The sequence below is a fragment of the Talpa europaea genome (genome assembly GCF_964194135.1).
Source record: "Talpa europaea genome assembly, chromosome: 12".
Taxonomy (NCBI): Eukaryota; Metazoa; Chordata; class Mammalia; order Eulipotyphla; family Talpidae; genus Talpa; species Talpa europaea.
In genome coordinates, this window is record NC_140079.1 from 70,688,300 (window position 1) to 70,757,279 (window position 68,980).

The following is a 68,980-nucleotide window of genomic DNA, read 5'->3' on the forward strand; positions in this document are numbered from 1 at the left end:
TTCCCCTCAACCTCTCATCTCCACCAGCCTCTCCGTGCACCACCTCCCCGCACCCAGGTCCACCAAGCCCCTGCGCACCAGTGGCCTCCACCATGCCCTCCAGGATGACAACTATCTCGAAGTCGTCCCTCTCGAGCGCACAGCGGGATGCATCCCAGAAGGGACTGGCGGCGTCGATCTCGTGGCTGATGACCAGCGGCGACACCAGGAACAGGCGGTCATCGCCCGTATCGAAGCCCACGCTGAGGTCGGTCTGGTGCAGCGGGATGAACTCCCCCTCCAGGGTCTGGCGCGAGCGGATGAGCTTGGCGCGGATGGAGGCCTCGACTATGTGAGAGGAGCGCAGGTCGCCCACACGGAACATGAGGCACAGGCGGCCGTCGCGTAGGGAGACCACGGCGTGCGAGGAGAAGACCAGCGTGGCTGCGCGCTTGTTGGGCTGTGAGATCTTGACGAACATGCAGCCCACCATGAAGGCGTTGACCATGGAGCCCAGAATGGCCTGCAGGAGCAACAGCGCGATGCCCTCTGGGCACTGGTCAGTGATGACGCGGTGGCCGTAGCCGATGGTGGTTTCGGTCTCGATGGAGAAGAGGAAGGCGGCCACGAAGCCGTTGAGGTTGTTGACGCACGGGGTCCAGGCGGCGTCCTCCAGGTGCTCCAGGTCGCCTCGGCCGTAGGCGATGAGCCACCAGATGGCGCCGAAGAAGAGCCAGGTGAGCGCGTAGGCCAGCACGAAGACCAGCAGGCTGAGGCGCCAGCGCAGGTCCACCAGCGTGGTGAACAGGTCGGTCAGGTAGCGGTAGGTCTCGCGCACGTTGCCCTGCTGCACGTTGCATCGGCCATCCTTCTCCACGTAGCGCTGGCGCCCTCGGCGGCGCGGCGGCCCGTCGGGGCCCGCAGGCAGCACGCGCTCCTGCGCCATCGCCACTGGGGGGGCTCATCCGCCCGTGCCACCTGCGGAGACAGAGCGCCAGCGCCCATGTGGGCGGGCCGAGCGGCCCTCCGAGGCCCTTCGCCTCAGTTCCATGCCCGGATTCCGCAACCGCATCCTGGGAACCTTGTGCACAACCACGGCCCCAGCTCGCAAACTGGGGAATCAGGTGTGAGTGAACCGGAGGGTACCCCGCAGGTGTGGCTGCTGTTTTCAGGGCTGGGATGTACCAGAGGTTTTGGGCCTCTCAGTTCTAACTGGGCTGGACAGTGCCTCGAGGGCCCAGGCAGGAAGGAGGGTGTTTCCCCAAGTCACTGGACTGTGGGCTCCTGGGAGACAGGAGATTAATGTACTCCCCGCCTGGCTCATGTCACTGCAGGCCCCTCCTCCTCCACAATTCAACCTGACGTCTAACCAAGCTTTCCAAGTTCACCCCAAGATAGACACATGGGTCTTCCCCATCCTCCCACCCTGCGTTCACTAGCTCCACCCCTCCCACACCTCCCTCTTCTCTACAAGCTTACAAGAAGGAGTGGAGGTTGGGGGGAAATCTCAGCGGGCAAGGGCTGAATATTCCCTGCGGTGCAAAGTGCCCACTGGAAGTCTTCCCTGAGGACTAGCCACTGTTCTCGCTGCTTCAGGGTCAGCCCCATTGTCCTGGGTTCTTTCTGCAGTGAAGACAGCCCCCAGAGGGACAGCAGAGCTGAAGGGCATGGTCAGGCAACGGTAGCACAGGCTCATCAAGAATTGGACTCATAGCCCTCTAGTGTCTGTTCTTCATGAGATAAGGTCAGCAAAGCTCCCGGTGCTCACATTTGCTCCCCCAACTCCCCCCCAACTCCTCCATATCTTTCCCCAGCCCCCTGCTGCCTATTGACTGTCCTAAACAACAAATGTGCCCCAAAGCTCACATTCTAGGGAAGCCCATCGGATTCTGCTTCACAGTATTGCTCTGAGCTCTTGGAGCTGCAGTCTGCCCTGAGAGGGTGATCCAGGGGGCCCCAGGAGGTGTGGCTCATGCAGAACAAGGAATTTGGGACTCTTCAACTCTTCCCTCTTCCTGGGGATCATCCTCTCCCCATTCCAAGGGAACCTGAGCTGGCCAGGTGGGGTGGTGGAGGGGAAGAGTGTGACATAAGGCTCACAGATGGCCTGGATGTTTGACCAGGTCCTGGGGAGAAATGCATGGATCTGTAACTCCAAAGCTAACACCCAGAATTTAAGTTTTGGAGAGAGGTTCCCTGTGCAGAAATTTGGAGTGTGTGTGTGTGTGTGTGTGTGTGTGTTGAGATGGAGGATAGGAAGAGAAACCAAAAAGAGATGGCTTGGAGCTTAGGGGCACCCCACACTTATTTTGGAGGAGGGAGTCAGGGGACACAGGGCACGGAAGGCACAATGCAGCAGCAGATCAGGGTCCTCCCTCCCCCAGTAGTGGGCTTCCCTTTCCTTTGCCGCAGCCAGAGAAGTGACCTCTAAGCACTAACTGGCTCCGTGACCCCAGGGCATGCAAGAAAGTAGCTGGCTTCACTCATCCTAAGTCCGCCCCAGGTCACCTCAAGATATCCTCTCAGGGACGTAGGTGACTGGACCCTCAATCGGCCTGCTTGGACAGAGCTCTCTGCCCAGGGCAGGCAAGGGGCCCAGAGTGATCACCCCCAGAATTCTCTTACTCTCCATAGCCCCAAGAATCCAGTTGAATCTACTTTGATAGTGTCCCATCTCCTGGCCACCTAAGTGGGGAGGGGGGGCTGCATTTTTCTCAATGAGTAAAGCAAGGTGTGAAATTGTTGCCTCAGTCCTCACATCAAAGACTTAATTTGTGCACCTTCCCTCCAAAGATGTTTGTCCTCTAACCTCCCTCTCTTAATTTCTTGTTCATGCTGTGCCCCCTTTCAAGAAGACCCCAGTGGCACATTTTTCTGGACCCCACTCTTTCCCCTCCTAAGGAGTGCTAAGCAGCCAGGGGCTTATTTATTGGAAGGGAATCTGGCAAAAACTCCCTCAGAAACCAGCTCCTCCCAAACCCCCACTTGCCTTGGAAATAGGGGCCCAAACCCAAGTCCCCTGCAACTCAACTCACAGCGTGTAGAGAGAAGAGTAGCCGTCGGCAGAGACCCCCAGGGAGTGGCGTCCATACCCCCGACACCGCCCCGCAGGTGCCCTTGGAGGGTGGGAGCCGCAGACTCTGCTGTTTCTCCTAAATGTAGCGGCAGCTCTGACTAGGACTTGCTATCTGTGTCATCCCCACTTCCCAGGCTCCCCTGCTCCTCTCCCGTTTCCACAGCAACCAGTCTGGCGACAGCTCCAGAGCATCCCCCTCCTCTCCCCAGTCCTGGGTACCACTAGAGGCTGATCCACACGCCATAGCTATTTTTAGCCAAAGTCCCTCCTCCTGGACAACTTAGTGCTCGCCTCCTCACCCCTCAGGAAAAAAAAAAGAAGAAGAGAAGAGAAAAGCTGGCACGCTAGCTCTCTCCTAAGAAGCTCTTTGCTCTAGGGAGATACCCGTCTGATGTGTTTGGGGAAAAGCATTTGGTTTCTTGGGGACTTGGAGACCACTGGGGAGCTGGCAGCCACCCACCTCGGGAGGCTTCAGTGCAGATGCTGTTCCGGCATCAGCCCCAGCATCCCAGTCTCCAATATTAGAAGGAACAACCCGATGCCCATTTTGGAGGTAACTAGAGGGAATAGACCCACCCAGTGGAGGACGCAAGGTTAAGGGTATAATCTTTGTCATGGATGTGATGTGACCCTTAGGATTCACAGTGTCCCTTAGCCACAGTGGTCCCCTCTCTCACAGAGCATGCGTGCATTCAAACAGCCCCTTTCACCCACCTCATGGTGTTCAGATCAAATGTGGCAATGAAATACAAGGGCTTTGAGTGCCTTTCGTTAATAACACAGAGTATAGAAGCAGCCCAAACACCCAGGGTTAGGGCTTCCTTGCTTATTCACTCAACACAATTTTTATGACGGCCATGTACTGCTGGAGGGTTATAGAAATGAACAAGTCCCTGCGCATGAGGTCCTGGGTCAGTGGGGGAGAAAGACAGGTACACACGCAATACTCACACCACTGCTGAAAATCCATTAAGCAGCACTATGAGCACACACTTATTTCACAGCCCTGAGATATTCCTATGCCATAGGCATTGTTTTCTCCATTTAGAGGTGAGTAAACAAGGCTAAGTGATTTAGCAACTGTCACAGAATTAGATGGTGGTGGAGATAGTGATCAAACTTATGCATCTGTGTCCCACCCATGCTCTTTCCAAAAGTGACACCATCTTTATAGCATGACATCCAGTAATATAATCAATTACTGTAAAGCCACTACAAGTACTGTGTTCATGCATATGAATGTGCATGCAGGTACACCATTACAGAAGAAACAAAAAGAACAAAAACTATTCTTACCAACCATCACTGGATAGAAGGAACTGCAAGAGCACTGACAAAAATCAGAAAAAGAGAAATTGGAGAAATGAAATACTTCAATCTTCCTTTTCCCCAGGGAAATAATATTTAAAGTAGAGAATGGTATATACATATCAGATGTTATTATAGCCAAGGTATTGTTCATTTCTTCTTTGGGCTTCTTAAATTTGGAGCAAAAAGGAGCTGAGAGGCAGGGAGACATAGGAATGTCCCGGGGGTGGGTGGGTGGGTAGAAGTGTCTGAAATGAATCAGTAAGATGGGAAGGTGGTATGAGTAACGGGCATTGCCTTGGGAGACAATGACCTGGGTTCAAATCCCAACTCTTCATGGGCAGCTGGGTCACTCTGAGTGAATTTCTACACTCCTCTAGTTTCTCCATCTAAGAAATGAGAATAACTGTTTTATCCATGTTTCAGGAGTTGTGAGGATTACCAAATTAGTGCATGCACACTGCCACACAATGTCATGGTGATGTCTCCCTGTGACACCCCTTCCTGTTCCCTGCCGTTGTGAAGGTCATCCCAGGCATCTGTCTCCTCACAACTCCCCAGCAGCCTGCAAGGTCTTCCTCTATCATGGCATCACCGGCCTGCAGGGGGCACTCATGCCTCACCACCCTCCTCCCATGCCCTCTTGTCTGTGCTGCTTGTTCCAAGTGGAAATATCAGGTTTTCAGCCCAAGATTGGCATCAGGAGGGCTGTTAAAGCCCCAGTCAACATCCCTGTCTCTTAGACCTGGCCTGTCACCCGAGCCTTGGGACTGCTAGTCTGCCCTTCTCTGTTCTGCCAAGCGACTGCTCATGTTGGTTCCACTGTGCCAGGAGCACCAAGAGAAGAAATTGAACTCCTCAGCAAGAACATATTTGCATAGAACTGGCCCCATTTTTGGAGGAGGGGGAATCGTAGGTTATACGGACCTCTAGAAGCTGCATCATCCAGCCCTGCCTGGGTACGGGTGCCAGGACGCAACTTTGCTCACAAGGAAGAAGCCATGCTCCCCAAATTATGCTCCTGCAATTCTTGGACTTGGCTTGCATCTAACCTCAGTTCCTTGTTTACCATCGAGCTTGAGCAGAGCAAGGAAAAAACAGGTTTCTTAGGTACCAGGATACAGAAAAATAGGCAAGATTCCAGTTTTTGGGTATTTTGAGATAAAGATAACTTTACAAGGAATCAATACAAATAATGTCAGTACTGTTGTGATGATTGGATGATTGGCTTTGGAACTGGAGAGTGTTGAGGACAGAGGGGCACAGTGGGGGCCATGCTACTCATATCAAAAGAAACTTGGTGTGAAATAAAAAAAAAAGGAAACTTCTCTGGGCAGCTGCATTCCTTATAGCACCTAGCTTGGAGAGCAGGTGGTACTCTGGGGCCAAAAGGGAGAGGGGGAAATCCCTTCAGTAGACACAGCTCTGAGCTGAGCCAGGGGTAAGAACTGGCAAACTGAATGCAGTCCTCAGCTTGCCCTGTTAGTGGGTGCATTTGTGCAGTCCACAAACTGTACAACTGTATGTAACAGTCCTGGGATCAGTCAGTCTGGGAAGGTTTCCTTGAGCAAGATCCTGAGATCTTGGGTAAAAACTTGGAAGTGAGAGAGGAAGCATGATGGGGGGGGCGTGGGGAGGGAAACAGGACACGGCTGACAATATGAGTTTAAGGGAGCAAGAAGGTTAAGGAAGAAGGTTAGATTTTAACAATTTCTACAAATTTAGGGGAGGTGGGGCCTTAGAAAACTCAGAGCAGAGGGAGGATATGGTTGAAGCAGTGGCAAATGACCAGAGGTGGTAAAGATTAGAGCACAGCTTCAGGACAGAGAAAGCCCCAAGGGGCTCCTGAGACTGAGAGCTTACTGACCTTCTAACTGTTTTCAGTCCAGCAAGAGGATCAGAGCTGTGTCATGTGCCAGTCTATCTGCTTTATAAGATTGGGTGGTGGTAGACCGGAATTTAAAGCATGGTATTTAGAGTGGTATAGAATTAGTACTTACTTACAGGTAAGGGATAGGTCCCAGGCCCTTCACAGATAGTGGGTGACAAATCTAACACTTTTTAGTTATTCTACCATAGGCAAGTCACAATCTTTCTGAGCCTCAGTTTCTCCTTTTCAAGAGATATCTGTCTTGCATAGGAAACACTCACCAATGCTAATTTTCTATGCCCTTTGTCACTGATTCTCTATTGGGTTCCTGGAGACTATACTAAAGCTTTTCTTTTCTAAAAGGATGCAAAACCTAAAAACTAACATTTGATGTGTACAAAGGGATATACATGACATATATAGTTAAAGAATGAAAACTTCATTTAAAATACACTTTTATAATTAGAAAATCAGTGCCATTTGAGCTATCTATACTTTCTCACAACCTTGCACCTCGCCATTCTAGAATTTCTGAATTCCTGGGAATGCTCAATCCCATTCCCACACTGATTTGTAGTAAATGACTCTTCTGCTCTACAGAAAAGGTGACAACCATATGGAAGGAGCTTCTTCTGCCCCTGCTTCTTTCTTCCTTCCCTTCTGCAGGAGGACCCAGTGTTTTGCACAGTGACCAGTCAGCAAGAAGTAACTGTCTGGGGGAGGGGGGTTCTACAAAGGCATAGGGACTACTGATGTGATCAATACAGGTGGCCTCTTCCTTTGAGCCTGGCAAGAAGGGTGAAGGATGGGCAAGTCCTGGAATTTCCGTGAAGCTAGCAGTGGCTGTGAAGTGGCATGGACATCCTAGAGGGGCATAACAGAGAGGTTTGGTGGCTTAGTTGACTTGCCAAAGGATGGGGCAGAAGGCAAGAGTGAAGAGTGAAGATCACTTTGCACTTTTTAATGTGGTTGGCCAGGAGAAACACAGATATCAGGAAGTCAGTTGAACTCCAGCCTTGATGAGGAGATGGTTCAGTGTGGGACGGGCCCCGCTGGTGTGCAACTTGACTTCAAGCTCAGTATCCCACCTCAGTAACCCCCCTCAGTATCCCCAATTGGGGGCTATTTGAAATGTACTCATGACATAAATTTTGCATGACTTTTAGAGACTAAACTAAGGGGAAAATTCAAGTTTCCTTCTTTTTCTTTTTCTTTTTTTCAAGAGGTGTTTTAACTCAATGGTAATACTGGTTACTGATTAGTACTTACTAGTATTTAGTACTGCTTACTACTTAAATATCTATGATGAACAGAAATAGAAAAATCATTATTTTCTTCCTTAGGAAATGCCAAGGGTGGGAGACTGTGGATAAAACCCTCAAGAGGGTGGATGCTGTTTCCAAGAGGACTTATATTTTTATGCCCCTCTCCCCCCCACCCCCCCAGGATTTTGTTCATGCCTTAAAAGGTCCCCACCACCTCCCAGGACTCAAGTTCTCTCATTCTTAAGAGTTTTTATCCCATGTCACCTTTGTCTTTTTACATCTGCCAGGTCTCCTAGCCGACCTGCCGTGGCCTCTGCCGGCTTGACCTAGAGGGCTGCGGGATGCTCAGCCCAGTTAGCAACCAGCCCTTCCGAATTCGTCCCGTGACTCGGGAGCCCGGCCGCAGCCCGCTCCCTCAGCACTGTCTGTGGGTCACTGGGCCAGGCTGAATTCATTTCCACCTCATTGACTCGCCAGTTCCGCCCCAGCGGCTCCGCTCCCCTTCCCACCGCCGACTCGACCGCCTCTTTTCCCTTCTTACTCTCCCCCCAGCACCTCCCCAGCTCAGCTCCTGCCGTCTCCCTCCCGCCTCTTTCTCTCTCCCCGGGTCTGTCCCGGCCTGAGTCTTTGGGGGCTGCTCTCTGCCTGCGCCTCCGTCTGTCGGGGTCTCTATGTTTGTGGGTGTCGTCTGCGCTGCGCTTTCGTTTTTCAAGCCTCTGCCTTTGGGGTTTGCTCTCTGTTGCCTGGTCTAGCTTTGGGGCGCGCTCTGCCGTCTGCCTCTCTCGGTCCGGGTCTGTCCAGGCGAGCGCGCCCGGCCCCGCACCTTAGTCCTCCCGCGTCTCCGCGTCCCCGCTCCGGGGCCCGCCCCTTGCCCGAGCCCCTCCAATCCCGCGACCCGGGGCTGGCGCTCCGCGTTGCCATTGGCGCGCCCCGCGCCCCCCGCCCCCGGCTGCCCGGCCCCCGCCGGGCCCTCCATTCACACGAAGTTTGGCTCCGTCTGAGGAGGGAGGGGGCGGCCCGGCCCGGCCCAGCTCTGCCCCCGGCCGGCCCGACCCCGGCCCCGGCCCTGGCCCAGCCCTTATCTGATCCCGGCTTCAGGTTTAAGAGTCCCGGCCCCGTCGTCGCTGCGCTCCTCTCTCCTGCTTGCCCCGTCCGTCGGCTCGTTCCGCTGCCCACCTAGGGGCCACTACTCCCCGGACCCAAGGTAAGACCCTGGCTCTGAAGAAGGAGCGCTGCTGCCCACCGGGGTTATTTCCTCCACGGTCCCCACAGTTTTGCTTCCCCCCCACCACACCCCCCACCCCCGCCCCACCTTAGCCCCTTTCTGCTTTCCCCGGCTGGCTGGCCTCCATCCTGTGTCCCAGTCTGTTTGAGGCAGGCTCCAAACCCACCCTTCTGGGAAGGGTTCCCCAAGAAGGTAACTTTACCCAAGGCGGTCACCTCCTCCCTTCTAGATTAAGAAAGGGGCTACCTGATACCCATCCCTTTGGGTAGACAGAGGGCCATCACAGCTGCTTTAAGGAGTATGACCACCATACCTAACCCTGCAACCCCCTGGCCTCCAGACAGTGCCCCTCTTCCTAGGCTCTTCAGGTCACTCCTACTCCCACGCCCAGCCCCTTCCTCCTCCCCATCCAATGACCCTCCATGGAGACACCTACTGAGCACTGGTTCACATGGGAAGAAAACACACACAAGTCCAGATCAGCCTGGTATGTCCAGGACCTCTGCCCACCCAGTCCCTCCATTCCCACTCACCTCCCACCTCAAGCCACCCTTCCCCATTACTCCCCCCACCCCTGGTGGCTTCACACTGAGCACCCTAGGAGGAAGGAGCAGGACTATTTTTCTGGAGTGAGCAGAAAGATTGACTTCTATGGCATCCACCCTCCAGATAGAGATGCCCCCTCCCCAGCCCATCCCTTCTTGCCACCAGGAACTGACCTAGGGCACTGTGTTAGGAAAAAGATGAGGGTTGGCATTTCCTGATTTGGGGGAGGGGGGAGAGCTGAATTTGAGGATGGGTAGAAGGATAAAATGGGGAAGTGGAAGTGGGGCATCTGTTATTTTGAGGTTTCATTGTTGTTAATGAAACCTCTAAGCAGTAAGGCAAGTGGGGGTGTGGGATGGTAAAGAGGCCAGGACTTGTACCCAAAGAAGGCCAAGGCTTAAAGGAGAACCGTGTTGCTCATCAGCACAACTCTGGCTAAGTTTTTGGCCCGTGTTAGTTGTGGTTTTTGAATTTCCCTCCACAGGGATCTTTCTGGTTGGGAGGGAGGTGGTGATGGAAGTTTTGGTGTTCTTCTGTAAGGTCTGCTGCTTATTTGGGGGTGCTGAGGGGGACCTGGAGGCCACCAAGAAGCCAGCTGAGGACTGACCAGCTGCACTGCTGAGTTTCATGTTGGCTCACCCTAAACTCTCTCCCTAATCTCCAAGCATCTGAACATGTTCCTGGCATGATGGTGGGCAAGGTCCCATGCTCAGGGGTAGGTTTGTTAATGTCTCAGGGTGGAAGTTGGGGAACCCAGTGTAGAAGGAACCAGATGCCCATAGCTTGTTCTTCAGGGAGAGGAAACGAGAAAGAGAGGGGGGTAGGGACGGCATCCTGCCCGGGAGAGAGTCCAGGGCCAGGCTGCAAAGGCAGTAGGCATGGTCCGGGCAGTGCCAACTCCTTTTCCCCGCCCCCAGTTCTTTGGTGGGGTGGCGAGGGAGGGAGAGAGGGGGTGTTGGGGGGTGATCTGGGCCAGACCAGCCTCCCAAAGCCCTTGCCAACCTGGGGCCTGAAAGGAGCTGCTGTTTTCTGAGTCATCTCCCCAGCCCCCACCCGGAGTCTGTGCAGCCAACTTGTCTCAGTGGATATCAAATGGCAATGAGTCCCCTGGGGGGGGGGGCAGGGAGCAGGGTTATGGTCCCATTTCTCCTGTGGGTCTGATGCAGAATCCCCCCGTTGCCCTACTCTGAGAAAGCAAACTCTATCATCCCACCATCTGCCCACACCAGTCTGGGACACATTTGCGTGGGAGGATTCCTTGTCTGCTCATGGCAGCCCCTTCCACCTCCCTGTGCCCCACTGAATGGCATCCCACTCCCCTGCCTGCCCCTCTGTTCCTGGGCTCCTCAGTTGGCTTGGGCTTGAAGGTAAAGGGCTGCCAGAAGACCCAGGGGCCTCCTTTCCTGTCCCAGGGACCAGGAGGCTGCGACAGAGGACGCGGGGTAGGCTCAGATGAAGTCCTCGGGGGTCATCCTGTGTTTGGTGGGATAAGAGGTTGGGCTCAAGGGGGGTGCATTGTGGGGGATGGATGGGCTTCCTCAGAGGGGGTAAAGTCTCCTAGCAAAATGTGTGGATTCCACACACAAGACGGAAGCTAGACGGTCTCCCTGGTGTTGGTATGGAGGGAATGCTGGGCACTGGAGCCCCTCAGCTTTCCTGCCAAGGGTTATCTAGGACGGAAGGAAGGAAAAACCCTCTGCTCTCCCTCCCCTACTCGGCCTAGATTCTTCTCTTGCCTGACTAGTCAATGCTATGTCCAGCGTGGGACCAAGCCGCCAGGGTGGTGGTGAGGCCCTGGAGGGGCAGAGAGAGGAAAACTGCAGGGCACACAGTGGGGCTGGGGCAGCAGAAAGATTGGAGCAGAGAGGAGACCTGGTATCTGCGCATTTTAGCACCCCATCTGCTCCACAGCCAGGTTCTTGCGTGTTGGCTTCATTCAAGTTTAATACACGCGTGGCTGCCGTTGTTCATGGAGACAGTGCAACCGGGCGGCCCCTCTCCATCCCCTCCCCCGTCAAACCTTGAAAGGACAAAGAGAAAGGCATTGTGGGAAAGCTCCCCGTGGGTGTCTCCAGCTGGAGCCGGGATTTGAGGTGGGGGAGAGGGAGGGTGGCTCTGGAATGTGGAGGGAAGGAAGAGCTGACTGCCCCTGAGGGGCTGACTTGGTGCTTTGGTGCCACAGCCAAGGTGTGCAGGGTCTGTACTTTGTGCTCTGTCCTGGCTGCAGAAGACCCTGAGGGCTGAGGCTGCAGCTGGAAGGACAGACGGAGCTTTGATTTCAGGGTCTGTAAAAGGAAGAATCAGAAATGGAGATTAGGAAAGGAAGACCATCTTCTGGTACAAAACCAAAACAAAACCCCAAAAATGTCCATCCTCAGTGCCTCTGAGGGGCGCTGTGAGGCTCCAGTCAGGATCATGTGATGCGGCCAGGAGGCCTCAGGCACAGTGACGCCATGTGCCTTCCTGCTGGGGCCTCTGCTCCCTTGAGGCTGGGGGTTACGAGCTGGCCCTGGAGCCAGACTGCCTGGGTTGAAGATGGTTTCACTTGTAGTACCATGGACCTCTTCAGCCTCACCTCGGGGTTTGTCATGTTGTGGATTAAGAGTCAGTAGGTGACCGGCTGGGTTGGGCTTGGTGTGTGGAAGTGCATTTTCCCTGGGTGCCCTTTCCTGTCCCTGGGCTGGCCCAGCCCTTCACTGGGGTTTTTCTGGGCTCCTGTGCCAGGTCCCTACCCTCCATTCTCTTGGAGTTGGGAAGACAGGACTCTAACAAGTGGATTCAGACCAAGTTCCTGACTGCTCTGGCTGTCTGGTTCTGGCCAGGCTCTGGTCTCCAGCCCACAGTCCCTTCTTCCTACAAGTTTGCACCAAGCCAATGTCCTATCTTTACCTCAGGTTCAATCTGTGGGAACCAAGCTGTTGAGCTTCCTCAAAATTGTCTCTTCCCCCATTTTGAGCAACTTCTTTCTTATAATCAAAGACCCTTTTCCCTACCCCCACATATTAGATTCTACCCGATGCTGAGACCTTCCTCTCCCTCTCTCCCATATCTCAGCCCTCCCTCCCTGACCTGGTCCCCTGTGACTTCAGTCAGTTTCACTGACCCCTCTTCTTTGTCCCCAGGTCAGCCTGCACTTCCCATCAGTCAGATGCCCTCAGCTGCCTCCTAGAGGCCTCCCTGACTCCAGCCTCTCTTTCCTTGCCCCCCCCCCGCACCCCCTCCAGCCCTGTGCTCCACCATGGAGTTATCACCAGGGGGTTGTCCTCATGAAACATCCATTTTGTTCTGTCCCTTTCCTACACAGACATTGGCTTCAGATGAAAACCCCTAATCACGGGCTTCAAGACACTTTGTATTGGCTTTCCCCCAGCCCTCCAACTCCCCCATCTTCTGGGGCTACCCTACCCAGGCAGTTCGAGGGTCTGCCCGAAGGCCCCTGAGCCACACCCCTCCCCCATCCTGGGCACTTGGGACCCTTCAGAGTCTTTCCTTCTGCACATTTCCCTCCTGCTTCCATCTGTTCTCTTGCACTGTGCCTCTTCTTGGCACCCCCTTGTGCCTCGTGCTGCGACTTTGCCCTGATGCCAGATGCAGCAGTGTTGTTGGAGGGACACCTGTCTTCCCCACTAGACTAGGGCCTTCTCTAGAATTAATTCCCTTTCCTTGGGGATTCCCTGAAGCAAAGGAGGCTCTTCCTTCCCTTGTCCCCTGGAATCCTGGGTCCCAGTGCAGCTGCCAAGCAGCCTGGCACTAGGTAGGGGTACTTTCTGACTGCCAATCATGTGTGGGGGGACCCTGACTTCAGGGGCTTATGAGTGTCCTGGAGTAGGGTGTATGTGAGCTCTTTTTTTTTTTTTTTTTTTAATCAGGTAGCCCTATTTTATTTTTTTTATTTTTTTTTAGCATTTTTTTTTATAGAGGCATGTTTTTTTATTATTATTATTTTATTTTATTTATTTGTTCGTTCGTTTTGTTTATACATGCACTGGGTACAGTCAGAAGCACGGGAGGGTGAGAGAATTCACCAGAGCCAGAGCGGGGAGCAGAGCAGGCAGAAGGACCGAAGTACACTGCTGAGGGGAGCAGCGGGCGGCAGGAGAGGTCTGCGCGCCATGTGGGACCCTCCTCTGGTGGCCGGGGAGCAGCCGGGGATCGAACCGGCGCCACAGAGGCCGCGGGCAGCTTCGCAACCCAGCGCTCAACCGCTGCGCCACCGGGGAAGCCCAATATGTGAGCTCTTATCATCTAGTTCTCTAAGAAACTTCAGGAAAAACCCCTTTCCTATCAGCCACCCCATCCTGCGGACGTGGCTTTATCCTAGAACCCCCAATTTCTATCCTGGTTGTTGGGCTTCGGAGCTGAAAGGGGTAAAAGTCAGGGTGGGGTGGGGACAGTATAACTCTGAATAGGGCCACACAGGCAGGAAGACACATGGGGCCACCTCCCTGTGGGGGCACGCCTAACCTTTTACTGTCCCTTTCTCCCTGGGACTGCCCCCTGGGCTCCAGCCTGGTCCCAGACTTACCATGAGGCCCCGCACACACATCCCCACAGCTCAGCCTCCCTGGTGACCAATGATAAAAAGACATGGGCAACTGGCAGGAAGAGAGGATAACAGTCTGATCTTGGGCTCCCTTTACATTCTTACAAATTATTGACAATTCCAAAGAGATTTTGCTTGTGTGGGCCGGGTCTATGGATGTGCTAGAAATGAGAACTGAGGAGACTTAAATTATTTATTAATTCAATCGAAAAGTACGACAAACCCACTTCATGTCGACAGGAACGACATGGCTTTCATGAAAGTAGTTACATTTGAAAAACAAACAAAAAAGTTTAGTAAAAAGAGCCTATTGCTTCACATTGTCATAAATCTTACACTTGGTGTCTCATGTCTGCTTCTGTGTTCACTATGTTGCAATATCATATGCCATGTAGCTCTGGAAACTCCACTAACTCTCATGGCAGAACGAAAGTGAAAACAGCAAATTATATGTCAGCACTATTATGAAGGGAGTGTGGACCTCACGGAGCCTCTGAAAAGACCTCAAAGCCCCCAGAGTACCCGGACCACACTTTGAGGATCACCGGATTGCAAGAATCCCCAGAAAAGAGTTAAAAAAGCCCTGGACCAACTGACTTGTCTAGCTGACCCCCCTTCAGCCTCCCATGGCTCTGTGAGTGTTGTCACTGGGGACAGTCGGGGGCAGCGGTCAGTCCCGTGACCCTGGACACAGGCTACTTGAGCTTGAATCTCAGTCCCACTCGCTCGCTGTGTGCCTGGGGTACATTATGAACATCTCTGTGCTTCCGTTTTCTTGTTTACAAAATTAAATGACCTAACACTAGAAAAGGACTGGGAAAGCATAATTTGAGCTATTATTTAATTCCAGGACTTTGCCCCTGAAAGCATTGCCCATCAGCTCTGAAGGCAGAGGCAGAGTGAGGAGGTCGTGAGGGTGCAGAGGTTATAGATGTGGCGTTCAGGGTGGGAAATTGGCTAGTACAAGTTTCCACGGGCTGTCTCTTCCCTGCTTGTCACCCACAGCCCCACCCAGACCATGGTCTCCTCTTGGCTCCCACCTGCCCTTTTGCTGGGGGCCCTAAGCTGTGCGTGGTCCCTGGGGAAAGATGCTATGGTGCTGCGGTGTTAGTAGGGGTGGGCGAGGTGCTGGAGTCTTCTGGCCAGGAGAAGAGAATCGCCCTCCAACCCAGCGTGGGGAAGGGAGGAGGCAGATGGGGAGACAGACAAACACTAACTGGGAAGAGCTAGTTCTGACTTTTTGGCCCTTCTGTCAAATTCCTGAGTGGGGTTGCAGGCGCCACCTTTGTCATGGGCCCAGATATCTTGCCGTCTGTTGCTTTGTTTCCCTCTCCTGCCTACATAATGAATAGGTGGTACAACTGAGGCACAAAGTGGGTGGCTCACCCTGCCTCTTTCCTGGAGCCAAGGACCAAGGGCCAGGCCTCCGACTGCCCCTCCTACCCCAACCCCCATCACTGGCTTTTTCCACTTGGAAAGTCCTTTCTGGTGAGTGGCAGGTTTGGGGGCCCTGGTCCAGTGTTCCTCCCCAGTCTCTGGGCAGTGCCCCCAGGGGAGCCCCTCTGGGCTAAGGTCTCCAGTCTCAACCATGCCCCACCCCATTCTACCCCCCTAGCTAGCAGCCCCCTAGCTCCTGCTTCTGGGCTGTGGGACAGGGAGAGGGCTGAGGGGCTGGCTCTGCATACTAATGTCCTGCCCATTGTCAAAGCCCCTTTGTGCCAGAGAGCTCCATTGAGGCGGCTCTGGGGCGGGCACAATGGGGGCTCTGTCCCTGAGTTCCCCCAAACAGTCACCTGCTTTCAGAGCTTCCCCCACCACCACCCCCACCAGCCCCAGTGTCCGGAGGGCCCAAGAGTGTGGGGGAGCAGGCCCAGGGCTGGGGGATGGGCAGACAGTGGACCCCCCCCTTCTCACTCCTTGGGCATTGGATGGAGCAGGCTGTGGAGGGAGAGGCCCCAGCTTCCAGGGTGGGCAGGCTGTGGAGGGAAAGGAATGCAGGTTCCTGGGGCTGACTAAGGGGACGGGGTGCTTACAGCCTGCCCATTCCTCTCCACATGCCCAGCCTGGGCCCCACTACCGCCTCTCCTCCTCCCACTGCGGGCCTCATAAATGCAGAGGCACTCAGCACCACTCATCTATGCAGCCTGTACACTCCTTCCTGTACATGGCAAGTGGAGGGGCCTGGACACAGAGGATGGCCAGGCACGCAGCGCGGCATGCCCCCACCACCCACTGGCACCGGCAACTGCACACTGTCCATTAGAACATGCACCTGCACACCACTCATTCCCACCTGTCCCTGCACCTGTGCACCATCCACTCCCACCTGCACCTGCATGCGCCTTCTGCCCCACCCCCTCACCTTGCACCCCTTCCACCAGCCTGGGGCGGCTCAGCACCACCTCCATGCCCTCGCTGCCCCCTGCTGCTCTGACACAAGTTATAACAAGTTTGCACTTGTTGTGACCTCAAGAATGTGGCCCTGGGGCGGGGAATGTCCCGCTGCCCCAGACCGCACCTGCTTATACGTTAACCACGGGCACAGCCTCTCCTGAACTCTGAGCACGCTTCCCCCTTCCCCCGACCATGGAGGAGCCCAGTACCCAGGACCCTCCCTGGAGCTGAGCTGAGTATGAAGCACCAGCCTGCTGGGCAGGGCACTAGGGTACCACCTGTGAGGCTGGTGGGACATGTGTCATCTCCCTGCTTTACACAGGCTCTGCATAGTGACATAGTGCATCCAGGTGGTCAGACTGGGGCTAGAACGCTGGTCTTTTACTCTAGGTGTTTTGGGGGCTGGGGGTGGGGGGGGGACACTCCATGTCTTGACTTCACCCAGATGGCCTATCCATGTGCAATTTTTAGCAGAGTTATCTATTACCCACCTTCCTGGGAAGACACAGGGGACACACTGAGGGAAGGGGGTAGGGATGGGGAAGAAGAACAGGTACAGGGAGATTGAATGGGATTCTGGGTCTAGAAAGGACCTCCAAAGGTCACCTTGACCTTCTATTGCTGCTCAGCAGAGTGAGCCTCCCCCCTCATCCCCTGCACTCCCAGATGCTGACTCTAGATTGCTGGAGAGAGCCCTATGGCCTTTGACTAGAAATAGACATTGAGGTCTCTGTCAACTTCAAGTCCTTCATGATGCCTGGGCTGACTGACCCTGCTGAACTGTATCCTGTATCTGTATAGGATCTACAGGACATCTGTGCCTTTCCTACTGTTCTGTCTTGGGTATGTTCTGGAAGCCTATGGTTGACTCTCTAAAATGGAAGAGATGACAGTCCCCTCAGGACCCCCCAGGACTTGCAGAAATCTGCATAGTATGTGTGGGGACCCAGGGTGTGCTGGCTCCCATGCAGGATGGGGTACTGGCACTGTTTGCTCATCTATAGATGCTATTGACTCCGTGTTCCCTCAGTCAGAATTGCACAGACCCTCAAAGGCTGTGTCTACTCCTTCTCCCCACCAAGATACTCCTTTGGCTGCTGGATTTGCCTTCCATCATGCAGAGCACACCCCGCAGCCCCCACAGTGTGGTCACTGTGTTCCACATGCCCCTTCCACTGCCCCCTGTGGAGAAAAAGGCCCTTAGCTCCTGAGAGGGGATAGGGAGGCTCCCCCCTGAGTCCACTTCTGTATCTTATCAGCATGTCTGTATCCCTGCACCCACCCTCTCCTCAAGAGAGGACATGGTGAGGAATGGTGGGAAGTGGATGGGGGTAGAGAGTCGCTGTGGGATAAGGATGGCCCCTTAGACTTCTCTATATGGGGTCAGATGTCATTCTTCACACAGGGCACCCAGGCCTTGAGAGGTAAAAAGAGTTGAGAGGACACCTGTCAGAAAGGGGGTACACTCTCCTCAGTGTGCATCCTAAGCCCAGAGTACCTGGGAGTCTCCTCCATGGAGAGTGATCATAAGGATAAATCACTTAGGGAGCAGCAGGGAATGCTGAGTTTACATGATGAACTTCCTGGGTCTCAGGGATGTCTGGGCAGAGAGGACAGATAGACATATGGACAGATGGATGATTCACTTGCCTGGCTGAAGGAAAGGCCTACCTTCAGTCTCCCATTGAACAAGGCAGGGGGCCTGGGAGACAGTGCCCGTGTGCGCGCAGTCCCTGGGGCCCGAGGGCTTCCGGCTGCCTTGGGGGGCTCCCCTGACAGTGTTCACAGCCCAGCAGAACATCAGCAAATCCGTCCCTCAATGGGCCATCTTGGCTTCTCCTTATAGCTTTTGTTGTTGGCATATTTTGGACTAGCTGCTGCAGTGGGTTGAGGAGGGTATGTGTGTGTGTGTGGGGGGGGGGATTCCCAAGACCTGGATGGGAGGGCCCTTAGGCTGTGGCAAGCCTTGGGGATGAGCTCAGTAGGTAATGGTTCAAGACTGATTCCACTACTGGGCTGTGTAGGAGCCCAGTAGGCTCTGGTAGGAAGAGAGAGGTTGGGTTGAGGAAGGCTGGGGTTATGGCCCTGATTCTAATAAAAATCACTTGTGCTATTAGCCAATGTGGGCAATGTGGGAAGTTGTTCAACTCTTCAAGGCTTTGGTTTCCCTGCCACTGAAGTGAGGGGGTCAGCGGGTGAGGGGCATTACATGATGGCAGGAGCAGGATGAACAGCATAGGCCTGGACTCAACTGTGGTCCCCTCACTAACTGGTGTCCTTCTAATGAATCTGCCAGTCTCCCTGGGTCTAGCTTCCATTCTGTATATGTGGGCAAGCCCTTGCCGACCTCCTAGGAAGACTGGAGCCCAGTACATTGTGCAGGGGGAGAGGGAGTCAGTGGTGTAGAGACAGAGGAGGGGTAGTGTGTGGGGACAGAGGAGGAAAAGCTTCCCAGAGAAAGTGACATCTGAGCTGAGGCCTGAAGGGGAGGCAGAAGTCAACCAAGCTCCACAGAGGCGCCCCATTATTTGCCAGGAACTGTTGGTATGAGAAAGTGTGGCCTGTTCAAGAACTGTGAGAAGTGTGGTGTGGCTGAAGGACAGAGGGCATGAGTGAGTGCATGGAGGGCAGAGTACATGATGCTGGAGAGCCAGCCGAGTCACACTGTCATGGACTGCCCTACCTGTAGGTCTAGGGACTTTAGAATTGGGGGTCCCTCTGCTTCCCCTCCAACCTCACTTTCCTTTTTCTTTTCCCAAGCTCAGTCTTGGCCTTGGTCACATGGGCACCAGTAGCATTGGGCTCCCAGCAGGGCCAGGGAGAAACTCTGAGTCCAGACTGTCTGGCCCTGGGCCAGGTTTCAGGCCTCATCTGAAGATGCTGCCTCTCTTACCCCCAACCTCTTACAGGAGACCCTGGCACCCAGGCCCCTTGCTAAGCACTGTGTACCCCCATGGGTCCCTTGGGCCTCAGTTTCCCCATGTGGCACTCACCATGGAGTCCAGAGCATTGATGGAAGAGGTTGTAGGCAGGTGGGGTGAGGACTGAAGAAATGAGAAAAAAAGGTGGCTCTTCAGTCCAAAACCTAGAGGCCACTGAGTCCCAAGGTCACTGGGGAACTTTATCTTTTTTTTAAAGATTTATTTATTTATGCATATAAGAGCTGGGGTGTAGGCCAGAGATGTGGGGAGTGAGCGGATTCACTCAGAACAGGCAGAATGACTGAAAATACTGCTGAGGGGAGCAGCAGGCAAGACAGGAGAGGTCTGCTGTGCCATGTGGGTTGCTCCCTGGCGGGCCGGGGATCGAGCTCATGCTGCAGAGGTTGAAGATTGCTTCACAGTGTGGTGCTTAATCCCTTGCGTCACCAGGGAGTTCCCGCTGGGGAACTTTAAGGATAGACTCTCCAAGGATAAAGCATGTCACACACAGAAAAAGGGAACCAAGGGAGGAAAATCACTTAGAGTCTCAGTGCTGTGGGCTTTTTATGTCAAGTGGCATGAGCAAGGCTCCATGTGAGCACTGGACACGCAAAAATGGACAGGCAGTTAGACTCAGCAGCCTCTGCTGCTGAGAAGTGAGCATGGTCCTTTCTGGAGGTGTAAGGATGACTCTGGGAGCTGCTCTGGTGAGAGCTCCACACTGGGGGTGACCCTTCTGCCTCCCCCCACTTTGGGACACTGACCGACAAGTGTCCCTGGCGCAGGCCAGTGTGACCTGTAAGATCACAGAGGAGAAAGTGTACAGTGAGTTCTCAGCAGAGCCCAGCCAGTTACCCTCTTCCCTGAGGCAGTGAACCCCTGGTCCTGGGACCCATCAGCTCAGTCCTCTCTGCTTTCTCAGACTCAGGAGGCTGCTTGGTGATGCTTAGGCTCACTGACCTCCACTCCAAAATCTTCTGAGGCCTGGCCATCCCTGGCTCTGAGGAGCCTGCTGGCTGCCTGGAACTTCCTGGCCAGGGGTGTTCACTGAGGGCTGGACTCTGGCTGGTCTTCCTCATGGCATACCTGCCCCGCTTCGGGAAGGGATCCTCAACTGGGGATTATAGGGAGGTGGGTGGAGATGGTGGAGGAGATGGGTTTGGGGCCTCTCCGAGTTCTGGGGCTACGGAAAGTCCTTTACCCTAGAGAAGGGAGGCAGGAGTGGAACAAGAGCATTGCCAAAACCAGGGTGGGGGTGGGTGGGGTGGAGAAGGTCCTGATCTTAAATAACATCAGCAATTTTCTCTACCTCTTTGGGCTGTAGTTTCTCTGCCTCAGCAGATAGTTCTCCTTCATCTCCAGGCCAGGATATAACACTACCTTATATTTGCATAGGGACCTTGTAGACTGCTCATGCTTTATCTTGCATAATCCTAACCACACAAGGGCAGGTCTCACTGCCTCCTTAGGTGAGGAAACTGAGCCCTAGAGAGATTAAGAGGTTGACTGAGTCTCCCCTGGTGGCGCAGGCGGTTGAGCGACTGAGTCTCCCCTGGTGGCGCAGGCGGTTGAGCGCAGCGCTGTGAAGCTGTCCGCAGCCTCTGCAGCACAGGTTCAATCCCAGCCAGCTGGCAAGAATCCCACATGGTGCGGCAGACCTCTCCTGTCTTGCCCGCTGCTCCCCTCAGCAGTGTATTTCATCAGTCTGCCTGTTCTGTTCCCTGCTCTGTCTCTGGTGAATCCTCTCACCCCTCCCGCTCATCTGGCCTATACCCCAGTTCTTGTATGCATGAATAAATAAATCTTAAAAAAATAAAATAAAATTTCAAAAGTCAGATCACATTAAAAAAAAAAGGGAGAGAAATTGATGTTCCTATAGCTAGAAGGTGACACAGAGCAGGATGGCAAGCAGATGGAAGAAGAATAGCTAGCATCCCCAGCTCTGCCCAGACAGGCTGGGATAACAAGGATTGAAAGTAGTTCTCCTTACCACCAAGTTGAGAAAGCTTCTGAGGCCCAGTGACTGCGTGACACCTGCTAAGGATGGGGAGTGTGGTACATCAAGGGCCATGTGCTACATGGCCAACCCTCCAGCCCAGAATCATGCCAGGGGCCACAAGTCTCAGTCCTTCCTCTATACTAACCGGCTAGGTCAGAATTTAATTTGGTTAAACTCAAAGGCCATCATTTCGAAGAGCTCTTGAGGACAGAGGAGTGCTACTATGACATGATGGCAAAATGTCCCTGGAACATGGAGGCCAAAGACCTGTTTCTAAGGCCTTCCAGGCAGAGGCACCGAGTGAGCAGAGCATGCAGCGTGTAGGCCGTGCGTGAAGCACCTGTGGTAGTTCTCTAACCCAGGGGTCCTAGGCCGGAGTATCCAAGGAGAGTCCGTGAAAATTAAGGTGGAATCAGATGGTGAAGGATTTCAAACTCCCTGTCCAAGAACTTGGGTTTCCCCAGAAAAACTGTGGGAACCTGCTAAAGGATTTAAAGCCGGAATGATCCACTGGGGTTTGTGGCAGTCGCGGAGGGGCAGATATGAGAAGGGTGAGGCTGGGCACAAGAAGAGCAGGGGAGCATTGCTGCACTTCAGGTGGAAGAGAATCTGGGGCTGGACCAGGGTGGCCTCATGGGAGACAGGGAGGAGCCCGCAGGGGCAAAACTGACAAAACCAAGTGACCAGCTGTGTGAAGGGGGAGAGAGAAACCAAGGATGGCACCAAGGTTTCTCGCTTGGACATGGAACAGATGGTATTCTGGGAACACAGAAGACTTACTTGGAGGGGAAAAGAGGATCGAACCCACCAAAACCGGCATGCTCTAGACAGAGAGAGTCGTGAGCACTGGGCGAAATGAGGACTTCCTCAGGAGTGATGAGCACAGCAGGAGAGCAGGTCAGAGGGGCACAGGCAGGAGCTGAGGGCCCCGCTGCAGTCGCAGTGGGACCTCGCACCTGTCGTGTGTCTTGGCACATCAAGGCTCTAATGGGAATGATCTCTGGGCCTCTCCCAATACCCCGTGCGGCTGATCTTCTTGGGCCCTGTCCTCAGATGCAGTTTAGGTGATTTTCCCCAAATCACAAAGTCCAGATGTGGCAAAGCCAGTTCCCAACTCCTGAAAGTCTAGAAAATGCCGGGGGGTGGGGCAACCACATGGTGCTAAGAGTCACAGGAGAGAGTATGGAGAACGGATAGGCCAGTCGTAGGCCTCTGATGCCCAGAGACGGCCCAGATGGGGGACTGAGAAATGCCTTTACGTTTAATGACTGGACTTTTGGCTGTGACCTTGGAGGGCATCTTACAGCTCTGTGCTCAGCAGACCGTGTAGGGGACAGAACTGCTTCCATGCTGTGTGGACCGCACAGCCAGGTGGTCTGAGGGGCCTGTGGCTCTCATTTGTTTTAATAGATCTTAGTAGACTGAACCACTCGATATTGCTGATTTAAGATCCATTCTTTAAATTGGCAGTTTCTTGTGGTCCATCCTGATAGTAAAGGAGCAGGAATGGAGGTTGGGGTGGGGGCATTGGGGGGGACAGAGGGGGTCAGGAGGCAATGCAGGGGCAGTGGGGCCGGCCGCCTGCCCCCTGGTGGTGGGAGATATTTGTGCAGCACAGGCAGAGGGTCAGATAGCTGGTAAGGCTTTGCATTTGCAGGAGCTGCGGTCGTCTGCTAGCTCCCCCTCATCCCTGCTAAACCTGTGCTGTAAGTGTAGCCAAGTCTGGGGGTGCAGGAAAACCCTCCTGAAAGAGTTCTGTCTAGAAGAAACTTGTACTTCTAAAGTAGGACGGATGCCCACGTAGGGACCTCTTTGCCTCGGCAGGGGACAGTGAAAGATTAGGGGCAGGAGGGCTGGCCTGTGAGAAGAGACTCTGGACAGGCATTTTGGCTGCTGCCCTGTTTCTGCCCAGCGCAGCCCCCTCCAAGCTCTCCTGAGTCCTTGGGGACCCTCTCAGTGGGTCAGAGCCCTGATGACAAGCAGATAGTGACGGATAATGGCCGATGATAGGTAGACGTTATTCCTACCAATGCCTTTGCCTCCAGCTGCATCATTATTATGATATGGTTTTTTTTCTGGCTGTGGGGTTGGGGTGAGGAGTTGGGTCTATACCTCCAAGCAGAAGTCCTGAGAAACAGGGACCCAGAGTGGCAGGCCTGGAGGCACCCAGGATCCAGGAGGCCATGCTCATCCTTTGTCCTGTGTTGACCTCCACGCAGTGCCTGCTCCTCACACACACCACCTCTGGGAGCGCAGTGGCTGGAAGCAGGCACTGTTGGGGTGACCCAGGAGGGCGTGTGCTGGAAGTTGGGGGCAGGGGCATCAGAAACAGTGCCCACATGCTGCATGCCCCAGGAAAGCACCCTCCAGCCCAGTTGGGAAAGAGGGGCTCCCTGAGATGACCCCCCCTCAGCAGTTCTCTCAGGAACAGTGCTCCCTTCTTACAGGAGTAGACGTCCTGCCTGGGGATGAGGCAGAGGAGGGGCAAGAGTCCCTCTCAGCCCACACTGACAGCCGGGTGGTGTCTGGACAGAGGAGAACATCTGACATGGCCCCATCCCTGTCCCTCCCTCTCTTGACCGGAAAACAGTGGGGTCAGGAGGGCCAGGCAGAGGTCACCAGCTCCCAGGAAATGCTTTGAAGGCTTTATCCTTTTGATGAGACTATGAGAACTTTCCAAACGTTGACATAAGGGAAGAAAAGCCCATTCTTCCCTGGGCCAGAGCCCTGGTGTCAGGTCGAGGGTAGAGGATGGAGGAAAGGACAGGAGGTAGAGGTGGGAGGGGGGAGGGCAGGGGCAGGGGACAAGGGTGCGGGCCACAGGGAGCCGTGACTCAGTTGGCAAGCAGGCCGGGACACACACACACTGCCCTCTTTTCCCCACCTCAAGATTTGTGTGCATCTGGCCCATTTCTATTTGTTTTTTTCCTCCTTTGGAGCAGGGCAGGAGGAGATTGATGAATAAAGACATCAAGTTTGAAAAGAACCCCAAATCCAACTCCATTCTTTCTTCAACCTTGGGCCTTACATAACCCTGCGGTGCTTTTCTGCTGGCCTTCCTCTCCACCCTCTCCTTTCTCTGCTCTTCCCCTCTCTCACCAAGAACACTTGGAAGCCCAGAAATGCTTCCTTTCATCCCCATGCAGCCGGTCCCCTATGGAGGCCTCCAACGTTGCTGTCCAAGCAGAACTGGTGTCCAGAGGAGACGCTCTGGGTGGGGAGAGGCAGCTCTTACTGTTTGGCCACGAGGCCAATGAAAGGGGACCAAATTGCAGGGCAACCCAGGCTAGCTGGAGTTTGAAAGCAAGAAGTGCCTCCAAGAGGTCCCAGCAGGGTGTTCTGGAAGGCAGAGGAGGGTTGTGCCCCAGGAGACACAGGGGTGAGCCACAAGTCACAGTGAGCAGACTTGAAAGCTGTTGTCTTTTAAATTACATGAATTATTCATTGTATTCTGCCATGTATTGCTTAATATTTAAATAAGATTTCCCCTCAAAATCTCTGAGTAAAATTGACAACTCAGGAGAATACACTAAATGTAATCCTATGACTTGGCAGCTGGGTGGAAACTTGTGGTTCGGAGGCAACGCCTTTATCCACGACGAAGGAAAGCAGGGCCTGAGAAGTTCCAGTCCTGCCCAAGGTGGCTGCTTGCTCATCAGGGTAGAGTTGAAACTGGCACCTCTGTCTCTTGCTTCTTAGCCCAGCGCACTGTCCACGGGCAACGAGGCCTCCGTTCCTGTCAAGGTGTTAACACCCTCCGTCTCCAGGCTATGCTCGAATGACACCCGCTCAGCCGTGGCAGATGAGTGGGCTTGGAGCAGCCTTGAGTTCTAAGAGATGTGCTCAGAATCCCGTGTGGGGGGGTCCTCGCTGGGCACGTGGGCATGCTGGCGGACCCCGGGAAAGAGTGAGCTCTCCCCAGCTCCCTATTCTATCTCCTGCTCACTTATCTCTGCCCACAGTGACTGGCTTAGCAATACCTTTAACCAGAAATGACTGGCTTATTTAATAGCTGCCATGGGAACATCTCTATCTTCTTGGAAACAGCCTCCTTCCAACTCCCCAAGTCGGAGCTTCTTTTCTGGAGGGGAGACAGGAAGACTAGGAGGCTGTCAGGCTTAGGATTCCTCTAGCAATATGGACACCAAGGCCTTGGAGTGTAGTCGGAGACAATGTGTGACGGGGACTTTGTTTTTTTGTTTCAAAGATTTATTTATGCATACAAGAACTGGGGTACAGGCCAGAGGTGTGGGGGTGGGGCTGGTGAGAAGATTCACCAGAGACAGAGTGGGAAACAGAACAGGCAGACTGAGTGGAACAGCGGGCGAGACAGGAGAGGGAGAGATCTGCTGCACCATGTGGGTAGCTCCTTTGTGGGCCGGGGATTGAACTCATACTACAGAGGCTGCAGATTGCTTCATAGTGTGGTGCTTAACCCCTTGCGCCACCAGGGAGGCCCTGATGGGGAATTTGAAGAGCCGAGTTGTGCATGCCATTCCTTCATAGCACCATCTTAAAAAATCTCCTCTCCAGGATGAGATGCAGGAGGCTGAAGGAACTGTGACGAGAAAGGACTGTCAGACACATTTGCAGGGACTGAAAACACAAGGAGGAAAGTGAAGAGGACAGAAGGGGAACACATTTTAGTAACAGGCAGCATGAGTCTCGAGGGGCAAGCAGGGCAGCACAGGTGACAGGAGCCACAGGGACAGTAGGGAGCAGAGTCCAAGAGAAGGAAATGGGGGAGCAAAGGTTGGCCATGCAAAACTAGAAGAAACAAGGGGATAAACAACCACAAAACGTGGGTGTCATTTCTGAGCACAGGCTGCATCCGGGAGTCTCTGCTGCTGAATTTTTCACACACCACATTCCCGCTGACATCCTAACATGTGCTTGGTGTCAGCTCCCTGTTGAGTGTGGAATCTGTTCAATGGTGGCACATTCACAGTAGTTTTCACCAGAAGCCAAAGCGGAAAGGACTTTGGGATCTGGCTCAAACTAGGCATTGGTCTCACCTCTGCTGCTAAATACCTGGCCCTGTTTCATCAGTAACTGTGAAGATGACAACTTTACAGACTTGTTGCAGAGACAGACCGTAGAGTGCCTGTCTAAAGTAGACATTCCGTACATGATAGTCCCGCCCTCTCTTCTACCAGTTCCCTGAACCAAACAGTGGAGGAGGATGTGCCCCCAGGAAGAAGGCACAATCACCGTGGCTCCATGACATGTGACATGTCCAGCAGCCTAGTGTACCACGGGAATGAGCCAAAGCTCTGTGCCTGATCCCTGCGGGAGCCACGGGCCTCCACATCCACACTGTGTGGCTGTTGCCTTCATTCCAGCGACCTGCCACAAAAGAGGTTGTGAGGGACCAGACCACATCGCTCTTTTCCCCATTTGTCTTATTAATGCCTTTCGCGTGTTCTTCAACCAAAAAAGAATGGCTCTATTCCCTGCTCACCTCCATGTCCTCAGTGTGCACCTTTGGCTCCCACTGCTCCCTTTGCTGGAAGGGCCTTCTTTTTTTTTTTTTTTTAAGATTTACTTATACAAGCACTGGGTACAGTCAAAAGCACGGGAGGTGAGAGAATTCACCAGAGACAGAGATGCAAACAGAACAGGCAAACTGACGAAGTACACTGCTGACAGGAGCAGCGTGCACGGCAGGAGAGGTCTGCGTGCCATGTGGGACCCTTGCTGGCGGCTGGGGATCGAACCAGCACTGCAGAGGCTGCGGGCAGCTTTGCAGCCCAGCGCTCAACTACTGCGTCTCCGGGGAGGCCCAGGAAGGGCCTTCTAAGACCCTGGGTCATGAAGGGTCCAGACCTTGCCTGTCCTTCAAGCCCAGTCGCAATCCACCTTTCTCTATAAAATCTTCCCTAAATGAGATAGTCAGATATGGAGGGAAAAACTCAACCCCTGGTTATTACTTACTGAATCTGTTTCTTGGTGTAAAAGGGGAGACTAACATTCTTAGAGGGTTGTTTGCGCAAATATAATGAATTAACATTAAAAAATGCCAATATCCCACCAAAAAAAAAAAAAAAATGGGCCTCCCCTGGTGGTGCAGCAGTTGAGCACTCAGTTGCGAGGCTGCCTGCAGCCTCTGCAGCGCCAGTTCGATCCCCAGCCACCGGCGAGGGTTCCCCCCCCCAAAAAAAATGCCAATTACTTAGCCCAGTGCCTGACATATAGTGGGTGCTCAATCAATCATGGTCATCATCTTCCCAACTGTTCTTGACTCAAGGCCACCCTTCCCTTCACACAAACCTGTTTAGTTTACTGCCACCTCTTCTATAGCATGCACCACTTCCTGCCATATGGTTGCCTGCCTTGGTAGATTTCAAGGTCTTCAAGACCAGAACCTACATCAAATTCAACTCCATCATTCCAGTGCCTTGTTTAGAATCTGACACCCAGTAGATGGTAAAAACACCAAGTTTCTTGCACCATGCATGAAAACTCAACTGAAGCAGCGTGGATCTCCCACCTGAATAGCAGCAGCATTATTATAGCGGAAAACATTTAGTTTGTTTGCATATATATTAGTGTTGCTAATTATTGGGGTTTCCATGTATAGAAATAAGAAAACATCATAAGAAAAATCCAGAAGGAGCCTCCCCGGTGGCACAAGGGAGCTATCTCAGCACTATGAAGCTATCAGCAGTTCGATCCCCCAACAGGAAGCTGACCCACTAGGTGCAACAGACCTCTCCTGTCTTGTCTGCTGCTCCCCTCAGTAGTGTATTTCAGTAGATCCACCCTTTTTGCTTCCCACTCTGTCTCTGGTGAATCCTCTCATGCCTCCGCACCTTTGGCCTATACCCCAGCTCTTGTATGCATAAATAAATAAATAAATTTTAAAAAAAGAAAAATCAAGAGAGAAGGATGAGAAGGTTCCAGAGTGAGAGTGCAAATCTATTCTTCCTACAGAGGCCAGGAGCCTCCACGCCGCTCTGCCCTCTGTGAGCATGGAGTCCAGTCCCAAGTCTCTTAGATTGACCCCCATAGCTGGAGAGGTTTGTGAGCACTCTCTGCTCATTCATTCACTCATAAAATACTTCTTGAACATCTACTATGTGTCCTACATTGTGCTAATCATACATCAGGCTAATCAAAACACTGTGCCTGAATCCTATTTCAATAAGCTCATCTGCAGTAGAAGATGAATGATAAGCCAGATAGAGGCATGCCGTGAAGGTATGAGCTCAAAAGAGGGATGTGTATCTTATGGATGTGGGCATCAGAGAAAGTTTCACGGAAGAGGGATCATTTGAAAAAGACTCTGAAAGAAATCTTGAGTGTGCAGAGACAAGGAAAAAGGGGTGGCCCAGAAAAGAAAAGAGCAGGAACAGTCACTGGAGGTAGGGAAGATGGTGCAGGCAGCAGGGAGCAGGGGTAGTTGGCTTGCTGTGCAGAGAGGAAATAGGAAATACAGTTGGAAGGGAAGGTTAGAAGTGGATCAGGATGATCTGATCAGAATAAAATGTGCAATGCTTTGTGAAGTATTGGGTGAGAGTTTGTTGATTGGTGATCAGGGGTATAAGTGAGGAAGAGGAATCCAGTAGCTGTGTAGGAAGAGAGGAGAGAGAATGGAGACAGGAGATGAGTAGGAGTCTGATTGATGCTGTGATTCAGCCAAAATGTGAAGGCCCTGGAGCAAGACAATGGAACAACGCGGAAGAGGCACAGGTAATATACCTACAGTATGTGGCATCTGAACAGCACTGAGTGGAGAGTTTGAGATGATCCTGAGATTTTCCACATGCTAATTCAGAAGATGATAGCAACATTAACATTTTTTTAAGATTTATTTATTTATACAACAGCTGGAGTACAGGCCAGAGGTGCAGGAGGGTGAGAGGATTCACCAGAGACAGAGCGGAGAACAGAATAGGCAGACGGACCGAAATACACTGCTGAAGGGAGCAGTGGGCGAGGCAGGAGAGGTCTGCTGTGCCATGTGGGTCGCTCCCTGGCCGGCCGGGAATCGAACCCGCACTGCAAAGGCTGCGGACAGCTTCACAGCACAGCGCTCAGCCCGCTGCACCACTGGGGAGGCCTGGCAACATTAACTGTAAAGGGGAAAAGAGGGGCCACAGGGAGAAGAAAGAGGATTCGTTCACATCTGGGTGAATGCTTTTATGTGCTCGCATCCTAAATCTCCTTGCAGTCAGGATCCTCTTGCCACAGAGAAAATAGAAGCAATTCTTTGCTCAGGGTCCCTTCTGGCCCCGGGAGGGAACTGAAACAGCCTTTCTAGCTACTTCGTTTGGCACAGACCATTTGGATGCCCCCAGCAATTTTCAAGGCTTATTCTCCCTCTCCATCTTCTTGCAAAAGAAAGAGCTGCCCCAGAGGAGAGTTGAGGCTGATGCCTCGGGCTTTGCTTTCTTCCCCCTTTTGAGAAAAGGATTTGTAATCATCTGCAGCTCTAAGGGAGCCTGGGTAAGCTCAGGTCTGATGAGGCTCCACCTGAAGTCTCCATGAGCTCAGCCTCTTCCGGGAGGTGGGCTCAGGCTGCAGCCTTGCTCAGGCCTGTCTGTCCAGATCAAGCTTTCAGTCATTCCTTCACACAAGCTGCAGCCATGATGGGGACACGGGTGAGAGTCACAGTCTATGTTTTTAAATTAAGAACTTGCAGAAGGTGAACAACCACGGCAAAGCACTCTGGTGTTTTAAAGTAGGAATGTGTACACGGCCATGCCCAGGAAGCCCATGCTGGGTGGGGGAGAGAGACAAGACCAGGGCCAGGGGAGGCTGAGCGTGGGGGGCAGGGGTAACACCTGAGTTGAGCTTTGAAAGCCAAGCAGGCTGTGAAGCAGGCACAGAGCTGTGGTGTGAGAGCAGGCCCAAGGGCAGAAAGGACGAAACGCTGAGGCTCTTCACACAGCTGGAGCTTAAGGTATGGGCACAAGAGTGGCAGGACTAACACCAAGAGGTGGGCAGGGGCCAGTCAGGAAGGGCCTTGACCATTGACTGCACATAAATGCATTCATCCAGATGTGAACCAAGGCTTATAGTTTATCCTAAAAGCAACAGGGAGCCAAGGCCAAATTTCAGTCACCGGAATCACAAGAGCAGCGTCTGTACCCCCAAAGCAGTCCTATTCTCAAGAAAGGCCTGGGTACATCCGTTCATTCTGGAGAAGAATGACTTGAGCTCTCAGGTGAGGAAAGAAGGTTCTAGATGAAGCCATGGGTGTGAAGCTGTAGGTGGGTGCGGAATTTCTGAGAGGACATGCTGGACATCAGGGTAGGCCTGACCAGCCTTTGTTTTAGGGAGTCATTAGTTTAATTTTTAGAGGAGAAAGGTGATGATCTGTGTTTCTGTCTGTTTTCACCACTCAGAGGCTGGTCTGAGTTTCTCTCACCCTGTCCCTGGTATCTGACTGGGCCTGGTACCTGTCTTGGGAAGTAGCACCCTCTAGAGGAAAGAGGATGCATTTCAGGTGGGATAGCAAATGGTTTCTAGAGCTTTGAACTGCTCCCTTTCCAAGGCTCCGCCAGCTTGGGGGTGGAATGTGGTGGATTGTTTATCCGCTTCTGACTCTGACCACCACGGAGAACAAAGCTGCCTGGCTGTGGGAGGTGGCACAACAGCTGGGAGCCGCAGATAACAGCTGGAGGAGGCAGATAATGGCTGGCAACAGCCGGCATACAGCTGGAGGCGGCAATCACAACAAAGAGTTTTAGCCAGTGGCCAAAATCTCTAGTGCTCCTGTGTTCCAGAAACTCCAGGCTCTGTCTTCTCTGTCCCAGATATGACCCTTTTCAGGGCACTATAGAGGCACCACTTGAGGCCATGAGGCCCTTGAGAATCGACCTGGGAGACACAAAAACATTTATTACATTTATTACTCTTGGATCAAGAGTCAGAAGACCTAGGTTCTGGCTCAATGTTGCTACCAACATAATTAGGGAAAATCTCTCTAAGCCTCAGTTTCTAAGGGTGCCTTTCCTACTTACCTCATGGTGCAAGGGCCAAATGAAATATTTGACAAACTGAAAAGGGATATATTCCCAGACTATTAGTCTGGGAATAAACAAGGCTTTCCTGAGGCCTCAAGAGCTCCCACTGCCCCAGAGCTGCAGACTGTCTCCTCAGCATGGAGCTAGGAATTGAGGTGCAGCCCCAGATCCAGTGTGGGTGATAGAGCCGGGGAGGAGGAGGAGGAGACAGGCATCTTGATCTGCCATGAGTGTAGGTGGAAGCCTAAAGACAATCTCTTAATCTCCCATCCAAAGCTTTAATCCCCTCGACAGTGTCTCCTCAAGGTGCTCACCCAACCTGTCCTCAAACCCTGCCAGGGACTGGGCACTCTACTTTTCGTAGCCTGTCCCGACTGTTGTGATGTTGTCACATCAGTCTGGAATCTTTTCCTTTGTGGTTTCAGCTCACCGGTCCTGTGTTCCTCTTGGAGCTCAAAAAACAAGTCCAACTCCTTATGCAAATGACAGCTCTTCAAACCAGATATTTGCATGTGGTCATTATATAGATCTCCAGACTAAACCTCCCCATTTCCTTCAATCATGCCTCATGTGACTTGGTTACGAATTCTCTCATACCTGACTGTTCCTTGCTACATGATATGGGGGGTGTGGAGCAGAGCAAAATCAACCACTTTCCTCTTCTAGATACTTGCACCAAAAATTGACGATGGTGCTATTTCTCAGGTCACCAAAACACATAGACTATTTTCCGCTAAATGCTTAAATCTATCTTCATTATTCTACTTGTGAAATCATATCTTTCCAGCCCTGGACTTGCTCAGGTGATTTTACGACCCAAATATGTACCCAACATACATCCTCTTGTTAATTGGCACCGTCATCTGCCTCCTTTTAGATCCTAATTCTGCTCCACACCTTGCATTTGCAATCTGTCCAACTTTGTGTCATCCACATAATTGATGGTCATGTGTTCTACAGTTTTGAATAAAAATAGTGTGGAGAACATCTAATAGGGCAAGGTCAACAATAAAGTTTTTAAGTACCTCACTAGAAAACAGAGTGCAGGCTATCAGGAGCCACTCACCAGAACCACCGATTTACTGTGACTTACCTAATTAGATTAGCACTCTGTTCATTTTTCTCTGTCTTATCCCCAAGGACATTACGAGATCATCTCAAAAATCTTGCTTAAACCATCTATTGCATTTTTCTGATCTGCCATTTTAGTAACCTTGTCATAGAAGGAAATTAGGTAAATTTAATATGTCTTTCTTAAAGACTCACTCTGCCCCAGTGCCCAGTATCTTAATGTTCCCTCCTAGAATCTTCATAGGATCAAGAGCTTATCTGTGTAGTCAGTGAAAGGGACCTCTATTTTCTCTTTGAAAATTAAAATCATGTTCATTCATCCACAACTTCCTAGCACTCCCATGTCCTCTCAATTCTCAAAAGCTCTTACAGAGGTTTCACATCTTTATAAAAGTTCGAGGAACAAATGAGTATGCAAGCTACCCTGTCAACTTTGAATGGTCTATGCATGCAGGTATTATGATGGTCGGTTACTATTACTGCTTTTACTGAGTACTGAATGCTGCTTTATTTGGACTTTAAATACAGATTCAACTTCCAGAGCTTCCCTTTTGCTCAAAGTAGCCATGGGTATTGGAAAGTATGTGGCATCAGATCTGGACAAGAATTCCAAGGGGGCAGGGGCTGGTAAAATGGGCTCCTGGTTGGACCATTCTGGATTCTCATCCATTGATGATCTCATTTCATGTATCTACCTACTTGAGTAGATATATGAACTTAGAGTCTTCCAGGAGTAAGGTCATGAGGAAGACAGGGGAGGGATTTTGTGAAATGATAAAAGGCAGTGGTTCACACTTCCTGGAATGGAGAATGTGATGGGCCTCTCTGTTCTCCAGAAAGGGCCAAATTCTCCAGAAAATACCCTGCTCCTTCCCAGAAGCTTGGCCATGAGATTCAGAGTCCAAGTGATTGAACTTGTGATTGAAATTCAAGTGATTGAAATTCTTTCTCTTCTGGAAAAATACAAGTTACCCCTAAGACAGGGAGGGGGGGGGGTGGCGGGCACCTTGTATTAAGTGAGGTGTCTCCTATTTCAGTGCCTTGTCCCACTTTCTGCTATCAAGACAAATAGCAATCCTAAATTTGAGCTTGTGCAGACAGAGCGACTAACACACACTCCTCTCCTACATCACTCGGTTTGAGATAGTTTTGCCACCTACAATCTGGCACTCTCCCAGGCCTCGGAAAAATGCTGCGGTGCTGCCAGGAAGCTTAGCATGTTGTTTCTCCTCTGCTATTGCTCGTTTCTTCTTGCTCAGCTCCCAACACCATCCCAGGCCCTACCCAGACTGAATTTCCCCAGATGATGCAAATAGGTGATGACCATGATAACACACAGTGAAACAGTCGAGTGTTTAGAGACCGTCTTGGTGGGTAGGAGAATGCATAGTTTCTGCTGTTTTCTGAGCCAGGTGATGATCTCAGTGTCAGCAGTGAGGCATGACATAGCGCGAGAGCAGAGACTGGAGACATTAAGGGTTTGTGTGTGTTGAGGGCGACTGGTGGAAAGATTTCAACAGGAGAGTCTTTCTTGCTGATGCCATCCCAAAGGATGGGGAGGGATCCTATTGCAGAATTAGAGCTCGTCACAGAACTGGGTCTGTAGTGACTGAGACCAGTAGAGCCCCGTTTAGCTCAACCCATCTCCAAGGAACTATGAACGTTACTCTTTCTTCTCTGCCTCTCCTAAGAATTACCGACAGCGGTCTGGGTTGTAATTCTTTGCTTATTGGACAAGTGTCTTTCTCACGAGCCTGAGTCCTTGAAGAGCAGGGCCATTTTCATAAAGATGAAAATGAGCTTCTTGCACAGTGCCTGTGCATACAGCAAGTGCTCAATGAGCATTTACTAATAAGAGAACAAATAAGCATCGCCCTGATGAACACGGTTCTTCCTTCCCCCGGGGCCATGGCTGGGAGTTGGCTGTGATAACCTCAGCATACTGTCTTGCCCCCTCAGATGACATCGGTCGCCAAGGTGTACTACAGCCAGACGACTCAGACAGAAAGCCGGCCCCTGGTGGGCCCGGGCCTGCGGCGGCGGAGAGTCCTGACCAAGGACGGCCGCAGCAACGTGAGGATGGAGCACATTGCCGACAAGCGCTTCCTCTACCTCAAGGACCTGTGGACAACCTTCATCGACATGCAGTGGCGCTACAAGCTTCTGCTCTTCTCTGCCACCTTTGCAGGCACCTGGTTCCTCTTCGGCGTGGTGTGGTACCTGGTAGCTGTGGCGCATGGGGACCTGCTGGAGCTGGGTCCCCCCGCCAACCACACCCCCTGTGTGGTGCAGGTGCACACGCTCACTGGGGCCTTCCTCTTCTCCCTCGAGTCCCAGACCACCATTGGTTATGGCTTCCGCTACATCAGCGAGGAGTGCCCGCTGGCCATTGTGCTTCTCATCGCCCAGCTGGTGCTCACCACCATCCTGGAGATCTTCATCACGGGCACCTTCCTGGCCAAGATCGCCCGGCCCAAGAAGCGGGCGGAGACCATCCGCTTCAGCCAGCACGCGGTGGTGGCCGCCCACAACGGGAAGCCCTGCCTGATGATCCGAGTAGCCAACATGCGTAAGAGCCTCCTGATTGGCTGCCAGGTGACGGGCAAGCTGCTTCAGACCCACCAGACCAAGGAAGGTGAGAACATCCGGCTCAACCAGGTCAATGTGGCCTTCCAAGTGGACACGGCCTCTGACAGTCCCTTCCTCATCCTGCCTCTCACCTTTTACCACGTGGTGGATGACAACAGTCCCTTGAAAGACCTTCCCCTTCGCAGTGGGGAGGGTGACTTCGAGCTGGTGCTGATCTTAAGCGGCACAGTGGAGTCCACCAGTGCCACCTGCCAAGTGCGCACTTCCTACCTGCCGGAAGAGATCCTTTGGGGCTATGAGTTCACACCCGCCATCTCACTGTCAGCCAGTGGCAAATACATCGCTGACTTTAGCCTTTTTGACCAGGTTGTGAAAGTGGCCCCTCCTAGTGGCCTCCGTGACAGCACCGTGCGCTATGGAGACCCTGAAAAGCTCAAATTGGAGGAGTCACTAAGGGAGCAAGCGGAGAAGGAGGGCAGTGCCCTTAGTGTGCGCATCAGCAATGTCTGATGCTGGGTTCCCCACCTCCCGCCCCTCTGGTCTCTTGCTTTTGGCACCCTGGGTGGGAGACGCCACCCAGTCTCACTGGAGGGCCCCAGAAGCACCTTCTCCACTCCCTCCCCCTTCCCCAGTGGCCAGCTGGTAGTCTAGGCCAATTGGAACCCCAGTTCCCTCCCCCTGTGCCCTATCACCACTTCCACCCCGGTATACACACACCTCCCTTAGGCCAGGGTGGGGGAAGAGAGGGAAGATTAGGCTGCAGTGGCTCACCAGGCCTCAGCCATGCTTGGAGACGTACATTAGGAGGACCATGTGGTTGGACAGACAGCCTCCCCCCACCGCCCGCCGCCGCCAGAAAGTTCGGTGACTCGAGGCTGGAGCCCTCCCTCTCTAACTCCCCGGCTAGCAAGTTCTCTCAGGCGAGACCCTCTCTTATGGGCCTTTTGGGATCTGTGCCCTCAGAAATATAGGAATCTGGAATCAATTTATCCTGGGGTGTCTGCCAGTCCCTGTGGAAAGCAGCAGGTTTTTTCCTGGTGTCGCTTGTTGTTATCGGCATCGGGAATCTGGGACTGGAACTTAGGACCTCGGTCAGGAGTATTTTCCTTTTCTCCTTTCTCAAGTGGGCCTTCTCCTAGGATACTTGCTCTCTTGCAGATGTCTGCTCCCAGAGAACTGGGGTGGACCCAGGAAATAAAAATCATAGCCCCACATCTGCATCCTTCCTGGCCTCTGAGCTCTGCGGGGGAGAGACTAAGGCAGGGCTGCTGTCCCTCACCTCGCCTGTTTTCCAGGCGGCCCTGGGAGGAGCGGCTCTCCCGTGTCCTGTGAATGGCGTGGCCCTTTGTGAATATGTTCCCCTGAAGCAGTTCAGTGCCCTGGTCCATGGAAATGTCTGAAACTGATGCTCCACTGTGCCTAGCTTCTCGCCTCCTTTCCTGCCCAGCCCAGCCCTGCCTTCCCTTAACCCCAACCCTTTGCAAGGGCCTCCCTCCCTTAACACCGATGCACAACTAAGACTAGACTCACAGGCAGGGCACAGATTCTCCAGGACAGGAATGCCAGCCCCACCGAGTGGGATGAGTGAATTCCCAGACTCCCAGACGGCTCTGCAGAGCCTCTGGGGATTGGGGATGCTTTGTTCAGGTTTGGGCAGACAGAACTCTGTGGCTGGCAGACGCTAATCTCCCTGCTGCTCCTCCCAGCACCTCCGCATCGTGCCAAGCCGCTGTATTATGCAATGATGGGAGGAAAGGGACCTCCTGATCCAATGGCTAGTGTCCCTCAGCGCTCCCAGACAGGGATAAGTGACTGTCAGTCTCGCTCTCCTCTCTTCTGCCATTTCAGGCCAGTTAAAAGGTGTAATTTAAGATTTGACTTGAGTTGTTCCTTGTTCCCTGGAGGGACTGGTAGGGGAAGGAAGGGCATACAGGCACCGGAACTTTCTGTAAAGCCCCAAATCTCAACAGAGCTTTCTAGTCTCATTTAGGCACCAAGGAGCTCCTGGTACCCCTCAAAGTCATGTAGAGGGGTATGAATTAAGTGGGACTCGGTCACCTGTTAGAAGCTCCATACTTAGAATATGTACATAGACGTGTGTACATATTCTGCAGAGAAATTGACAGAAGTGTGAGGCTGGACCCAAGGTCACCCCTTACTACAGCTGCACAAGCTCCTTGAATTCAACTCACTGCACCTTGAAAATGAAGACGCTTCATTCTCCACTTCTTATAACGCTCACCATTATTCCATAGCTCTCAAGAAAACCGGAACCAGAAACACTTGAAGACCCAGAACAGAACAGAACAGAATAGAACAGAGAGCAGAGCCAGATCCTGGGCTCTCCATTTGGCTCAACATTACACTTGCTTGATTTCTCTCTCTGTGTGAGGGCAAGGGTACTGCGGAGTGTGTATATGTGAATGTGAGTGTGTCTTATCCATCAGCAAAGTTACCTCCATCTAGTTTGTCTGCACACAGCAGCTTCCCTCCTGAGGAATTACTCCCCTTCCACTCCCTGCTGTCTGTTCTAAGCCCCCTGACTCAGATTCTTGGATAAGAAAATGAGGACATTTTCTGACTTACCCTTTTTGATTTTCCTCCAGGATCCCAGACTTTGCTCTAATTGCACTTTAAATCATATAATCCTTTTAATATTCTCCCAGGAGCTCTCCCAGAGAACAATGCCCTCTGCCCTCAACCCTAAATGGCCCTTCAGACTACAGCCTCATCTCCTCTGAGCAAAACCCTTGCAGGCGATCAGATGAGCATCAGCAGCAGCTGGGTCCGATGAGCAGTGGGCGCCTGGCCACACCAACCAAGATGCAGAATGCCAGGAAGGTGCTGGGCACAGGGCAAGGGGGGACTTCAGATGAGGGCAGAACAACCGAGGGGGAGGATACTCAGGGTATGACCATGAGACAGGCCTTGCTGAGGGGCTGGGTGGAACTGATGAAAGCCTGGGTGTTTCCTGGGCTGCAGACAGGAGGTAGGTGGAGGCTCGGGAATTAGGATATGATACAGATGAAAGGTTTATCTAAGAAGGAGAAAGAAACAGATAATATATATATGTGTAGATATATATATATATATATATATATAAAATGTATATAGGACCAAACATATTGAATGTACAGGAGGGAAGAATTCTGAGACCCCAGTAATGGAGGTAGGTGTCTTACTCTGGTTTTAAGGTCAGACCCGCCTGATTCTCAGACACGCAACCAGTGATCCTGGTCTCAATGTGGGCACGAGATACCTGAGGAAGACTTCCAGGTTTGATAACGGGAAGGGTGTGGTGGTGGTGGAAGCTGCTTTTCAGAAATAGAGAGGTGTTCATGAAGCTTCTGCTAACAGATGAGAAAGAGGGGAGACAGGAGAAACATGAGGAGGGGAGATATGCTACCCATGAACTCTAGAACCTACTTATTCTCTGTGCTCCCATCCCCAGCAGTGCCCTGTCACTATAGCACTTTTTGTTTTAAAATAAAGCACCCTTCTTCTTCCTTTTCTTGAAGTCCATGGTATTTGCCCTGCTTCAGCAGGAACAGAGCAACTGCACGCCAGCTCCTAGAGGTGACGGCTGTTAAACTAAGTAGCCGAGACTCCGCTGTTTGGGAGGCATTACGGGGAAGCCCCAATCCTAGAATCCAGACAGGATTAAAGAGCTGTTGGGCCTAAGATGATTCCAATGCAGAAGCCCAGCCTTCTGTGTGGCAGCAAGCAGCCCGAAGAGAATGCCCTCCAGGCTGGAGGAGTGCTGACTCTGGCATTAGTGCAGGGGGAGGGCGTGGTGCTTCAGTTTTGACAGCGCTATGAAAATGAGGAATGAGGCCTCGAGGCCTCGGTGGCTTAGGGGTGGGGAGTCCTCCTCTGGGCTTCACTCATTATCTTTCCTTCTGTCTGCTAATAAGACTGTCCAGTGGTTTCCATCTGAGGCCTCAGCAGAGGAAGCTAGTTGCACTATTGCTACAAGCCAGGGGCATGCCCCTCCCCAAGGCCACCATGCTGGTACTTTATCCCTGCAAGTTAATCTAGTTCATTTATAAAATAACCCACTCCCTTTGCTGTGAAGTTAGCATGGCCTGCAGGCTCCCTAATGGCCAGCTCTATAGAAGCAGAAGTATCAAGGGATGGTTTTTCCCCTCATTGCATTAAAGACTAAAACAGGTCAAATTTACCTAGGGGAAAAAAATGTGAGCATTTTTGGTTTATTTTATTTTATTTTATTTTTGTCTGTTCAGAACAAGCTACTAAATAAAATGGATGAAACTCTGTTCTTCACTCTAGCTTCTTTTAGAAATCATAATTGAAGTCTGAGCTCATAGTGACGTACGTATAGAAGGACCATTAGACTGCGCGGGTGACACCTGGCCAGGCCTCTTCCCTTTGTGGCTGTCACTCAGTCTCTCCACTCCTTTCCCACATGTCCGCTCGTTAGCTTGCAGACCCTTTAGCAAGTACCTCTCAAATACAGCTTTTAGAAGATTACAAATAAAAGGTAAGATCCAGAAATCTGAAAATGGGCTCCACTTATCTAGGAAAGTCTAGTTGCTGGGACTCTCAAGCATTTTTTTTCTTTTTTTTTTTTTTAAAGATTTATTTATTTTTTTTACACAAGCATTGGGTACAGTCAGAAGCGCGGGAGGGTGAGAGAATTCACCAGAGCCAGAGCGGGGAATAGAACAGACAGACTGATGAAATACACTGCTGAGGGGAGCAGCCGGCAGCAGGAGAGGTCTGCGCGCCATGTGGGACCCTCGCCAGCGGCCGGGGATTGAACCGGTGCTGCAGAGGCTGCGGGCAGCTTTGCAGCCCAGCACTCAACCGCTGTGCCACCAGGAGAGGCCCTCTCAAGCGTTTCTTACATCCAGTGTCATACACGCAACTTCCTCAAGGCTCAAGGATCCTGCTCATTTAGTTGTGGGCACTTCTGGCCCCAGCTCTCTAGGTAGATTTCTCTTCTGCTTTTACCTCTCACTAGCCTGGGTCAACATCCAGCCCTTAAATTTCTGTGATAAGAAACAACAGATCCCACATCATTGACTCCTATTCCCCAAGAGGGAAGGGCCAAGGAAGGAGGAAAGAAAACTGGATCTTTATTAGCAATACACACAATATTTAGGAAACCCTGGTTTGGGATAAATCATAAGACATAGAATGGAATATATAGTCCCTTCAAGTTTGAAGAAACTAGCCAACTTCTGAAGAAACAAAATAACAAGTAGCATATACTAAAGACCAGATATAACATGATAACATTAACAACAGATTCCAAAGAGAACAATCACTGCAGAAAACATTTCACAATGACAGGTGAAATGTATCAAAGTATCAAAGGATAAATGTATCAAAGGATGGTATCAATCTTAGGAGCTCTGATTAAAACACATTTGACCTAAGATTCTAGAAAAATCAGCAAATACTTAGTAAGTTCCAATACATGGAAAGTACCATTCAAGTAACAAACTGAAGACATGACACAAGCTGTCAAGGGATGGGCAGTCACACTGGGCTTTGTATCTGCTGCTCCTTCCATGGAACTCTACCTACTGCTTGTCAGCCTCAGCTCTGTCTCACCTCGTCTCCACCTGTCTCACTCCAAACCAGGTTACAAGCAATAACTGTACCACATGCCCCTCTTCCACAGCTCTTCCCCACTGCGGTCTTGAGTTACTTGTCAATTTATCTGACTAGTGGCTATCTTGCTCACTAGACTTTAAGTGCCCTATGAATAGAATTCATGTCGGTTTGGTCACCAGTACAGCTCAGCTTTCAGCACAGTGCCCAGCATGGCTGATGGTCAATAAATGGAGCAGGAGGAAGGAGGGAAGAAAAGAGGGAGGTAAGGGCCTCCCCTGGTGGCACAAGTGGCTGAGCGCAGCTCTGTGAAGCTGTCCGCAGCCTCTACAGAGCAGGTTTGATCCCCGCGGCCAGCTGGTGAGAATCCCATATGGCGCAGCAGACCTCTCCTGTTGCACCCGCTGCTCCCCTCAGCAGTGTATTTCGTCAGTCTGCTTGTTCTGCTCCCTGCTCTGTCTCTGGTGAATCTTCTCACCCTCCCACGCATCTGGCCTGTACCCCAGTTCTTGTATAAATAAATAAATAAATAAATAAATCTTTAAAAAAAAAAAAAAAGAAAGAAAGAGGAAGGGAAGATACTTGCCTCAGGTTCCCATAGCTACACACAGTGTAACCGGGAGACTTAGGTAACATGTTTCATAGGCATGACATGATTAGCTGTTAAAAAAAATAGAACAGACAATAAAGACCACTGTTTTGGGGAAGGAGAGACCATTTCTACTAGCTAATGTCTAGAAAGGACTTTACAGAGAAGTTGAGGCTTGAGCTCAAAAACTGAAGGATAATTGGAATTTCACCAATGAAGAGAATGAGGAGTCTTTATAGGAGTCTTTATAGTCTTTATAAAGTACCAGGCATATTGAAGGGATGGTTCAAAAACCTGGAAGAGAGGGCTTTGCAGGTGAACAGGTTGAAAAGGCCAGGTAATGGAGGATTGAATGTCAAGCTTAAATAGTTTGTTATTTTCTTCAATAGGCAATTGGGAGACACTATTGAAAGTGTTTGAGGAAGCAAAGAATCTAACTAAAGAACTACTTATATCAATCTGGCAGTAGAATTAAGTGAAAGGAGACACTAAATGAAGAGACCTGCAAGAGATTGGGGGTGGGGAGAATTGCCACAGTCCCTGGTATACTATATTGAAAGTCTGGACTAAGGTGACTTATGCTGATCATAAACAGAATCAGGAATAGCTTTAAAAGAAATTACAAAGTGGAAAATACAGGCAAGATCTAAAGGAAACAGAAGGTACACTTATAGCTAAATGGGCCTGGTTTAATGAAGGGATGATATACAAAGTTGTGGGCAGGGTTAACAAATCAACAAGGGATGGGGAAGAACTCAGGGATTCATAACAATCTTAAACCTGAGGGGACAGTTACTGGAACTTGGTGAGAGCTGCAGGCAAGGGGGAGGGCTACTGTTGCCACTGGAGCCATTGTCTTAGGGAGAAGAACTCACACGGTCCACAGCTCTACCAGCACCTTCCATTGGCTTATTCTAAGGGAAAGCTGGGAAGGAAGGGAAGCTGTGTGACACTGCCCAGAGGTTAACCTCCTAGAATACATAAAGGTTAAAAATGATAGAGAGGAGGGTCTCCCTAATGGCACAAGGGGTTAAGTCTCAGTACTATGAAGCTATTGGCAGCCACTGCAGCTCAAGTTCAATCCCCGGCCAGGGAGCTAAACCACATAGCGCAGCAGACCTCTCCTGTCTCACCCATTATTCCCCTCAGCAGAGTATTTCAGTAGATCTGCCTGTTTTTCTCCCCACTCTGGTGAATCCTCTCACCACCACCACCTCTGGCCTACACCCCAGCTCTTGTGTGAATAAATAAATAAAATAAATCTTTAAAAATTCTTTCTTAAAAAAAAAAAAAGGATGGAAGGCAGATCTGGAAAGGTAAGGAGAGTACATACAGCAGAGTGACTGAAGTCAAAGTCCTGGCTAATCATGTGGAGACAAGCTATGCATGTGTGTTCATCTCCAGGCCACTGGCTTTAAGAAGATGGAAACCTAGAGCCAGGCAGTGAAAGGAGGAATTAGGAAGGGTTGTAAATAGTTCAAGAGGTAATGAATGGCTGAACATTTGGGAAAATGAAGCTCTTGCAGGGAAAGGTAAACAAATAGAATCCCTAAGCCTAATGCAAAACACACAATTTGGGATCTTTAGACCCTGTGATATCTCTGTGTTGTCCAGTATTCTTGAAAGTTGGACCTCTGTGTTCAATTTATTTTACAGACTCCAATTCTTTCTTCATTTCCATAGCTACTACCAACATTTTACTCCTTGGACTTGGTGATGCAAGCAGTTTCTTGTTGTTACTTCTTCATATGCCCAAATTTGGTGCCACCCACCTTTCTGCTAGTTCAGCTCTGTAGGATGAATTGGCTGAGGTTTTTCTCCCACATTATCTAAACCAACCCAGCCAGAGAAATCCTTACTTAATTAATTCTCAGACATCTACCTCCACATTCTCTCTACCTTCTGAGACTATGCTTCACTGTTCTGCTACAGGAAAAGAATACATCAGAGACAGAGTCACAGGGAGGCTATGAGAAAGATTCAGACAAGAGGTCAATGAGAGGAAGCAGAGAAATTAGGATTCATCTCAACATTTTATTTGCAGGTTAGCCACACAGTGATTAAGAATACTCTGGGCCAGACAGACCTGCTGTTGATTTCCAGTTCTGCCACTAGTTGACTACGTGACTTGGAAAGTTACTGAATTTCCATGAACCTCAATTTCTTTGTCTGTAAAGGCAGGAATATCCACCTTACATGGTAAGCATTTAGCACAATGCCTGGCACATTGAAAATAATTCCTTAGCAATGCTAGCTATTAGAAATCATTATCATCATTACTATTATTTGAACAGCGATGTGCTGCCATTGTATATATGGTTACTGTACTGTCCAAAAATAATTAAGTGAATTATCAATATAAGGCATACAAACATCAAGGAAGATAAAAGGGCAGAGATATAGCATATGAATGTGGAATATGTAAGATGTACAGGGTTCATGAAATGATAGAAATAAATTATATGAGGGAAGAGTAGAGGCTAGTCCTAGAAAATGCATATTCAGACCGAATGGAATCATGCATCTTCTTGTACTAGTCTACAGGACTTCCCTTAGGAAGGAGGATCATCTGTAAAATCAAGTAAGACAATATTTATGAACATTTGCCATATGCCTAAAACTGCAATAAATTATGAGTAATTGAAAAAAAAACAAAAACCTAAGGATAAGATTGTGTTTTTGAGGTCAAAGCCTCAAAACCGTATAATCTAATTGAAAAGGTCATGCATACATAATTGCAGAATTATGAAATTCTGCAATGCAGACTGTAAGTGCAGTACAGGCCTGCAGAAAGGAAAGAGCTAATGGGCTGGAGTTCTTAGTAATTCATGCAAGAAGGATTGGAGTGAGATGAGTGCAGTGGTAGATATTGCGCATGGTAAAATATTTTGAAAGAGAAAAGGACTGGGAGTTAGGAGCATCCCAAGAAAACCATCTAGTAATATTCTAGTAAGAGGAACATCCAAAATCAATTCTATACTAAGTCTGGCAATAAGTTAGATGCTGAGACACAGAAAAAAAAATGAAGACAATCTCTGTTCTCAAAGAACTCAGAGTGATGGAAAACTAGGAAAGAAAAACATCAAAAAACTAGGCTTACAAAGCAGCATGACAAATGCTGTAATAATGGGCATTCTGAAAGGGAGTTTGGAACACTGGTGCTACACTAAACTGGGATGACAGGCACAGGAGGAAGCTCGCATGTGGAAGGGCAAATATTTCTGAATGAGAGACATTCTAGAGCTTAGAGGCACACTGCCTCAGTCTAGGTACCTGCAGTCAGAAGAAAAGGACTGGCATCTGAATCATGGATACTGATGAAAAGTGAGCTGCTGGCAGGCTAAGCTTTGTGTAGTTAACATTCGAATCCAGGCATGAGGGGTTAAGTAGGTGTTTGCTGCGGTGGCGGAGGGGGGCTAGGCAGCTAGCCAGAGGAACTGTGGATGCAGTGGCATTGAAGCACAAGAGCATGGCAGATTTGAGACTTATAAGAAGCTTCCCAGGCCTCTTACACTCCTCCGCCTAGGGCTGCCAGATTAAAAACGGCCTTCCCGGTAATCTGGAGTAGGTAAGGAAGAATTCACTAGACCGCGGAGGACATACACACATTCTAGGTCGTCCCCAATACTGCAGGGATATAAACAATGGCGTCTCCTAAACACTGGGACAACACAGAGCGTCGTCTCTCAGTTCAGCCCGGGCGGTCCCACAGCCCGGATCACCCGTGAAAAGGATCTGTTTATTTTTCACCCCTACATGTCACTGCTGTTTCTGCCCAGGCTGAGTGACGTGGCCCAAGACAGGGACTCACTCCCAACACACCCCTTCTTTTTTTTTTTTTTATAGAGGCATGTTTTATTTATTTATTTGTTTGTTTGTTTTGTTTGTACATGCACTGGGTACAGTCAGAAGTGCGGGAGGGTGAGAGAATTCACCAGAGCTAGAGCAGAGCACACCCCTTCTTTAGGCAGAACCGCACTTATGCGGCGCCGGTGAACTTAAATACCAGGCACGACCCGAAGTCCCGCCTAGGGGCGAGGCAGCCAATCCCAAAGAAGGATGGCTTTGCCCGACTTCCGGCACAGGGCAGCGTCGCGCCGGAAGTGACGATGCAACGGTAGTTTGTGGCGGCGGTGCCCGACGCGCCGGGCGCCTGAGGCAGGAAGCCGGGGCCGCGTTTAGCGCTCGGGGGCCGTCGGCCCCTGCTGAGGGCTGTGGGCGCGCCATGCGCCGCGGGGGGCACTCGGCCGAGCGGCGTCTCCAGCTGCCAGTGTCCCCCGCTGGTATATTCGGCCTGGCCTTTGCGGCGCGGGTGGCCCTGGTCTTCTATGGCGTCCTGCAGGACCGCGCGCTGCGCCTGCGCTACACCGACATCGACTACCAGGTCTTCTCCGACGCCGCGCACTTCATGGCCGCGGGCCGCTCCCCGTACCTGCGCGCCACCTATCGCTACACGCCGCTGCTCGGCTGGCTGCTGGTGCCCGGCGTGCACCTGGGCCCGCTCTTTGGCAAGTTTCTCTTCATCAGCGGGGACATGGTGGCCGCCTTCTTGCTGTACCGCTTGCTGCGCTGCCGCGGCTTAGGCCGCCGCGGCGCTTGCGGCTACTGCGTCTTCTGGCTGCTCAACCCGCTGCCCATGACCGTGTCCAGCCGCGGCAACGCCGACTCGCTGGTGGCCTGCCTGGTGCTGGCGGCGCTTTACCTCCTCGAGAAGCGACTGGTCGCCTGCGCCGCCGTGGCTTACGGGTTCGCGGTGCACATGAAGTTGTACCCGGTGACCTACATCCTGCCCATCGCCCTTCACCTGCTGCCGGAGCGCGGTGACGGCTCGCGGCCGGCCCCGTGTTCACTCCAGGCCCGCCTGTACGAGTTCCTGAAGCGGCTGGGCAGTCGGTCCGTGCTGCTCTTTGTGGCGGTGACTGGGCTCACATTTTTTGCCCTGACCTTCGGGTTTTACTATCAGTACGGCTGGGAATTTTTGGAGCACACCTACTTGTATCACCTAACCAGGCGGGACATCCGGCACAACTTTTCCCCATACTTCTACATGCTGTACCTGACGGCGGAGAGCAAGTGGAGTTTCACCTTGGGCATGGCCGCCTTCCTCCCACAGTTAATCTTGCTGTCAGCAGTGTCTTTCGCCTATTACAGGGACCTTGTCTTTTGTTGTTTTCTTCACACGTCTATTTTTGTGACTTTTAACAAAGTCTGCACCTCCCAGTACTTTCTGTGGTACCTCTGCCTTCTGCCCCTTGTGATGCCGCTAGTGCGAATGCCTTGGAGGCGAGCTGTACTGCTGCTGCTGCTGTGGTTTATGGGGCAGGCCCAGTGGCTGGCTCCCGCATATGGGCTGGAGTTTCAAGGAAAGAACACCTTTCTCTTTATTTGGATAGCTGGTTTGTTCTTCCTTCTTATCAACTGTTCCATCCTAATTCAAATTATTTCCCACTACAAGGGGAAACCCCTAATAGAGAGGATCAAATATGACTAAAACGTCCTCCAATTACTCTGCTACTTATATCTATTATGCTCTGATCTGTATGGACCAGAGAGGAGCTTTGGAGAGTTTTTAAAACATCCTAAGCACTCTACAGAATTGCTCTGTTTGGAGCATAAAATCCTGTTGCGACAAATTAAAACGAATGTTTGCCTCTTATATAAATGGGACTCTGATTGAGGTTCCCTCTCTTGGAAGTCTTAGGGCTGATCTACCTAGGACATGATGAAAAATAAAGGTTATCTATTTGAAAATGGGTAGGCTGATCAAAGTTGCAGGTGCCAAAAAGTTTTTGTAGAAAAATAGAAGAATATAGTCAGAGAGGTAAGGTCTCTGCCAGTATTTGTTCTTACATTCTGCTGCTGTTTGAATCTGTCTTTATCTTTTAACACCAACGTTTTCTTTTTAAAGCTTTCCTAATTGCTGTGAAAATTTACAAAGTGTTTCTAAAGTACAACTTTTTGATATAAATTATTACATTCTACTGTGCTCAGGTTGGGAAAGTTAATTTTGTATAAAGTGGGGTCTTATGAGATAAAGAATTCCCAAAATTTAAGTAGTCATGTTTCATGTATTTGTTTTATAACCTAGTTTTTCAGGACTTAATCCCCTAATATTCAACTACCATTTGGTTTTATACAGAAAGGATTAAATTTCAATTTAAACTTGAGTTTAAAACTTTAAACTTGAGTCATTGCATATTTTAAAATAGCATCTTGCTTTTGATATTTGAGTTCCACTGTTAGAACCTTTAGTGTTCTTCTATACCTGTTTTTAATTTTTTGATTGCTAGAGTAATATTTTTCATCTAGAATAAAGTGTTATCTTTGTTGTGAAAGTAATATTAGTAGATTTTAACTATTAAAAAGTTAAAGTATTAGACATTTCCCAGCTTAACAGTAACCCACTTGGTGAAAATTCCGTGATGGAAATGGAGGCCTGTACGGGAACTCCTAGAAGCATAGGAAGCATCTTAAGTAGCCATTCACCTTCAAAACCAGAGAATGGTCTTGGAAATGATGCTTTGGTGCGCAGGTCCATTCCCTTACTATTACAATATTTCTGGGAGAAAAATGCTTTCTGAGTTTCAAACAAGCAACCAAAAAAAATCTTAACATAGCCCTATAGGTTGAGGACTCCCTAACACAATAGTATTATGAGTTTGACTTTATGATTGTGGTTTTAAAAGATAAGTATTCTCGGTCCTCTCTGGTGGCGCAAGGGATTCAGCACCGCACTATGAGGTGATCCGCAGCCTCTGCAGCATGAGTTCATCCCCGGCCGGCCAGGGAGAAACCACATGGCGAAGCAGACCTCTCCTGTCTCTCCCGCTGCTCCCCTCAGCAGTGTGTTTCAGTCAGTCTGCCTGTTCTGTTCCCCACTCTGTCTCTGGTGAATCCTCTCACCCCCCACATCTCTGACCTGTACCCCAGCTCTTGTATGCATAAATAAATAAATCTTTTAGAAAAAAAAGATAAGTACTTTCACATTTTTTTTAAGATTTATTTATTTATTTGTTTGTTTATTTATTTATTTATACAAGCACTGGGTACAGTCAAGCACGGGACGGTGAGAGAATTCACCAGAGCCAGAGTGAGTACTTTCACATTTTTAAAAGAAAGAGTTCCAGAGAATTGGAATAGCTCATGTCAGTTCATGTTGGGGGCTCAAAAGCCTTTGAGAAGATGTCTGCACACTGGTCATAATTAAGAAAACTTCCTGCAGCACTTCTTTGATAACTTTTAGGACCTGCTACTAGAAAGAAGGAAAGAATGGGTGGTTTTGCATGGGTTACTGTTGCAGTGAAAATAGCAGACAACTGTGTGTTAACAGTGACCTTTCTTAGAATATCTAGTCTTATCACACTGCAGGTCTTACCATCAGGGCCATTGGTATATGACTTCACTTGTGACCTTCCAACCACTACATTCTTATCTTTCTTTTTCATTCTTTTGCCATTAATAACTTAGAACTTTTTCTTCTTTTTTTTTTTTTTGTAGAACAGCTGTGGGAAACAAATAGAATTCTAACTTTCCAATATAATTGTCTTTTTTGGTGTTCCTAACTTTTTAAAATCATAAGTATATTTACTTAATTTGCTTTTACTTTAGCTTTCTTTGTTATGACTTCCTCATACTTACATTGAAATTGCTGGATATGGGCCTCCCCAGGTGGCATAGGCGCTTGAGTGCCTGCGCTGTGAAGCTGTCCGCAGCCTCTGCAGCGCCAGTTCGATCCTGGTCGGCCTGCGAGAATCCCACATGGAGGGGCAGACCTCTCCTGTCTTGCCCGCTGCTCCCTAAGCAGTGTATTTCACAGTCTGTCCTGTTCCCTGCTCTGTCTCTGGTGAATCCTCTCACCACCCCCCCCCCCCCCGCCGCACCTCTGGCCTGTACCCCGGTTCTTGTATAAATAAACCAATAAATCTTTCAAAAAAAAATTGCTGGATAATCTCACATTGATATTCAAGTTGCAAATGTATCATTCTTCCACTGTTAGAGCTTTAAGATTGCTTCAATTTTTAATATTCTAAATATGACTTGAAACAGGTGTTAGTTAGATCACTTCCTTAACATTCTTAGCAGTTAGTAGAGTTCTATTGGGATCTTTGTAGGAAACTGCCCTGCAAGACATTTTCTACCAAAGAACTGCAGGTGCTTCTTAAAAGATGCAGAGTATTCTGCAGTTTATATGCTGGAAAAACACTTAGTTCAAGAAATGATTTTTTTCACCTCTTTGTGGTTTTTCACTTTTTTTGTTTTCTGGCTTTATAATGTATCTGTCTTTTCTCTTGCAGTCCTTTTGGTTATATAGCATTCTGGTTTATTTCCTACATAATTTTGTTTTATACCACTCCTTGAGATCAGTATACCATTTACAAATAAGCATTAATGACAGATGTTTCTCAAAATGGTCTATTCTAAACAAAGGGGACTGCATAACTTAGTTTTTGCAGTTGCTTTAATGTCTTCAAAATGTCCTTGAATATCCCTAGATAAAGTCCCTAGATGAGGGCCAATGAAAGACTAATTGCTGGATAATATTTGGTCTTTAGCCTGACATCCCCATACAAAAGACTCTTAAAACTGTAGATTTAGTTACTGATTTTTCTTATGTCTGAATTCCTCTGTTGGTCATGTCACATTATTTCAAAAGGTTTGTAGAACTTGTCTTTTAGTTAGTTGACTTAAGCTGAATATATTGTTATTTCTCCGTCAAAATGTTTTTCTGCACCCATCAGCCCCATCAGTTTTATTTGTACAATAGAACTAGTGGAAAAGGGAAAAAAATGACAAGTTTCACATGAGACAGTTCCTAAGTCCCAAAATGCAATCTCTTGGTGTTCTTCCAGTGCTTTATTATGGACAGCTTTAAACATTACCCATATACCTACTAAGTTCTATAGTTAACATTTTACCATATTGCTTTATTTTTATAATTTTTATTTATATAACTTATTATGAATTGTGAAGTTGCAAATATCACTAAACTTCACCACTAAATACATAAGCATGAATCTCAAAAAAAGTCCTTTCTTAGAAACAAAGATATTAGGCAAAATAATTTGGCATTGTCCATATGCAACTATCTCTAATTTGTGTTTAATCTTACTGAACAGACATTCTTAGATCTCAAAGATTCCTTGAAGGAAAGGGCATGATTAGCTTTCCCTGCTCTTTAAAACAAAGAGTTAAAAGGATTTTCCTTCCGTCAAAGTTGAACAAATAATTATTTTGCGCAAGTCTGGATGTCTTCTAAGTAAGAATAGTAATCATCCTTAAGAAGTTTTCCTGGTAAATGATTATATGTGTTTGAAATCTTAACATCAACCCTTTTCCCCAAAACAACAAATGATTAACTGATTTTACATCTTGATGATGCTTAAGCTCTGTTTTTCATGATGAACTGATTTAGGGTACCTATCCTGCCATAGTTTTGCTTAATTTTCACAACAATACTTTAGAGTTGATATTCATTATCCCCATTTTATAAATGAACATAGACTCAAAGATTAAATGACCTATTAATGAGTGACAGGGCTAGAATTTGAGTGTTCCCATGCCTTAACAACATTCTTTCCGTTGGATTAGTTTTGCACAGTTTCAGGACCCAGCAGGTTATTGCTGCAAAATAAAGAACTCCATACTAGTACCAGCAAATGACTTGCCAGTCAAGTTACCCTTAGTCTTTTAGGTATTTGCTTGATGGACAGTTCTCTTGCAGTGATGCAAAAAAATGTCATTCCCAAACTTTAATTCTAGACCTTTAATAATGTCCTCCCACATCCAAATCCTCTCACCAAATTGTATAATTTCTTTATTACTGCTGACTTCATAATACCCTTCCTATCCATATCCTGAGCTAAGTTCATTTGCTGAACCGTGTGTTAGCCCAGCTAGTGTGAATCAAGCTTAGGAAGCTTTGAAAACTTACTGTTTCCAAAAGATAAAAGATGCCCTACAGTGTACAATCTGTGCACTCCCATAGTTAGAATAATGTCCCAAACACTATGACATGAGAGCAGACCTAGACAGCTTAAGATTCCAATCCCAGTGTCTGACCTTGGATAATTATTTTACCTAGATAAGTTAATTTTCTGTCGGTGAAATGGGGTGGTATTGTACTTCTCAAAGAATTGTTTGGTAAGGTTTGGTTCAAGTAGGTAAGTTTGGTAAGGTTTAAATAGGTAGTATGCTCAATGTTTGTGCTGACGCAGAACGAGCAACCCCACTCTCCTCCCAGCTGTTGCCTGAATACAAGCCTTTAAGGAGCTCCTTTGGGAGTCTAAACTTTCCCTGATCTAATAATGGATGTAGGAAAAGGCCCTGAATTTATACCAAGTCATTGTTTTCAACTCTCATTTACTATGAATTTTATTCCTAATAAAATATCAGTCTGGTCCTTTGAAAAGATGGTAATTATATGTTAAAATGGATGTAGAGGTTTTTTTTTTTAAGATTTATTTATTTATACAAGAACCGGGGCACAGACCAGATGCGTGGGAGGGTGAGAGGAGTCACCAGAGACAGAGTGGGGAACAGAACAGGCAGACTGACTGAAATGCACTGCTGAGGGGAGCAGCGGGTGAGACAGGAGAGGTCTGCGGCGCCATGTGGGACTGTCGCTGGCTGACCGGCCGGCCGGGATCGAACCAGCGCTGCAGAGGCTACAGACATCTTCACAGCACGGCGCTCAAATGGCTGCGCCACCAGGGGAGGCCCGTATGTAGAGAGTCTTGAGGTGTCTTTCTGGCTGGGTGATTTTGTATTTGTGTAGTCCCAGCATATGTTAGCTGACTCTTAAGTGGAGATGGTTTATACCCTTAAATTACACAGCACTTTGTCGTGTGGAGGGTCATTCAAGGGTTGTGGTCTGCGCATGGACACCCTTATCCTGCCTGGGCCACGAGCATCCAAATAGCGCATGTGTTTACTGAGCCAGGAGAGCATTTAGACAAAACGGCTCTCACGTTCCTGATCCTGAACAAAAAAGACTAATTGGAAATATTTCTAGCTGCTCAGACACCTCGCTAATGGTTCTGTCAGCTCTATAAAATGCAATGACATTTATAGTGACTACTTAAAAATAAGTTGGAGTGTGACTGAAGCTGTTCATTTCACAAAGGAAAATTTTAACCTCTGTCCTCAATTTTTGGGTGGGGTGGGGGTGTAATTATTTACAGATCTCAGCCCTGTGCCAAATCTTAACAGTGGATGAGTAAGGCAAGGTCCACACTTGAAGAGTGAACAGTTGAGATAGCTCATTAATAAAGTGAAGTGTGAGACCCCAATTCTGTGGCATATAAGGTGGGGAAGTAGAGGCTATTACCATTCCTGCTTTACAGATAACGAACATTGAGGCTCAAACAAGTGACCTTCAAATCCAAACAGCTTGTCAGAGACAAGAATAGGTCCTCTGAGCCAAATTCTGTATTTTACAAGCCTTTAATTCTATATGATGACGGGTGTTGACAGTGCAAAACTTCATTTTTCATCAAAAGTCCTTAACTGAGGAAACAGCCCTGAGAGTCTTCGATGTGCGAGGCATCGCGAGTGCAGCTCTGATAGTCTTCATGGAGCTGACCGTTCATGGGAGGCAATGATGGTTGTCAAAGAGAAAAGGCAGGCAAGGGAGCTGAGTGATGGTGAGGCGAGAGTGCTGCTTTAGACAAAGTGCTTACAAGGCCTCTTGAGGTGATATTTGAGTAGAGGCCTGAAGAAAATAAAGACATGGTGCATTTGCAACGAGAAGGAAGGGCCGACCTGGCTGAGGGAAAAGCCGCGCACTGGCCCTGAGGTAGGAATGAACTCGGTGTGTTTAAAGACCAAGAAGGGGGCTTTGAAACTTCCTTGCTTAAAATCTCTCATTCATTATAATTTGGGCTCATTAATTTAGCTCGAAAGATCCTTTATCCTCTACTTCTCACCTTTGTCTCCCACTTCATCTTCCACGTCACCCCACCCTGCAGTCATACCGAATTTGCTGCACCTTCCCCTGCAGTGACCTTTAGGGCTAACCGGCCCTAGGTCCGGCTGGGCAACCAGCGCACAGGGGAAGAACAGCAAAACCCTACATACCTGCTGTACCTCCCTCCGCAGTGATCTTTAGGAATGGCTTTCGCCACGGTCCCTAGATCCGGCTGGGCAACCAGCACGCAGCGGGAGAACAGCCTGAAGCAGAGGAAGTTCAGCGGAAGTTCCCTGAAAATGCAGAAGCTTATCAAACTATAACGACCACCAAGAACCACTACAAGAATGCTAAAAATCTTATCCCTCTTCCTAGAACTACAAACTTTAATCCCTTATTTGTCTTTCTAAACTTCCTTCTTTCTTCTATAATGGTCATTGCTTGTTATGTAGATCACCTCCCTGATAGTGATAGACTGAGCCCATGAGCAAGCTAATTTCCTTGATATTCATTCCTGTGCTTTTGGAAAACATATATATACTGGTCACAAACTTAAAGAAAATTACACTCAGATTTTCACTCTTGAAGTGTGTCTGTTTGTCATTTCTTTCGCCGACTCCCTGACCACCCTGCACGCTTCTCTCAACCCTGAGGTGGCCTCATGGTCTACTGCTGTGCTGGTCTGCGGCACGAATTATACCACCTCTTTGCACCTTTGTGTCTGCTGTTTCTTTGGCTAAAATGTTCTTTGTTTTTTTCATTGTTGTGTCTCGATCACGTGCCTCTGTTTGGTTTAAGATGCCCTTTGTGGAGTGATCTCTGCTCACGTTGTGCTGTAATTTCCCATTTTCCGTGAGCTCCCTGGGGTCAGTGATTATTTCTCATTCATTGATACTATTTTCCTGAGGCTTTCCTGGAATCAAGCAGAGACAGACGGAGGAACAGACATCTTGGAGCTGCTCAGTGTGCCACGTGCGCTTCTGGGTTTACTGGATTGGGTTGTGCACAGATCTGCCATGCGGGAGCCAGGGACAGTGAATCCCCTTGCAGTGGTAATGTGGCAACTGTGAAAAAGGGACAGTTTCTGGGTGCCTCTCATTTATAAATGCCAGCAGTGTCCACCGGTTTTCTAAACCAAAATCTTAAATCACCTCCTCTTGTGCTTGCTACCTACCTGCCTACTCAGGCAGTCAGTCACTAGATCTGTCAGTTCTACCTTTTAATGTCCCCGGATCCTCCTGGTTTCTTGCCATTGTCACTGCTGACTCTACAGTTCAGGTCCTGTCATCTCTCACCTGGAATGGGTAGCTCCTTACTCCCACTCTCCACCCTTCATCCTTACTCTCCTTACCTCCCCTTTCCTGCAGCCTGCTTCCCACAGCAGATCTTGTCCTTGTCCCTGTCCTGATACAAGCATCCTTGAGGGCTCCTTGACTTGCAAGGAAAAGCCCAAAGTCCCTAGCATCCTGTACTTTGCCCCGGTTTCTCATACTCAGCCTCACTCCAGCCCTGGAGAACACGGTCTCTGGCATTGCCACACTGTCAAGCCTTTGCCTGTGCTGCGTCCCTGCCCCTGCTGTGTGCTCCCCCTGCTCTTGGATGAACTGCCATTTCCAGGCCCAACTCACGGGTCCTCCCTCCCAAGGGAGCATGCAAGGGGGACCATCAAGAAAAAGAGAGGGCCAGAGTTAGAAGATTTGGTAAATTCTCTCTGAACACAGAGAAGCATGCTCTTCGAGTCAGCTCCTGCAGGAGAAGAACTGCTTTGCGTCCACAGCCTCACACAGTGTAGTTTTCGTAAATGCTACCGGATAAATGAAGCTGGAGCAGGGAGGGAGCAAATGCTTGCTGAGCACCCAGGGGACATTTTCATAGTTTTCATTACATTTCTCTCTCAAAACATTTTCAGATAAGTATGATTCACTGACAAGAAAACAGGCTTAGATAAATGCTTTATTTTCAAAGTCACAGGCTTGTAAAGGATGGAGCAAGAGTTGGAATCTAAATCTGTCTGACTAAATTATTGAGTGATTCTCAGCCAGGGCACTTTTGCTCCCCACTCTGGGGACACAACTTGGAGATGTCACTGCTGCTGGGCCTCCTAAAACAGAACAAGCCCCAACGATGAAGAACTCTGGCCCCAAGTGTCAGTAATGCCGAGGCTGAAACCCTGAGCTAGACCATGTTGAGTCTTGAAAAACAATCATCAAAATAAGCACATCCCCCCGGGAGCCCCCAGAGCAGAAGGGATACCTGCTTTAGGGTGTTGGGGCCTGCTGTGAGCCACTGGCATTGGTAGAAAAACTGGACTCTGCCCGGTCCCATATCTACCTCCAATGTTACAGCACTTTTGCTACTGTGCCCACCCTGTCTTCTTTCCATCTGTCTTCTCTGCTTTTTCTGTTCCTCCGTCAACACTAATTATCTCGGAGAAGGCAAACCAGGAAGCATCAACATCTTCAGACTTCTTTTCTAATTGGAAGGTAGAGTCAGTCTGTAAAAAACTGCAGGTTTCAAATTGACAACATCCTCAGGATCTGGGAACAAGGCCAAAAATGTCACCTTCTGAAACTGACAACTAGAAATGGATGAGATTAATCACTGTGATAATCTTCCCAGGAAATAACGCACCTAAGAAATTCTTGATAAGCGTGCTGCTGATAGTACTTGGCTGTTCCCTTATCTCAGTCAGGGTCCAAGGAGCCTCCCAGTGAAGGAAAGCATTTAAAATGTGACTTGTAAAAATAAACTGTAATCTAGGAAATTTTAAAATGTTTGTCTTGGGAAAACTTCTAATGGGGGAAGCCTTTAATGACTCATAAGTTTAAGTGCCTGTAATTGTTAGGGGTGGGGGGGGTGTGTGTGTGTGCATGCATGCCTGTGTTTCACAGCACAATGAACCCTAGGAGGGAGGAGTCAGGTTTATTTTATCGGGTGTCTGGCAGCAGAGGTGTGAATGAGTCATAGAGAAGGGTGGGAATTAATGGGGTGTGTGTTTAGGGGTGGAGGAAAGTCACAGACATACTCTTTGTAATGAAGTGATTCTTAATCAGGCATCCAAAAACTTTCATTGCATGCCATATTGTGTGTGCATGTGAGTGTGTGCATGGCTTTGGTGGGAAGTGTAGGGTTCATCAAAGGAGAGAACCCCTGGTGGTTGAACCAACACAATGTAATAGAAAGGCGAGAATCAGGAAAGGCAGGGTAAGTGTGTTCCTTTTAGAAGAGGGGTTTCCCTTCAGAGCTCAGATTCACTGCCCGTGCATGCTTGAGGCCCCTCATGTACATGTGCCGAATTGCAGAGGACAGACAACTGTGAGCACACATCAGACACACAGAATCCAGCCTCATGGATGCTGGAGAAAAGTTACAAAGGGTGAAGAGAGGACCTGGAAAGAATACAAGTGCGTGTTTGTATGTGCATGTGTGTGCATGTGCTCGTGTGTGTGCTCATGTGTGTGCATATGTGCATACATGCACGAGAGGAAAGGATGAATATGAAATTGTTCTACAAATACCAGCATTGGTGCTGATTGTAGAGTTCACAGAGGCCCTGGGGTAGCCTGTGATCCCAGTAAAAGAATTCTGTGGACCTTGTTCTAGGAGGCTGGGCAGTTAGGATGGAGTCCTTCATTGTCCTAGGCAAAACTCATTTAGTTGTAAGTTATAGAAACTGACTTTAACTAAAGGACTTATTTAAAGAATACTGGGTGAGCCTCCCCGGTGGCGCAGCAGTTGAGTGCTGGGTTGCGAAGCTGCCCGCAGCCTCTGCAGCGCCGGTTCGATCCCCGGCTGCTCCCCGGCCACCGGAGGAGGAGGGTCCCACATGGCGCGCAGACCTCTCCTGCCGCCCGCTGCTCCCCTCAGCAGTGTACTTTGGTCCTTCTGCCTGCTCTGCTCCCCGCTCTGGCTCTGGTGAATTCTCTCACCCTCCTGCACTTCTGCTGTGCCCCAGTGCTTGTATAAATAAATAAATAAATGTTAAAAAAAAAAAAAAAGAATACTGGGTAATTTATAAGTTCCAAGGGAAAAGCTGAACAGAACGGCAGTTTGGGGACTTCTACAGTCAGTGACCAGCTCCAGTGACCTCCAGTGTCCAAATCTGTGAGTGTAAATCTCTGTGTTTCAAATTTTCAAGAGAGAAGTGAACTGTCAGTACTGGTCCCAGAGATGAGGAAACTGGGAGTGAGGAATTCCTTTGGAATGACTGCAGCTTTGGGGGCTCGGGAGAATCAATATTACATCTTGGAGATGATCTGGATGAGTACCAGTCTCCTGACAGCCAGCTACACTGCGTGCCCTCAATGTGTATTCTTAAAAACTAATTAATAGGGAGGGGGAGGGACTCGGGTGGGTGAACTTTGAGGCAAAAGAAACAAAATGTGCAGCCCGATGAGCTTAGAATCCTCGAAGTCCAATGAAGACCCTGTGGCTTGAGAATAATTCTCAGGACATGGAAAATAGAGGAAGGGCATTCACAGACTATACCCTGCTGGGCGAAGTTGGGGGTTTTCTTATGTGCAGTAGAAAGCCACCAGAGGGGTTTGAGCAAATATATGAAAGCTGTCTTAAGAAATCACTGGCAACTCAGTGGATCATAGGTCTGAGAGACCAAGGAGAGGTTATTGCAAAAATCAGAGGCAATGCTGGCTTGAATCAGGGCGCTAGTACCAGACATGGCAAGAAGGGGGCTGATTCAGTATTTTTGTTTACTGAATAGACAGGATTTGCTGATGGATTTGGTAGGGGAAGAAGGGAAAGGAAATCCAAAATGAATCCTTGGCTTTTGGTTTGGGCAATTTGGAGGACGGTAGTGCTGTGAGGATTTAGAGCTCTGAGAATTTAGACAAGGAGTGTGTTCAGGGAAGAAGGCAGAGTTTGGAATGGATCGTGTCAAGTGCCAGAGGTCATATGTCCTAGTGGGGAACCCGATATCTGGCTGGGAGTCCCCATTACAGGTGTTACTTAAAGCAAGCAGCAGATGAGAAGGCTGGAGACTGTATCTTCCCCTGGTGGGAGCCGAGCTGGGCAGCAATGGGCAGCAGAGATGGGATTAGTCAGGTCAAACAAATGTAATCCTGCTTTTAAAGTACAGGCTCTTAATTTGCAGTTTCTCCATGTACCACTTCGTTCTTTTGGACACGAGCCTTCTTGTTTATGAATACACTCTTAGATTCATCTAGTAAATGCCACACTCCACACTTCTCCTTCCCTAAGCCATTGCCAAATCTTTCCAACTTCTCTTTCTGTGTGTTTGAGGGGCTGGCAGGAATTCACTGTTAACTGGGCCTGGAAGGAAGGCCAAGTCTGCCAATAAATCTCTCTGGGCCTGTAAATATTTGTATAAGGTCTATTAACTGTATTATGTGGCTGCAGATTAACCAGGTACTTATGGACATCTCTAATAAACCACATGCAGAAAACCCACTTTGTGGATTATTTGCAATAAAATTTAAATTTTTCAGAGTGTTACTACTAAGCTCTCTTCTGGCATTTTGCATATGTGGGGGTAGCTCTCTTACCAGCATTTAAATATGACTTTATTTTAAAAACAATCCAAGCAAAATATAAGTGGAAAGGTAAGTCTGTTGATTCCATCTGGTGTGTATTTATTTACATACACAGCAAATGAAACCATGGTAACCATGTCTAGCTCCTGATACAGCAAAGTAACTATAATCATCAATTAGTCTACCTGAGGCCCCTCAGTTTGCTTCATTTTTTAGTTAAACATCGAGTTTTCCTCCGTTGTCAAAGCAATATGTTCATCATAGGGAAAAAAAAAATGTAGAAAAAGGAAATTTGGAACACAATTGTCATAACAACACAATCCAGAGATAACCATTGGGGTGGGGAGGGTGTGTCTGATCTCTGTCGACTGTGTAGCTAGAGATAGTCACACTAATGTAAAATGAAAATAAACTTGATTTTCTTTTTTTTTTTTTTTTTAGAGGCATGTCTTATTTATTTATTTATTTATTTTTATTATTTGTTTGTTTGTTTGGTTTATACATGCACTGGGTACAGTCAGAAGCGCGGGAGGGTGAGAGAATTCACCAGAGCCAGAGCGGGGAGCAGAGCAGGCAGAAGGACCGAAGTACACTGCTGAGGGGAGCAGCGGGCGGCAGGAGAGGTCTGCGCGCCATGTGGGAGCCTCCTCCGGTGGCTGGGGAGCAGCCGGGGATCGAACTGGCACCGCAGAGGCCGCGGGCAGCTTCGCAACCCAGCGCTCAACCACTGCGCCACCGGGGAGGCCCAAACTTGATTTTCTTTTAATTTGAAATCAGTTTAGTTAAAAATCAACAAAAGACCTTAGTAATGTATTGTAAGTATCTTTCCGTAATAATAAAAATATTTCAAGATTTCTTCAGACTTTAAACGACTACCATGAATGCGCTCCTTTTGCCTTTCCTCAATCAGTGTTCATACTGTCCTGTTTTGGTTTGTTTTTGTGTCCAGCTATTATATCAATGATGGCATCTTGCAACTGAATCCTCATTTATATTTTCATTTCCCTAGACTGAACTCCTAGAGTAGACTTGCCGAGGCAGGGATGCTGACACAAATGTTTTACAGGTTGGATTCCTGGATACTTCCACCGATACGACCTGATTTGCCAACATGACCTCAAAGACAATTTTAAAAGTCTTCGTCAGTAGGGGAAAACTGGCATCTCTTCACTGGCATCATTTGTAGCCTTCGATTGTGAGTGAGGATGCCTGTTGGCAGCTGGCACTTCTTATGTTGTGACCATCTTCCCACATCTTGAACTTGACATTTTCTGGAGATGCTTGCTATCGATTTGTAAGTTAGTCTCTGCCATAAGAGATTTTGATCTCATGTGTTTTAAATATTTTCCCTAGTCTGCCACTGGACTTTGTGTGTGTGTATGTGTGGTTTTTTTTTTTTTTTGACCTGAGATAGTTAAAAAGTATATGTACTGGAGGTCAGTGTTTTCCTTTCACAATTTCTGTATTTGCTGCTATTTTTAGAAAGTCTTCCTCACTCACTTCCTAATTATAAAAATATTTAGCTGTTTTTTTCTAGTGCTGTTCAGTTACATTTTTTTACATTTAAATCCTTTTATCTGTGGATCTAATTTGGTATGACAGAAGTAGAAATTTAATTTTATTTATTTCACATTACAAGTCATTCAAACATTAATTTTTGTCCCCTTCCCTCTATTCTGCTGGCAGATTAGTCAGCTAGGAAAGTGAGGGTCACAGCTGGAGGCCCACGGTCATGCTTGGCTGGTGGATACACTCAACTGAGATGATTTTTGAATTAGTTATCCACATAAAAATATCAGGAAATTTTATAGAAAAACCTGGTTTTACAAATTCTCTTGAAAGATCTAAATCTCTAGCAAGGTAAGCTCACGTTTGCTCTTGACAAAAATGGAAAGGAGCTGGGAGCAGTTGTCTCCTGCAGTCATGGAGGCCCAGGTGCCCTGCATTTTGCTGTCTGCCACTGGTAGCTTGTGTATCTGTTTTGCAATAGGACCCACACATGTAACAAGAACTCTGAGCTAATACATATCATTTTCAGTTCATTTTCTTGATTTTTTTTTGGGTCATGATATCATCAAATAAAATATTATGATCTTGTCTTCTCTTTTCCAATGTATATACTTTCTAATTTGTATTACACTTGGTTAAGACTTCCTAACAATTTTGGAATAATAGTCATGACAGTAGATATCTTTATATTTTACCTGATTTTAATGGGAATGTCCCTTGTGTTTTAAGTATGGAGTAAACATTTTTCCTTTTGCTGAAGAGGTTTACTTTTACAGCCCACTGACTTCTTGATTTTTTGTTAATATCAGTGAAGCGTGTTGAATTTGATCAAATGACTTTCAGCATCCGCTGATAGCATCCTGGGGAGCCTCTCTGAATTCAAAGCACTATAATAAAAGATTTTCTAATATTGAGCCAAGCACATATTTTTATTATAAATGCCAACAGTTCCCAATAAGCCTTAATAATACAGCTCTTTGTCTAATTTCCTATCAAAAAAACAATTAGGGGTTTTGCATCTATTTTTGTCATGATATTCATCCACTGTAATCACCTCTATATTTTTTTCTCTTTTTGGTACTCTGCTAGGTTTTTTTCTTAAAATATACTCCCTGTCATATTTCTGCTGCTGCCCATTCTTGAAATCTCTAAAAAGTTGCTGTTCATTGATATGTATTATTTGTATTTATTATTTTTCTACCTGAAATGTCTTTGTATCGTCTACAAATTTTGCATGAAATCTTACAGACCAAAAAGTCTAGAACATGTATTTGTAAATATACAAATAGTAAGATAAATATGCAGAATAGTAAGGCAAATCTCAGGGACCCACACCAGTCTAAGAACTAGGACCTCAGCAACACCTCAAAATACTTTCCAAAGGTGACCCTCGACTTGCCCAAATGAAACCACACCCTAGAATTTTGAGTTAATATACCCTAGCTTTTAGCTTGTAGGTTTTTTTTTTTTTTTTACCTTTTAGACACTGAGCCTTAACTAGTAGGTCATTTCATGGGATGTTTTAGATTTTGACACACACAGACTCACAGTGTGTTCGTGTGATCCTCTCTGCCCAACACTGAGATGCGTGGGTGTCCCTGCCATGTGCAGCCTGAGCCCACCATCTTCACCGACCCCCACCATGCGTTATCTAGCTGTTCCGCTATTGAAGTGCACTTTCGCCCTCAAGGTTGCAAAGGAGAAATCTGTTCTTTCTCGGTAGAAATAACCTGTCTATTTTGTTTTCTCCCTGGATGGTGACAGGCCTTTTTTCTTTACCTTCAACATCCCATCTCCGCCAGAATATATCCGGAGGAGCCCTGTGTTATTGAATTTGCCTGGCACACCTCAGATTGGCCTCTGGGTTTTGTAGCTGGTACTTTTTCTCCACATTGTCCTCCCTACAAATTCCTTGTCCAGCAGGGAAAGTGATTGCTGTTCCGCTGGAGGCTGTGTGTCCCTACTGACGCCTTGCAGTTCCCGCTCAGGAAACAAGCTTATTCTTTCTTGACTTTCATGCCCTTAGAGGTCCCTGCGGGGGAGTGTAGGAAGAGAGGGGCACACACAGGCACTCTCACCTCGGGCAAAATCTTCCTCTGCAACAGCCCGCAGTGCTCACCATGACCTGGGGCCTCCAGGAGCCCCCTCCTCAGCCCCGGCCACCGGCTCTGCCCAAGTGCTCCCACACCCGTCCCTTTCTCAAGGCTGCGGCAGGTAGTATTTTGCACACCCTCCACAAATGTCTGGTCTTCCAAGGTTCACTCACCTCTGGGCTGTGTCTCTTGGTGGCATGGAGTGTGTGTCCTCTTCTGTCCCACAGGTCATCACATCTAGGAATTATGAAGTTGGCTCAGATCATCGTTTTGGACTGGAAACACTGCCCATTTCACTTGTATTGACACTTATAGAGGAAAGTGGCACCTGGGGGCCTCCTTGGTGGTGCAAGTGTTAAAGTCTCAGCACTATCAAGCTATTGCCAGCCACTGTACATGAGTTCATCCCCGGCCAGGGAGCTGACCCACATGGTGCAGCAGACCTCTCCTGTCTTGCCCGCTGCTCTCCTCAGCAGTGTATTTCAGTAGATCCACCTGTTCTGCTTCCCACTCTGTCTCTGGTGAATCCTCCTACCCCCTGCACTTCTGGCCTGTACCCCAGTACCCCAGTTCTTGTATGCATAAATAAATAAAAATAAATCTTAAAAAAAAAGTGGCACCTGGTGGAGGGCAGAAATGGCCGGTCCACTCCTAAAGAAAGTCATACCCAGGAGGCAATTACAAGGGAAACCTGGAGCTACACACCAGAGGAGCGCTTCTTTCTAGCATAGACTTAGTCTTTTCCTCCCGACTTCTGGGTAACACGAAGGAAGGCTGGCTGTTTGACCAAGGACTTGGGGAAGGAAAGAGGCGTGGGGTGGGAGGCTGAGCAACGTCCTCGATGGTCTTCCTTCCCAGAAATTCTATGGCTGCAAAGGGAAGTCCTTTCTCCAATTCTGGATCCTGAGCTCTGTGCCTTCTTGTCGGGGTCACCTACACCAGCGGTTGGTGTGTGAAGGGTGGGGCTCTCTTAGGATCACAGATATTTTTAATGGTCTGAAGGCTTGGCTGTGGCCTGAGTCTGTTCCTCACCTGGGGATGGAGGTATGTCCAGCCAAGATCTGGAAACGACATATATTTCAATCATGGATTTTTTGGATTTTCTGGGAGAGAGAGAGAAGGGGGCCATGAAATAATTATGGTTCTTTTATGCCTGTTGGAGTTCTTGAAACACTCATCTCTTTGCCTTCACCACCACCCAAGGGTACTCACCTGAGGATGGGTCAATCTAATCAATCAAATGTCACCAATGTTAGGTTTGATAGGGTCCTAAGATGGTGTACTTTGGAGTTTGGGATTAAATAAGATAGACTGCACATGATGCTAAGAGGCAGGCCAGAGGAACTTGACTCTCCTAAAATCCCCCTTTCCTTATGAAACACAATGCTAAGAATTACTCAGATCCTCAGGTGAGTACCCTTGGGTGGTGGTGAAGGCAAAGAGATGAGCATTTCAAGAACTCCAACAGGCATAAAAGAACCATAGTTATTTCATGGTCCCCTTCTTTCTTTCTCCCAGAAAATCCAAGAAATCCATGATTGAAATATATGTACTTTCCAGATCTTGGCTGGACATACCTCCATCCCCTGTGCCACTTCTGGCCCTTGCAGAAAGTAGGATTCTTCATTATCTAAATAATTTCAGACCCCAGAGCTGGAGACAGGCTTGCCCACTATAAAGCCTCTAAGAGTAGACAGTGGACTATGGTGGGTGGGCAGCTGAGTTCCCTTTTACATCTCCCCCAAGGACAGCAAGTCTAAATTAGTGGAGACAATCACAGCTTCTTCAGTTACTTAATGACTCATGGCCTCAGTTTCCTCCTCCGTACAATGGTGGTAAAAATAGTACTCTTTATGTATGTTGCGAGGATTAAGTAAGTTTAATGCTTTTAGAGCAGTTTCTAGGCCAGAATAAGTACTTAATCAATACCAACTATTTGTGATATTGTTATATCTTATTTGGATCATTGAGGAGTAAATTTCTCCCTATTCATTAATAGAAATGCTTAAACAAACAACTTGATCTGTAAACAAAACAAATCCTGAATGGGAAATTTGCAGCTCTCTCACAAAACTTCCTTGGTTGAGGATTTACAGCCTGCTTTCTGGGTTAGTGCCCTCAGAGCCCTAGTACTCTACTTAAGAACAATAGATGAGGCTCACAAAGTCTCTTAATCCCACCACCTTCCCAGGAGAGGGAACACTGTTATGTGGTGATGACAGTGATTTCAGCTCATCCCTTTCGGTTCTTCCCAGGAGATCCTTGAAACTCTCCCTTTATAGCAAAGATACCTTCCAGTAAGACTGACTATAAAAAGAATGTTCTCTCCCATTGGCTTGTATTATAAAATCAGAGATATGATCACGTAGAAAATATCCCAATTGATTTGACAAGAATGCTTAGTTGGGAAGGAGTACTGTTTTATTCCACAATCAAAGCATAAGCTTTTTAAGAGAAGGGTTTCAGCCACCTATTTTGTGGCCATATAGTTACTGGCAGGCCCTGCAAATTACTGGGCATAGTAAACCTTGATATGGGCTAGTCAGGTATTTATAGTAGGAGCAGAATTTCTGAAAGTTACTGTGGAGTTCTCTTTGCAAACCAAAGATTATTTTAAAAATTAGTGTATGAAGAGGTAAAAAGACATGCGCCTACATTTGAAAGGAGAGGAGTCACACTCTTGGAGATCCCTCTGTGACAGGGCCCTGTGGTGTGCTTGGTGCTTGGGGTATAGTGATGAGGTCTGTGAGATGGGGCCCCAGACCTCTGTGATTCAGTAAGGCTCTTGACCTAGGACACCAGTGACTTCACTGAGTTTATGCAGCCAATGGCGGTGCAGTGGCAGGACAGGCCACTTAGCAGGTTTTCTGATCCAGCAGACTGGGTAAAGGAGGAGTCCTGGAGCCCTCAGTGGCTTTTGCAGGCTTTTACTGGGATTACCAGGTACACAGCAGGCAGGGGTGCTGGGGGGGCAGAGAGGCTGGCAGGCCTCCCAGCCCCCAGCAAGTCTTCACTCTATCTGGGCTCTCCGGCCTTCTCTCGTGTTCTCTCTGCTTCTTTGCTCTCCTGCTTCCGTTTGTTCTTGGCTTCTGCTGGTGATGCCGCCCTTAAAAGCCCAGTCTTAGTCAAGGTGAATCCCATCTACATATGCCCACACCCTATTCCAGGTGCCCGCCATCAGGCATGCATTAGGGACCACAGGGTTCCGTCATCTATCCTAATGGCGGGAGGGCAGAAAAGCCTGACACTTTTTACCTACCCTACAGGCGGCAAGGCAGGGATTTAGCTATACTAGAGGTTCCATCAGCTCCCTCTGCTTTCTGTGTGGCAGAAATTTCTCCTATTTTGATTCACACGCAACACTGAGAGAATTTAGCCTCAACCAGGAGGCTAAATTTCCTATGGAGGAAGTTGGTGCAATACCATGTCTTACCAGTAGATGTCACCATATGCCACATTATTGTCACTCTCCTCCCTGCCTGAATTTTACCTGGTTTGCAGATTCCTGGTATCCTTGCATCTATTGGGGTGGGGGCGGGGAACCTAAGAGTGCTATGAGAATTTAAAAGTTTGTGTTTTGATCATGATGAAAATTTTTAAAAGAGTTATTTGACTGGATATAAAGACAAAGCTCTTAGTGGAAATTCATTCTTTTAGAAAAAGAAAATAGATGTTTCTTAAAGTGAACTTCAAGGATGAGAAGCAGAGGGTCCCTGGGGATGCCCCACTGTCTTTTCAATCAGTGAAGCCCCCTCCTCTTTCCATATAGGAATTTGAGGAGCTTAAGATTTGAGGTCAGACAGACTGATGTGAATTCTGCTCTTCCATCCTTCTAGCTTCAGTCTTCTGTCTTCTACCCTCAGTTTCCTCAGTTGCAACACAAGGACACCTACCACAGGGTGGTATGCACATGAAATGCAAGGCTGCGTGAAAACACAAAGATTTAATTGTCATTAACAATGATTATTTCACTTGATAGAGTATTCCTATAACTAACATCATTTGAAAACTACTAGTTCAAGTTTTCATTTTGAAAATGGGGGGGGGTTGGGACTTAAGAGGCTAAGGGATTTGGTTCTCTGATTAAATTTCACAATTTCATATCACAGAACAATTATTTATGTGAAACAAGACATGCTGGTTTTAATCTTTTACAGGTGTATCCCTTCCCACTTGGGGAAACTTGATATGTCACAGTTTGAATTTATAAAGCTGATGAAATACAAAACAATCCTTCACCTAATGCTTTAACATGACATATAATTCCATTTACTATAAAATTTCATCTTTATTTGTTCTCTTTGCAAAAGTAATCCAGAATAAGTTTGTAAAATTTCAACTATGTGCTTGAGTAATAAATCTATTGATGCAGCTAAAGCTTAATTTAATAGATAAATTTAGATGGCTTCAGAACTCTTCAGTCACAGATTTAATGCTTTGATTTAATTGATTCTGCAAATATTTTGCCTGGGAACTTTTGAAATCGCTGAACAGTTGTCTAGGCTATCAAGAGGAGGGTTTAATGAAATGGGAATTCATGGATATGTGGCTTTATGATCGGTTGCTTTGATAATGATTAACTGAAAGAATAATCCAAAGTGGTGTGGGTCTATCCTCATTTGTAACGGCAACTTAGTTTACCTTTCCATGGAAATCCACCAATACTAACACTTTGCTTCTGCTCCCTCCAACCCCTAGGATTTCCAAATAGTTATTTTTTAAGGAAATACAATGCTGTTACAATAGAATCCAGGGCAACTCCATGCGTTCTAATTATCCCGAGTTAGAGAAACCTCTGGATCATGGAACCAGAAGTTCAAAGACTGGCTAGATTAGACCCAGGGTGTTCTGGCTACTTTGAAGGTTGTTCTGGCTGTTTGGTCATCAAGGCAAAGCCTTGAGATGCAGTCACCTGTTCTCAAAGAGCAGGTGGACCTCCTGGAATACTTGGGGCTTGGGCAGCTGCTGTCACAGAGGGCACCAGGGTCAGGACCCAGCACAAAGACTGCTCTTTGTGGACCCATAAGCCATAGGTTCACTGGCTTGTGGGGCCCACTTACTCACCAGGCCCGAGAATCACAGTGTCTGGTACCATGATACTTTTGGGGTTCATGAAAATGTTTAAAATGCTTTGGGGTTCATGAAATTCTTTTGTGTTTTTTTTTAAGATAAATATAGTGAGTATCCTGCATAACAAAAAAGTAGCCTAGGCTACATTTGTGAAATAGAACTTAAAAATATTTTTTTATGGAAGAAGGGACCAAACTGTCCAGGACCCATGAAAGTCATAATATAACCTTGAGCTACACCTCATGGTCTCCTAAATTTAACATCAGAGGAGAGGGAGGAGAGGGAGAGTGTGAGAGGGAGAGGTTCCCCCGCCACTGGCCCTCAGGAGGATGTTTGGTGAAGAGGCCCTGGCTCCTTGGGCTCCTGCAGTGAAGGGGGTGGTTGCATTGTGTGACTTGTCCTAAACTCCAGAGACCTTCCAACCCCACCACCCCACTCCCAGCCTGTCACAAACTCCAGATCTTCACAAATAGGCTGGTTTATCCCCATTGTTGTGCCCATCTACCCCCACTTTGGTGTGCTAGAAAAAGACACGTCGGGGGCTGGAGGCAGAAGTGGCCATTCCTCTCCTGGCCTGGTGGGGGCGCTGGCGGCTAGCGTCAGCTCTTCTCTTCTGGGAGTTTCGGTGGGAGGAGCGCTGACCTTTCCAGGGCTGGACATCTGGGAAGCAGGAGGCCACCCTGGTGAACAGCAGACCCTGCTGGTTAGCTCAGAGGGGAGGAGTCACTTTCAGCCCTGCTTCACCCCACAGTGCCGCTATAGTCTGACACTCTCACCCAACGCCTGGCCCCTGGGGTGACATCTGTGCCCTCTGGGGCGTGAGGAAGCAGCCCCTCTCTCCCGGAGACTCATAGGGAGCAAACAGCTTTCTCCCCCTGTGTCAGGATCCTGGGATTAGGGGGTGTTGACTCTGGGGTGACTCACACCCTGAGAGCCGAAGGTCCCTTCACCAGCTGGGCTGGGGAGAGGTGGGCAGGTGTTACTGTTAGGGGGAACAGGATGTCCTAAAGCTAATTCCATACAGGCTTTGTGGACTCCACCCCCACCCCAAGCCAAAGCTAAAGACACTGGGAACTCCAAATCCCATCACCACCAAAGGGAAGGTGGCTAATAAGTCCCTTATAAACCCGCGGGTGAGGACCCACAGCCAGGAACCCATTCAATATTGGGGCTGCTCTATAACATTACCAACACATTCTACCTTCACTGGTGGTTTCTTCTTTCAGCCTCCCTGGAGCCAGGCCTGGGGACACAGATGGGCAATGCATGGCCCCTGCCCTCAAGGAGGTGGTGGAGATAAGCAACAGACCATCATTGGTTCAAGGTGGGTCTGCTGGGAGGGGGCTGGTGGGCAGGACAGGGCAGGGCAGTCCTTTCAGGAAGGACCCTGAGCCCGGTGCCTCATGTAGAGTGTGGGGACCACAGAGTTAGGATGGGCATCTCGGGACAAGACGGGATGGCAAGAACAGAATGAAAAGACAGGAAAGGAGGTGACTCCAGTTCCCTCATTCAGGGATCTTCCAGAGGGAGGAAACTAACATGGCAGTGGAGAGGGTCTCAGCAAGGGACTGCTGGCCGTCCTGTCTGTGGAGGGACCAGTTAGGGAAGTTGAGCTGGGAGGTGGGGGCTGCAGAGAAATCCATCCCCTGGAAATGCTGTTCCCAACAGCAAGCATGAGTGTCCCCTGGGGTGCACCTGCCCCAGCCTGAATGCATCCACCATCTCCTGTTCTTTGACTTTTCTAGTATGCAGGGGCACCACTGGTACTGAGACCTCAGGAAACCTTTGAGGGTCTTCCATAGATGTCCTAGGAAACCCCCAAAAATTGAGTGGAGGAGGAAAAGGAAATGCAGGGGAGGAGAGACTCCCTGTCCTGCCCGTGACATCCTCTGTTTATTGGTCCGTGTGGGAACGTCTGCCACCCCAGGCAGGTGGTGACACAATAGCTCGGCTCCCGGCTCCGGCTC

General features: G+C 48.9%; 3 protein-coding genes across 3 annotated transcripts in view; 2 read left to right on the forward strand and 1 right to left on the reverse strand.

Annotated features, from left to right (window-relative positions):
- Positions 1 to 925, reverse strand: part of KCNJ9 (potassium inwardly rectifying channel subfamily J member 9) — a gene marked incomplete at both ends in the record, with an annotated part of 3,098 nt that extends 2,173 nt beyond the window's left edge. The window contains one exon of the mRNA XM_084250105.1: positions 79 to 925. Within this exon, the coding sequence (XP_084106231.1) occupies positions 79 to 925 (847 nt within the window). The remainder of the gene's footprint in view (positions 1 to 78) is intronic.
- A 33,202-nt stretch (positions 926 to 34,127) lies between these two features.
- Positions 34,128 to 35,309, forward strand: KCNJ10 (potassium inwardly rectifying channel subfamily J member 10; the record flags this gene model as incomplete). Its single annotated transcript, XM_084251022.1, has 1 exon — positions 34,128 to 35,309. The coding sequence occupies one exon, from the start codon at positions 34,128 to 34,130 to the stop codon at positions 35,265 to 35,267; it is 1,140 nt and encodes a 379-aa protein (XP_084107148.1). The 3' UTR covers positions 35,268 to 35,309.
- Positions 35,310 to 45,151: 9,842 nt separating this feature from the next.
- On the forward strand, positions 45,152 to 46,417 carry PIGM (phosphatidylinositol glycan anchor biosynthesis class M; the record flags this gene model as incomplete). The annotated part of the gene is made up of 1 exon (XM_084250106.1): positions 45,152 to 46,417. The coding sequence occupies one exon, from the start codon at positions 45,152 to 45,154 to the stop codon at positions 46,415 to 46,417; it is 1,266 nt and encodes a 421-aa protein (XP_084106232.1).
- Between the last annotated feature and the right edge of the window lie 22,563 nt (positions 46,418 to 68,980).